Source organism: Rhipicephalus sanguineus, unplaced genomic scaffold (assembly GCF_013339695.2).
Source record: "Rhipicephalus sanguineus isolate Rsan-2018 unplaced genomic scaffold, BIME_Rsan_1.4 Seq10031, whole genome shotgun sequence".
NCBI lineage: Eukaryota > Metazoa > Arthropoda > Arachnida > Ixodida > Ixodidae > Rhipicephalus > Rhipicephalus sanguineus.
Genome location: NW_023614146.1, coordinates 224,200 through 296,288, shown reverse-complemented (window position 1 = coordinate 296,288; position 72,089 = coordinate 224,200). Strand labels below are relative to the sequence as shown.

Below are 72,089 nucleotides of genomic sequence, written 5' to 3'. Positions count from 1 at the left end.
AGTGCAGACACAACGTGCGATCGCAAGAAATGACCCTCGATAATTGTTTGCATCGCTCACTTTATGGGAGCTTGTACAGCAACGCGCATAACGGTGGTAACTCGTTAACTGACAGCTTTAGTTGGGCATACGCAACAGCCCCGCGGACGCAGGCTGCTGTTGGAAATTGCTGGCGGATAACTTCAGCAAGGCTGCTGCGGACGCCCAGCTAAAACTCTATAATTAGTACCTACGAAAGCAGTACACTCACCGTTAACTGGCACCCGTTGTTGGTGTCCGCAGCTCCATGAATACTCCGCCCTCCAAGCGTCACTTCGTGCACGGAGCCGGCGTCAACACCATCAACACCACCGAAGACGCGCAACCAACACAACCACGCAACGCAATCCAATATACCAGGAGACTGAGACTGACTGAGACGACTGAGAGAGGAGAGCGGCGCGCCACCCCGGCGCCAACCCCCCCTGCGTGGCCGAGCAAGGCGCCACAACGGCGCCAAAGGGCAAGCGCGCGATATGTATGGCGTATTCGGCGGCTCTTCCGTATACCGAAGCCAATCGAAACGCGCTTCAAGAGGGTCCAGTGACTCCTTCCCAAATGCGAACTCTTTTTCTCTGCCTGTACTTTCCAAAAGGGGTCAGGTGGACAACTGAAGAGAGTCACGGTTCCATGACCATCTTTTGACTTTCTTTTTTCTTAGAGTGTAGCTCCTTTGCTGTGCAATCTTTTTATGGCAAAGGGAGACCGACTTTTAATGCCGTTTTTTAATGAGATGCACGTGAAAGCTTGCTTTAGATACGTGGATGATTTCCTGCTTTGCCTACCATACAAAAGATCGGATTCAGTTAACGTGGAAAAAATCTTGCAGAAGTTCACAGAAGTTTTTCCGGGGCCAGAATTCACGTTGGGAATGCCAACTGAGTCTTCTTTAAAGTTTCTAGACCTTCAGATTTTTCTTAATTGTGATCATACATGTTGGATGTACTTAACAAAAGGAACTAAGGCCATCATGAGATACAGTTCTGCGCATTCGAAGTTAATCAAAAGGGGCGTAGCATTTTCTAGTCTAAAGCAAAGTGTGCAGAAATCATGTCCTCATAAAATAGCGCAGAGCGTCAACATACAGGTGGAAAGCCTGAAGTGCAGTGAATTTCCTGATTGTGTGATTGCGTCGGTGGCTGAAAAGCTGTTAAAGACAATTAACGGAAAAAAGAATGGTAAAAGTGAGGAATCCGCTACCGAAAAACAAGACCAATAGTTCTGCCATACATACACACAGTCTCACACAAGCTAAAAAAGATTGCAAATGCACAGAATGTCGAACTGGTTTTCTCGGCTCCGGAAAAACTAATAGGAATGTGTCGAAGGGTTAATGGCTGCAAGGGAAGAAGCCAGAGTAACAATTGCGGTATAAACCACGTTAGAAAGTTTGTGGAATGTAATATGGAAGTAGTTTACGACATTCTTTTGACGTGCGGTAGCAGATACGTCGGACAGACGGAAAGGTGTTTAAATACAAGATTAAGAGAACATCGCAATAACTGTCAACTAATCACGCATCCGGGAAATCTAGCAACACGTTTCGCAGTGTAAATGTGAGCCGCTTTTCGAGGAAACCACAATCTTGTCGCAGGTACACGATAAAATGGAACGAGTTATAACCGAATCTTACATGATGACACAGGCACGTGCCGACGAATGTATCAGCGCACCATCCATTAATCTTCAAAAGAAATCCACTTCATAGGAACAAACTAACTCATGTCATGCGCATGCCCATTTGAATAGTTTATCTTGCTTGGGGTTTTTGTGATGCTTTCACTTGGGTATATATGTGAGGAAAATGCCTTGAAACAAAACAGTTGTTAGTCTGCGCTCTGTGTTTGTGTGTGTACTCACTCCGTCCTCGCACGATAAAAAAAGCGTGAATTTCCAAGATGCAACACCAACTAGCCCCTGTAGCTGCTCTAATTGATAATAAACGTCACTGGCTGCTGAGACACTGACGCACGTGTGCACTCAATCACAGTGGGAATTCTGCTCAAAGCGCATCATTATGTTGACGCATTTGGGCGCCCCAGTCAAAATGCCGAGGCCCTGGCTACTGCTCTCGGCGATGTTCAAGCGCGCGTCAACAGCGGCCCTCCTATTTATTTACATGGAATGCAGCCCCGATGACCTGCAACCGCAAGCACGATCGCACTTCTTGCTTGAAGGACGCGCTATGTGCTTTCTCCAAGTAGCTACCTTTCTGATAGCAGAGCATCTACAAGAGAGATTTTCCCCGCCATACGCGCTGTCGTGAGCGTCTCACAGCGGAGCTACGGATCCGATGAAAGCGGTTCTACCTGCTCATATTTTGGTCCCAGCGCAATGGTCCTGCTCATGCACTCCCTAGGTTACGGGCTGGTGATTATGTGCGTGTGTATGAAGTTATGTTAGCTGAACAGCAGAACAGAGTTATGTTGGTGCAACCAAGAAAGAACGGTTGTGCGCGCGTCTGCCCACAGCGATCAGCTGCTGCTCGACAATCAGACGACCCTTTCAGAAGGTGTACATTCTGGAAGCAAATCAGCAAAATCAACTCTCGAGTGATCGCCTTGGCGTCTTATGAATATTTTGATGCTGACTGCGGACGGGCGTCGACTAGAAGGAACAGAGAAGAGAAGAAAGAACAGATTGGGCACGGGCACTAGTATAAGAGATAGGAGTCTTCGTCTAGGGCTCGGGTCTTTTTTACGCGACACCATTGATACTACTGTTGTGAGCAATTGTATTTGCGATAGCAATTATATGGACACCCTCGGCTGATTTTTGCCGTAACCGTCGCCGTCATGTCCCGGATATGTCCCGGTATGTAGTGGGGGGGGGGGTTCGTTGTCTGCTCCGAAAAGAAGGCGCTCGTAGACGGCGGGGAAACGTAATACCGTTTATTAGTCAAAACATTAACGACGTTACGGCGGCAAGAACCACTTCCTCACCGGTGCCGTTAACACTGGCCCCGGTGGACCGCACGCCGCGCATACTTCACGACAGTCCGCCGGCATTTCCCCTCGTGCCGCTCGGTGTGATGGTTTATAAACCATTCGCACATGGGGGCACATGCGCAGTGGCGCTCGTCCCTGTTTGTCATCACCGCCGCTGTGGGTGAAGGCGAGGGTTGTTATCTGCGGTTCCCACTGTAGATATATAAAAAAGGCACAAAGAAAAGTAAAGCAGAAGAAAAAATTCCGAAGCACCCGACCGGGGATTCGCGCCATCGACCCCTCGCTCCCCAGCCCGCTGCATTAGACAACTCAACCATGCCCCATGCATGTGCCTGCGATATAACGGTGAGCTATATATTGCCACGCGCGCTTCTTTTGCTATGGTTGTGTAACTGGTCTCTTGCACGTGTGATCGCTGTCTTGCGCGGGCCGCGCCAGAATGCCTGGGAACATTCCAGATTGTAGTAGCTCATTTTGTCAAGATTGCGCACATGACGGGGATAGTCAAGATTATTCTGGAACTAACGCGGCCACCAGCGATAAGGCTCGAATGTTCGATGCCGCATGTATAAAATGCCGGCGCGCCTTGCCGCGGCCCAGTTTATCGACGGCGGACGCTCTGTTCGCCGCTATCAGTGTACAGTGTGCAGCGCTGTAGTTTGCCATTCTGTTTCTCGGCCACAAGTTCGGTCAAATAAAGAGTTTCGTCTTCGACACGCCGACTGCTGCCTTCGTCGACGTGACGACCCCGTGACAATATATACACCATTTACCGCTGGTGTTAAGGAAATCTCGGAGGAGCTTGAGCGTGTTTTCTATTACGGAGCGCTCCAAATTTTCTTTAAATTTGAAAACTGCCATTGAGACTTGCACGAAAAAGTGGCCCTTTTCTGTATCCACTCGTGATCTGGAGGGGAAAAAAAAAACGAGGAATACCGGGCACACCCCCGCGTGGCAGCACACGCAGGGGGTCACTTCGCGCGCCGAAATTTAAAAGAAAAAGAAATGTCTAAGATCGTCTGATTCTCCATTGTCGACATATGACGCGCGTTTCTCAAGCACAAAGACGTAACAACTGCGAGAGTTGTTAGTTAACGCTTGGCCTGTTCATGTCTGTGCGTTCTTTTTGGGCGTCTTCTTTGTGCTTGAGCGGCGCGCTAAAGTTGCTGCTTGTCGTTCTTCGTGTGACATTCCAATTTCTTGCTATCGCATTCATTGCTTCGACCTTGCGGAGAAAGTGTGACTTGTTAAGTGGCAGCATGCTGATCGGCGCAGTAGTGGTAGATATCGTTGTGAAATCCATGGTTTGGCGAAGCATCGTCTGCTCGGGAAGGAGCAAGAAGAAACAAAATGAAATAACGCCAACCAAATGAAAAAATTTATAAACATTAAAGAGACTGTGATGGTGTAATGTGGGCCCAGGATCCGAAATAATTCCACCGCCAGTCAGGTGATTCTGTACACACAACACAGACTTTAGCACAACCGATAACTGACGATTTACACCCAACACACTACAGCATTCCTTATGTACATTTCAAACGTCCCACGCGCCTCGGCCACGCTACCTGTCCTACTCGCCGTTATGCCTGTTGCCGCTGCGGCGAGGTCGGTCGTCACCGGTGTTCCTTGTGCAGTCAACAGTCACGCTGCCTTGACCGTGGCGAGGTGGTGGTGGTGGTGACGGTGGCACTGCAGGCCAGTAGATCACCAGGCCACTGCAGTGCAGGTTACCTGCCCGTCGCCAACATGAGCCGCGGCCACCTCGTCACACCACTCGGGCCCCAGGACCTCAGGCCAGGAACAGACTAGGCTGCCGGTCTCCGTGTCAGCACCGGGCACAGAGCGGGAAACAGGCTCACCAGGTCCACATGGCTGCCGGACGCCTGGTTGAGTGACGCAGCCCGAAGCAGGCAGCCAGGCTCACCAGGTCCGCAAGGCTGCCGGACGCCTGGTTAAGCGATGTCGCGACCCGAACCGCTGACCAGCGGCTGCCGTTCCAACCGTGTCGCGCTCCAACTGCTCGTGCCGCACGCCCCGCTCGCGCTTCCTTTTACTCGTCTTCTCTTCCAAGGCGTAACGCAGAGCAGAACTGTCGTTCCCTCTTCGCCCCGTCACGGGCCACACAATCCACATCATCACACCACCCCCCACTTAAGATAGTTGCGAGCAACTATTCCACTCCACGTCAGGCGGCGAGTAGGCAAAAATGCAGGCGCGTTTTAAAGTGGGACCAAGTTCACACGAGTCCGAATGTTCGTGTTCCGCACAGCACGTAATGAAAAAACACACACATGAAAAATACACAACTGGACAAAAATTAGAGCAATTCAGATGCGACTTAAGTAGTCCGCTCCTACATTGTCTGAGCCTTTAATGTATTCTACGGTAAAGCTGTACTCTTGCATTAGTAAGCTCCATCGTAACACTCGCTTATTGACGTGTTTGGCTGACTGCAAGTACCGGAGTGGCTGCTGGTCACACTGAATAATGAAGGGTTTTCCGCATAAGTAAATGTGAAACTTCTGAACAGCCCACACGAGCGCTAAGCATTCACGCTCTATTGTGGAGTAGCGGGCCTCTATAGGCAGCAGATTGAGACTAGCATAAGCAACCGGATGTAAAATATCGTCCCTACTGTTTTGCAGAAGCACTGCGCCAATGCTTGTGCTTGAGGCATCGGTACGGAGTACGAAAGGCTTCGAAAGATCCGGGGCTTGAAGTATGGGACTTGCGGCGAGCTTGTCTTTCAGCACGGTGAATGCTTTTTCTTGCGTCGGTCCCCATGATACGATGTGATGTTGGCCTTTCTTGGTAAGGTCAGTCAAGGGCTTGGAAATTTCTGCGTAGTTCGGAATGAACTGCCTGTAATAGCCCGTAAGACCGAGAAAGGATTGTACAGCTTTCTTCGTCGTGGGTCGCTTGGCGGCTAGGATCTTGTCCAGCGTTTTCAGCATTGGTTCTACCTTCGCCTCGCCAATGCGATGTCCGAGGAATGTAATAGTACGCTCTCCGATCTCACACTTGCTCGGTTTGATTGTGAGGTTTGCATTGCGGATTCTTTCGAAGACAAGTCGTAAAGCTTCCATATGTTCATGCCATGTGCTAGTAGCGATGACCACATCATCAAAATAATGATGCACATTCGGCAAATCGCCTAGAACTTTCCTCATAAGGCGTGCAAATATCGCTGGGACAGTCTTAATACCAAAAGGCATGTATTTGAAGTGGTAGAGCTCTGACATGCTTGAAAATGCCGTCTTTTCACGACTGTCTGGAGCCATGGGCACTTGCCAATAGCCCTTCGTGAAATCGAATTTCGAGAAAAATTTCTGTTTTCCCACAAGAGCTAGAACAACATCAATTCTCGGAATTGGTTCACTGTCGAAAACCAAGGTCTTGTTCAGCTCCCTAAAGTCAATGCACAACCGTATGGTGTTGTCGGGCTTCTTGACGACAACGATCGGCGCATGATATGGCGACTTGGATTTCTCGATTATGCCCATTCGGAGCATCTCCTGTACCTCTTTTTCGACGTTCTCACGCAGAGCTAGAGGAATCGGGTACTGAGGCACGTGAACCGGCTTTTCGATGACGAGATCAAGAGAGCATTCGACAAGTTGTGTTTTGCCGGGAAGGTCCGAAAATATGTCTGCAAACTCTTCGCACAGTGCTCGAACTTGTTCAAGTTGGTCTGTCTCCAATTTGGCCGATATCTTGACGTCTGATGCCATTTGCGTCTGGCATAGACTGAGAGATGGGATGCTATCTTCAGAGTCGATGTTCTCACTGTTCGCCTCTTCCCCAAGTGTTGCACTTGTAGCATTCACAGCAGCCACGTGATGAGGAGACGTTATTTCTCTTTCCTCATACTTCTTCAGCATATTCACGTGGAAGACCTTGATGCTCTGCCCTACGTCAATTGCATAATCAACATCATTCTTGGCTTCAGCAACTTTAAACGGGCCCTTCCACTGCATGAGAAGCTTATTGGTGTCTGTAGAAAGGAGAATTAAAACCTTGTCACCGGGCCGTAGCCTTCTGTGTCGGGCCTTACGGTCGTAATAAAGCTTTTGCTTTTCACGTGCTCCTCATGAGCGAGATTACAGTTGTGTTCGAGTCGGTTTCGAAGGTCCACAAGGTAAGTGTACGTTGTTCGCACTTCATCTTCAATGTTCTCGTTCGTCCACAGCTCTCTCAAAACGCTCAAAGGTCCACGCACATGTCTGCCGTAGATTAACTCAAATGGTGAAAAGCCCAAGCTGGCTTGCGGTACTTCGCGATAAGCGAAGAGAAGAGGAGCAATGTAGCGATCCCATGACCGCGGCTTCTCCTGACACACCCTTTTGAGCATGGCCTTCAGCGTACCGTTGAATTTTTCGACCAATCCATTGGCCATGGCATGGTATGGAGTAGTACGAAAAAACTTTACAGTTAGTAGTCGGCCCACTTCTTTCATGAGTTCAGACGTGAAACTTCTACCTTGATCGGTAACCACTTCTCGAGGCAGGCCCACTCGGGAAAATATTTCAAGGAGGGCTTCTGCAATACTGACAGCGTCGATGCTGGGTAGGGCTACTGCGTCAGGATAGCGAGTAGCGAAGTCAATTAGGGTAAGCACATAGCGGTTTCCCTTATCTGATCGAGGAGATAACGGTCCGATCAGGTCAATGGCGACTCTCTGGAATGGTGTCCGTATGAGAGGCATGTTGCCCAATGGAGCGACTCCGACTTTCCCTTTCGGCGTTGTCCTCTGGCAGACGTCGCACGACTTAACAAACCGTCTGATTTCTTCATGCATACCTGGCCAGTAAAAATCCCCAAGGATACGGTCTGTAGTCCGTCGCACGCCTTGGTGACCAGCCATAATGCCCTCGTGTGCAACCTTCAAAATGTGTTGTCGAAGTGTCTTTGGCACGACTACTTGTTTAAAGGTCCTCCCTGTAGAAAGACGGTAATGCCGATACAGTAGACCAGCCTCTTCAGAAAAGCGATACGTAGTGTCTCTATTGGAGTGACACTCCTTCCCAATCTTGCTGATGCAAATCTTCAGACTTGGGTCGTCTTTTTGGTTCTCAGCTAGCTGCACTCGGGTCACTTCTAGCGAACCAACCAGCGGAACCTTCATCATACTCTCCGTCTTCCCCTGCGTCCGGACGACGGCAGAAAGCAAGGTTGACTTTTCCCAGCACGCCGGGGTTTTGCTCGAACCAGTAGATTCAGGGAACAGGGCGTCAGAGTACTCCCAGGTAGTATCTGGCTCCTGTGGTCCTTTTACTCCTGGAATATTGCCGAGCATGAGGTCGTACAAAGGGTTAGTCATGCATAAAGCGTGTACGTCACCAACGAAGTAGGGCGTGTGTATCTGGATGTTTGCTTCCGGTAGTTCCTTGGCATTTCCATCCAAAAGCATAACTCTTGCCGTCTTCCCGGTCAGGCATCGATCCGGCACGAACTCGCGTTGGACGATGGTCGTGTTGCTGCCTGTGTCTCTTAGGACACGTGCGCGTTGTCCAAGCACCCGTCCTTCGACCACTGGCATGTTGTCGACTAAGAACACAGGTGGCTTCTCGCACTTCTTGGGGCATTCAACAGCGCATGTCTCATCCTTGGACTTGGCCATAGGGAAGTAATCCTGCTTTTTCTGTAAATCTATCATGGCACAAGACACCGACTTGTTTTTGCTCTGATCCTTGCAATCGGTGGCTTTGTGGCCAAGCTGCCCACATACTTTGCATTTCACAGACTCTTTAGGAACCGCACGACAATCCGGAGCGCTATGTCCTTTGCGGTGACACAGAAAGCAACTAGGCTGTTTGTACTGTGACACAGCACCGGGTTTATTTGCCTCCTTTGTATCATCTGCAATTTTACCAATGTTATTGACTCCCTGTGCTTCGAGAAAGCGGTCGGTGCACTCTGAAAGGGATGTAAGGGTTTTGCATTCTCTCTCTTTCAGGAAGATGGCCAGCTTCGGATTACAGCAGCGCAAGAATTGCTCGGCTATAACATGGTCACGAAGACCCTCAAATGTTTTGGGCACATCAGCCATTTCAATCCAGTTATCAAAATAGCTCGAGATCCTTGCTGCTAGTTGTTTCCCTGTTTCGCCATCTTCAGGCCGGGCTTTCCGAAATTTGTCCTTATATCCTTGTGCCGTGAATCTGAAGCGCTGAAGTAGAGCTTTCTTCACATTATCGTAGTCGAGGGCCTCGTCAGCAGTCATTCGGCCAATGACAGTGAGTGCCTCACCAGTTAAGCACATGCTTACGGCTACTCCCCATTTATCTCTTGGCCATTCTTGCCCCATAGCCACGCGTTCAAACCTCTGCAAATACGCATGCAGGTCATCGCGTCGCTCGTCAAATAGCGGTAGCAACTTCTGCGGATTCAGGCATGATGGGTTTGCCGACGGTGCGAGTGCTGTCGCCGCAGGTGGCTCACTATGCGCACCTTCCTGAAGCCTGAGCTTAAGTTGGAGGATTTGCAGCTGCCTCTCGTCCGCTAGCCGTTGCCTCTCGTCCGCTAAGCGTTGCCTCTCTGCTGCTTCTTTGGCCTCTTCTCTCTCAGCTGCGCGCTCATCTCTCTGCCTAACTTGCTCTCGCTCAATCCATTCGCGAAGTTCCGCCCCAGACAAGCCTAACTGGGCTGCTACAGCCGCTAACTTATCGAGATCCATGTCTCTCGTCTTGTGCTGCGTGCACACACCTGACTGGCTATTTCCGCGTTCGAGATGTTACTGGCGGATCCTGGCAGGCTCGCCAAGTTTGTGATGGTGTAATGTGGGCCCAGGATCCGAAATAATTCCACCGGCAGTCAGGTGATTCTGTACACACAACACAGACTTTAACACAACCGATAACTGACGATTTACACACAACACACTACAGCATTCCTTATGTACATTTCAAACATCCCACGCGCCTCGGCCACGCTACCTGTCCTACTCCGCTGCGGCGAGGTCGGTCGTCACCGGTGTTCCTTGTGCAGTCAACAGTCACGCTGCCTTGACCGTGGCGAGGTGGTGGTGGTGGTGATGGTGGCACTGCAGGCCGGTAGATCACCAGGCCACTGCAGTGCAGGTTAACTGCCCGTCGCCAACATGAGCCGCGGCCACCTCGTCACACCACTCGGGCCCCAGGACCTCAGGCCAGGAACAGACTAGGCTGCCGGTCTCCGTGTCAGCACCGGGCACAGAGCGGGAAACAGGCTCACCAGGTCCACATGGCTGCCGGACGCCTGGTTGAGTGACGCAGCCCGAAGCAGGCAGCCAGGCTCACCAGGTCCGCAAGGCTGCCGGACGCCTGGTTAAGCGATGTCGCGACCCGAACCGCTGACCAGCGGCTGCCGTTCCAACCGTGTCGCGCTCCAACTGCTCGAGCCGCACGCCCCGCTCGCGCTTCCTTTTCCTCGTCTTCTCTTCCAAGGCGTAACGCAGAGCAGAACTGTCGTTCCCTCTTCGCCCCGTCACGGGCCACACAATCCACATCATCACAGAGACGTTTCGGCTACCGTACGATAGCCTTGTTCACAATAAAGAGGCCTGGCGAAGCGGGCAAGGTCGATCCAAATAGGCCGCGAAGCTTCGGGCGAAAAGCGGTTCAGAACCTATTGCCAACGGCACCAGCAAGGGGTATTATGGGTGCTGCGATTGAAGCGCGACTATGTTTGGAGGGAACAAACACTAATACCGAAAAACCAAGTTTTATTCAAGGGCGAAGTAATCTTGATGTTTTACAGATTACGTTTATTTCCTGAACAATATTATGTAGGTGCAATGTGCCAAGAATGTAGGATAGTGTTTAATTATTACGAAAAACCTTTTTCTTAGCGCCCCCTGAAGAGAGGCGCACGTCATCGTTATTCAGTGCAGCCCTTGCGGTGCATCGAAAGGCGCGCTCGTAAACTCGTCTGCAACGACACGCCCCCTCACGTGGTGTTTCGCACTTGCATGCGTTCTGTGAATTATTGTGGTGAGAATTTGATTTTGGTGTTCGCGAAGTTGCGAGGTGCGTTTCATCGTTGGTGAATTTGGCTGCGGTGTTCAACGGGCAACGGCACGACGCGGCTAACATTTCACGCCGAACGCTTCCCTCGGTACTCGCGGAAACGGTGTGGTGTTCCAAGGATGCAATAGCAACACGCGTATCCCTGGCGAGCTCTCTCTTCTAGATAAGACACCGGAACAACGGTTCGGAGCAGTGTGCTTGCTGGATTTTCATGGACCAGTATTCCTGCTGCCCGATTTCCTTCGTGAACACGCAGTGCCTACTTTATTTCCTGCTATCGGTGAGCAGATCGCTGTTATCTGTCGCGCTACAATTCCCATGTCTTGATACGTTACACGAAAGGTTAATTTATTGGAACATAAGGAAAAACATAGTGCATGTAGTGTACGCACTTTTTGTACTTATTACGACATTTGTTGCGCATTGTGTAGGGTGTGATAAAATGCGTTATTGTGACCATTGGAAAAAACTGAAATATCATTATTTTGGCGTGACCAGGCGTCATTTCTTCTCATTAGAACTGAAGCACACATTCAATGTGCTCTTTAAGTCTCCTGCGCATGTGCGAAAGCACATCAGCAACGTTGCAAACATGAGAGGTACGCTGCTGCCTACTTTATTCACCCTATGGAAGATGACACGAACGCAGAATAAATGCTCCAATAATAAGGTTTCCTAGTAAACCAAGGCGAATTGAACGGCGGTACACTTAAACACCGCTGTTTAGTCACGGGTCGATATTAGTTTAAGTAGCGTTTAGCGCACTCGCCAAGGGCTTCCCGGCTCGCCGTAGCGCGAGTCCTTAGCGATCAGGGGCCTAAGAAAAATATTTTGAGGTCGAATTTCGCGCTAGTGACAAAAAAATGACGTCACATTTTTATCGGATATTGCATCACATCCGCTTTATTTTTTGTTCCACCGGAAGTGTTCCCTCCTCACACAGATGGCGCTAAGCCCCATGACCAGCTGATGAGCCGCCATTTTCTCAACGTATGGGCTTCTATGGAAGCTTCGTTACAATTTACATTTACCTTGAAGCGGGCTTATGTCCGTTTTAGAATGCTGCCGAGACACCTAGCGTACGCTGGAGGCAGATTTTCATCGTTTCTGTTCAGCGTTTTTTTTCGTAGTCTGAATAAGAAGCGATTCCAGATACTGACGCGAACACCAGCTTATTTCTTTTGCGATTACGGTTGCCTTGGTCCAGTCAATGTCGTGATTACATGTAGCCATGTGTTCGGTAAGTGCGTTAGATACCGCATTGTTCTTTCTGACGTCATTCATGTGGTCCTTCAGACGTCTCTCAAAGTTTCCACTCTCCCCGATATAAACATAGTCGCAGACTGCACAGGGATTCTATAAACGACGGCTGGGAACTTTTCTTTCTTGAGTGGGTCCTTCACGCGCACCAGTTCGGGTTTCAGTTTTCGGGCAGAAACATGCGTAACCTGTACGTCGAACGTTCGTAGAACCCGTGCTAATGCTTCACTAACACCTGGCACATAGGGAATGGCTGCACGAGCTTAGGGCTGCACAGCTCGCGTAGCGACAACGTTGCGTGTGCGGCGTTCTACGGAACGAATGAAGCTGAGAGGGTACCCGTTGTCAGAAAGTTCACTGTGCACTTTGGAAAGGTCAGACGCACGGTCAGCGTCACTGGAGCAAATCCTATGTGCCCTCTGTATCAGGGAAGTGGCAACAGAACGTTTGTGGCAGGCCGGGTGGACTGACTCGTAATGCAGGTAACGTCCGGTGTGCGTTGCTTTTCTGAAGGAGAGTTGTTTATGATGTTTATAAAACTTTTCATTTGGTCGGCGTTATTTCATTTTGTTACTCCTTAGATATCGTTGTCAGTTGAAACGGCTGGACTTGTGACGGTGTGAAAGAGATATGAGATTTTGCGCAGACGTGTGGTGTTTGCGGATGTGTGATGCTTGGTGCTTGCACATTTTTTGCATACGTGTGGCCGTTTTTTTGGTCCTCGTGGCACCTGCACAACAGCCTTCACAGTTGGTAAGGAATTTGCGCACACGGGCGGCGCATATATTTTGTGCTTATATATTGACGTGTCTTTCTGAAGAAATATGCAGTTGGAAGCCTCCGCTCTTTGCTGCCTTTTTTTCTGCTTCCTTCCTTCGTGCTTGCGCAGTACGCTATCCGTTCGCGAAGGGAAGCTTCACGCTGGACGGATGGATGGATGGATCGATGGATGCTATGAGCGTACCCTTATAACGGGGCAGTGACATGTGTGCCACCAGGCTTGGCAAAAAAAGAAAACTTTTTCCCTTCTCCCTTTTTTTTGTAATGTTGGCCTAATTCCTCTACTTTGATTAAATTTATCTTACTAGAGAAGAAAAAACGTAAGTTCTCTGCTCTTGATGGCAGAATGCCCTTTTTTTCTATATTTATTTTAGTCCTTTCTCTCTAATTTTCTGCCACCAATACTCTAACCGTCTCTGACTTATTTCAATCGCGGGTGCGTTCAGCTTTCCATTCATGTCCCTAAAACCCAAGGCTTCATGTAGGCTCGTGCCCAAAGGTACACCTGGCTGGATATCTCCACATTCAATCAGAACATGCTCCGTGGTTTCCTTATCTTCCCCGCAGCACGTGCATTGTTCTTCTTCTTTACTGGATCTCGCTTTATAACTACGCGTTCTAAGGCAACCCCATCACGCTTCAAACAGTTAAGTGCCTCCCCTTGAATTATCGTAAAATGCCTCTCTCCTTATTTAATTTTTGCCTTTCGGTAATTACTCAGAGCCGGTTTTTTCTCTTTAGCTGTCGTCCAGTAAATCCTCTCCGCTTCTCTGACTCTTCGCTTAACGCTCTTTATTGCAATATCCCTTACAGTACGAGCCATATATTTGCTGGTGAGCCTCCTAGTTCTTTTTCTCCACTGTGTGTCCACGCTCTTCCTATACTGCTACATCGGGGTCGGAGCGCATAGCATCCAAGAAGTACGCCAGACGAAGGCTGCCAGAACAAGAACCCTTTATTAGAGGCGGCTATCGTTTTTATAGCCACCGTAAAATCATATCATGTATGTACGATCAGCTGCGACTCGGTGCACGCATAAACAAACGCTATCTTTTTACAGTAAGCAGCCATGCGCGCGCTCGTAAAGCGCAATCTACTTTGCAGCAGCCCTTCCTTCTTATGGTGGATACCGCTGCACTGGTTTCTTAGCTCGCGTCGAACGCCGTAGCGCAGGCGCAGCTGATTCTTCGGTGTATGAGGCTTCATTAGGCTTGGCTTGAGTTTGAGGTGATGACCCGGCAACTGTTTCGCTTGTTGCAGCCGCGGAGCTGTCCCTCAGACGAACCTGGTCCATGTGGCGCTCAAGTAGCCCGGCTGATGTCTCGATGGTCATCATACGGGCGCCGTTCAGTTGTTTGATTGTGCCAGGTAGCCACCTCTCCCCATCTCCGAAGTTCCGGGCCCAAACTGCGTCTCTTGGACCAAATCTGCATGGCGTGTCTTCCTGCGAAAATAAAGGAAAATACAACGGCGGAGGAAGACACATGTCTAAACGAGATCGAATCTGGTAGTTCAGAAGCCTCTGCGAAGGTGACTTGTCGTCTTGCGGTGTTCTTCGATAGTTGAAGAGAAGCCTGGTCAGTCTTGTAGACAGGCTACCATGCGGAAGCTTCTTGAGGCCGTCTTTGATTGTACGTACGGCCCTTTCTGCGAGCCCGTTCGACTGTGGGTGGTATGGTGCAGTTCGAAGGTGTTTCACGTTGTTTCCGGACAAGAACTTAGCGAACGTCTCCGATGTAAACTGCGTTCCGTTGTCCGTAACAATCGTCCTAGGAATGCCAAAGCGACTGAACATCTCACGCAAGGACGTGACGGTAGATTCAGCTGTGGCATGATGCATAGGCACTGCCTCAATCCATTTGCAATGCGAGTCCACTGCCACTAATATCATGGTACCGTTCACTGGACCCGCAAAATCGAGGTGAACGCGGGACCAGTTTTCTTGAGTTGGCGGCCAGTTCATCGGTGTCTTCGCTGGAGGCAACGGCCTTGCTTGCACGCATATATGGCAATTCTTACTCAAGTGTTCGATTTCTTGGTCTAGTCCCGGCCACCACACATTTGTTCGCGCGACCGCTTTCATAGCCGATGCTCCCTGATGCGTCTCGTGCAGCATTTGAAGCGTCCTCTCGCGCGCAGCCTCAGGAATGACTATTCTATGGCCCCAGAAGATGAGGTCATGCGCAACCGTCAACTCAAGTTTTCTTGCCACGTACGCTTTCAAGCATGGTTCCACGTGTTTTCCTTGCGGCCAACCCTTTAGTATAAACGACTTGACTGTTCGCAATACCTTATCGGCTTCTGTCAATCGGCGAAGCTCGTGTGACGTCACAAGTGTGTCGTCAAGTTGCCGCAATGAGTGCACGTAATCAGGTATTTCTTCGGCGACATCGTCAGGGGTCGTGAGAGGAAGTCTGCTGAGGGCGTCGGCGTTTTGGTTGTCTCCTCCGGGCTTGTATTCTATCCGGTATTGGTAGGCTCCCAAAAGCAAAGACCAGCGCTGGATGCGAGCAGCTGCCATGACAGGTGTAGGGCGGTCTTCGCGGAACAAGCCAACCAGCGGCTTATGATCGGTTACCAGAATGAAAGGCCGCCCCAGCAGGTAATCACGGAACTTGGTTACGCCGAAAACCAATGCCAAGGCCTCGCGCTCGAGCTGCGAATAATTCCGTTCCGCCTGGGTCAGTGTTCGCGAACGGAATCCTACCGGCTTGTCGACGCCGTCAACACGATGGGAAAGAACAGCTCCTATGCCATGCGGAGAGGCGTCACACTCGAGCCGCAACGGCTGGGTTGGGTCAAAGTGCATGAGCATTTTGGCATGTCGGAGGGCTTCCTTAGATTGTTCAAATGCCTGTTGCTGACTTGAAGTCCACTTCCACCGGCAATCCTTCTTCAGGAGGTCGTATAATGGAGCAAGCGTTGTTGCCATGCACGGGAGGAACTAGCTGTAATAAGTGAGCAGACCAATGTAAGAACGTAGTTCACTCACGTTCCTTGGACTTGGTGCTTTCATCACAGCTTCCATGTTCTTCTCCAGTGGATGAAGTCCGTCACTTGTGATTTTGTGTCCCAGATACGATACTCCCGTCTTTCTGAAGGAACATTTATCCTTCCGTATTTTTACACCACATTCACGGAAGCGCTGGAGCACAGCTTTGAGATTGCTTCCGCTGTCTGCTTTCCCTTCTGCCACCAGGACGTCGTCTAAATATGCTTGTACGCCACTTAGCCCACCAAGCAAATTTTCCATAGTGCGCTGAAAGATAGCCGGTGCGGACGACACCCCAAAAGGTAAGCGGTTGAAGCAAAACAAGCCTTTGTGGGTACTGATGGTGGTCAACTTCTTTGACTCGTCATCCAATGGAATCTGGTTGTAGGCGTCCCGTAAGTCTAAGGTGCTATAGACGTCTCCCTTGTGCAGTGCTGCAAAAATGTCATCACTGGAAGCGGATAGTGTTCAGTGACGCATGCTGCATTTACGGGGACCTTGTAGTCGCCGCAGATCCTGACAGATCCGTCTTTCTTCAGCACCGGCACAATTGGCGTAGCCCATTCAGAGTGAGCGACAGGAGAAAGCACGCCAGACTTCACTAGCCTTTCCAGCTCTTCCGTAACCTTGTCTCGCAATGCATACGACAGATGTCTCGCCTTGAAAAATTTTGGAACTGCTTCTCCTTTCACGTAGAGGTGAACAGGCGGAACCTTGAACAGGCCCAGTTCTTGCTCAAAGACGTCTTCATACTCAGACAAAATTGCTTCCAGCTCTTTGTCATCTCGTCTGCTGGCACTGCTCAGGCTTAGAACAGGAGCACCCAGGTTGTTCAGGGCTCGAATAAGGTCGCGACCACATAAACAAGGCCCTGAATGACGAACTACGGTCATGGAGGCAGTCAGTGTCTTGCCCTCGTCGGAAATTGGCAGCGTGAGCTTACCAGCGATAGGCAGCGGTCCCAGGTAGCAGGACAACTTCAAGTCTGTCTTCTTGATTTTGGGCCACTGTTCGCGGTGCCTGTTGTACACGTCCCAGGGTATTACGCATACCGGCGACCCGGTGTCAATTTCCATAATTAGGTCAACGCCTCCGCAGCGAAACTTACGTCGTACAGGACAGATGATTTCGTTGTCCGGCACCGACGCTTGACTTTCGCTGATTGTGAACAGCTGAGCAGTACCCGCCTCGTTTCCTTCGGGGCTTCCGGTTAACGCAAAAGTGCTCTGTCTCCTGGCACTTGCCCTGCACGCTACGGATATATGCCCCTTTTTACCGCACTTGAAGCACTTGGCATTTTTGTACGGGCAAGCTTGATCCGAGTGGGTTTTGTTTCCACACCTTCCGCACTCTTTGCTTTCTTGCTTGCTTGTGCATCGTATTGGCCGCCTGTCAGCCAACCTATGTAGTTCTGGTTCAGTCTTCACGTCGACGTTCTTCATAAGCCTGATGCCTTGACCCGCCGCCTCTGATGCGAGCACCATGCTCTCGGCTTCCTTCAAGGTCAATCTTGAACGACAAAGTAGTGCTTTCTGTAGCTCTGTGCTTCGGATTCCGCATACAATCTTGTCCCGCAGCATTCGGTCCAACATGTCGCCAAAGTTGCACTTGTCGGCAAGTCGACGGAGCTCGACGATAAACTGCTGGGCAGATTCGTCTTCATTTTGGACACGAGTGAATAATCTGAAGCTCTCTGCAATTTCGTTCGGCTGGGGATCATAGAAGCTTTGCAAAATTTCCACCGCTTCCTTGTAGGTGAGCTGGTTCACCTTACGAGGAGCGCACCGCCCACTGAGGACGTCAATGGACCGTGATCCGAGAGCCGAGACAAGAAGCGCTCTCTTCTGTGCGTCTTCCGTGATGTTGTTCCCTTCGAAGTAGGACTCGATGCGAATGACGTACGACGTCCACTTGTCCTTGCCATCGTCAAATGGTGGTACTTGGTACGCCATTGCAGAAGCAGCGAAGCCATTGGTCTTACGTGGGTGGGTTTCTCGTCGCCATTGCTACATCGGGGTCGGAGCGCATAGCATCCAAGAAGTACGCCAGACGAAGGCTGCCAGAACAAGAACCCTCTATTAGAGGCGGCTATCGCTTTTATAGCCACCGTAAAATCATATCATGTATGTACGATCAGCTGCGACTCGGTGCACGCATAAACAAACGCTATCTTTATACAGTAAGCAGCCATGCGCGCGCACGTAAAGCGCAATCTACTTTGCAGCATATACAAATAACGGAACACCTTCCCTGCCCATCTACTCTCCTTCATATTCCTTAGTCTTTCTTCGAACCTTATTATCGGAACATGTAAATAGTATTTTGCTCTGAGCCTCCCTATTGAAAATTTATCCACCATGTGGGATGGTGGATTCCACCATCCACCATTGTGGTGGATTCTGGTGCTGGAAGATGGTGGCACATGGTGTATGGTGGATGCTGGCGTATGATGGATGCTGGGAATAGCGGAGCGTAAAACGGCTCTACAGCGTCGGGACCATCGTGATTAGCTGCTACACATAAATAATTGTATAGAAGGCGATGTAGAAAGCATTAGTACAAAAAAAGAAAAAAAAGCGTATGCAAAAAAAAAACTGCCGCCACCGGGAGTAGAACGTGCGACCTTCGGATCTCGAGGCGAGTACTTTACCACTGCGCCACGCTTTTTTTTTTTCTTTATTACACTACGCCACGCTGACAGTTGCTTTCAGTTCTGCAAAATGACTAGTCAACATACGAATACACCGTTTGGCTTCAGCTTTGTATGTCTCATACTGGACACAGACGCGATCTTCACATCGTACTAAAATTTGCATAGTTATTAAACGCGAACAAACTGCTGCCGGTAACGAATGGCACGTCGATAATGGCAACAGCGCTAACTTTCTTGCAGAATTCCCAACGTAACTCCAAAAAAAGTGTCAAGTGGACCGAGGAGCGGGTATAGTGAACCGAATGTTACACCTAAGTTTAATTGCCGTTTCTCGCTTTTTCCAAAGGGCGACATGTGCAGAGGCTTTATGTCGACTCAAATCTCATTCGATAAATACGCGCGTACAGTTGATTGAGTATTTTGATGCTTTTTTCGCGCAACCTACAGCGCAGCCGTGCCAGCGCACTGACCTGACGCTGTATCATTAGCTACAACTGCAGAACAGCTCGGCCAAACGCAAGTGCAGTGCGCGGGAAAAATATGCCATCATATTGGTTCAGTAAGGCGTTTGAATTGGACATGTCTATGTTTTCGCATACGTGTCAGAGAAGCGCCGGCGAGTGCGACCGGCGGCGGTTGTTGAGCGGAGTCGTTTGCTGGAAGCGCGTCGCATCTATGCTGATCGCTTCTTGTGCGGACACCGTACACAAGAAAAAAATGCTTCATTTAGGTTAGCCGATGCCACACCTGTGCTGTAAAGTCATTCGTACTCATCGAAATCGTGTATCCTGAAACCCAGAAGTGCCGATATAACACGTAGACGGACTCGGTCGGTAAGCTATGCCTAACCTTTGGTGGCAATCATGGTGGTAGAATATGATGGTGGAAGTGATACTTGGTCGGGCTTATCTCGACGCAGGCCGAAGGTAAAAGTTTGTGCATTTTAGCTTCGCACGCATTTTCACTGTTACCTTAAAGTGCCGCTGAGGTAAGTGAGTGTGCAAAAATTGCCAGAGTTGCGTTTCTAGCGTGACGGTATCAAGCGGCGGCTGTTTTCTGGTCTACCCGCTGGAAGGGCTCATTTGCTTCTCGGCAACTGCGCGCCGATGTAACACAGATACTGTCGCTGTTCACACCGACACTTCTAGACTTGTAAACATCACAATGGAGCAGCACATCGCGGATGTAAACCTGATAAGTACGTGCGTAAAATGTAAACATTCACGGCTGCTGTGCTCCACAAATCTTGAGGCGGTTACGCCGCATGAATAAAAAAAAGCGTGCTGAAAAGCTTAATGATCGGCGTTGGCTTCTTTGAACTGTAAACATATTTTTCTACACATTGAACAGCAAAACATTAGAAGTGACAGTGATTTCACATAATGCCACGTGCACTTCCATCATGCCACCGTCATTCAGCTTGTTCACCAAGCCATCCATCGAAACACGTTTTGCTCGCCACCATCAGCCAGCATTTTCCACTTAACACCAAAAAAAGCTCGCCACCACCACCACCATCTGCCACCATTTTTCCACTCTCGCCACCATCAGCCAGCATTTTCCACTTAACACCAAAAAAAGCTCGCCACCACCACCACCATCTGCCACCATTTTTTCCACTCTCGCCATCATCAGCCATTATGACCACCACAGTTTCGACCACATCCGCTATTGTTTCCACCTTGTCCACCAAGAATTCCAGCATCCACCAACCCACGATTTTCAGTAGGGCTCCCTCGCCTCAAAACCTGCCCATCCCATATCGCCCTTTACAGCCTCATTTGTCGTCCTGCCGTGAGCGCCCAACGCGAGGCGTCGCACAGTCCTTTCATTTACATCTATTCCCGATTGCACCTCTGCCCTCATGCACGCCTCTGAGTGCCCAAAAGTAAGCCCCGGGACCATCACACCCTTCCACAGCCCTCGAAGCACCTCGTATCTATTGTATCCCCACAACGCTCTGTGCTTCATTATTGCTGCATTCCTCTTTCCTTTTGCTGCCGAGGCTTTTCCCTGTACCTCCATGTATCTGTCACTCTCATTTACCCATACTCCGAGGTATTTGTATTCGCTTACGCTCGGTGTTGCCTTGCCCTTATTCACTTATTCACACCGCCTGCTCGCAGGGATCATTGAATACCATCAATCCACATTTCGTTACACTAAATCCTAGTCCAAGAGCTTCACCTTTCCTTCCGCATGTATCCGCCAGCCGCTGTATGTCATCTCGACTGTCCGCAAAGAAGACTATAGCGTCTGCATAGAATAAACCTGGAAGGTTCTGCCCAAGCATGACGCCGCCCTTTCTGTGCGACAGATTAAAAAAAAAATGTTGCTACCTTCTAGCGCTTTTTCCATACTCACCATGTACATCATGAATAACTGCGGGGACAACGGATATCCCTGTATCAGCCCCTTGCTAGTATCGACGTTCTCTTTGCTACATATTCCTTCCCATTCTATGGAAGCTGTATTTTCTCAGTATAATTTCCCCAAACGCTGTATACAGTCGTCCCCTATGTCCATTCCTTTCAATATATCTCATAAAGTTTCCTGACGCTACTGTTAGCCGGCAGCGCCACGGGCGGCGAACACTAGCAAATGAGAAAGGGAAACAGTGTGATTCAACCGGAGGGGCTCTTTTAAAAGGCATCGTTTTTATGACGGGGGCGCTGTCCCAATCCACTGAAGCCCAGGCACCGATCGCGGCTATTCTGAAGTTAGGCGCAGCGCACGTCTCTGTGGCCGTAATTGCGGGAGCTACACGTAATTTATGGACGCATTCTGTCACAGCGTAATGACACGCCCAGGCATTATTCATCGCGACAGGCTGTGTGTGAACAGCTTATGCACAAGGCATCTAGCAAGTGCCCGAATATTCTCGTTCTGCGGCTGGGGAACGTTGATCCTGCTCTACCTCAATAAACGGGTTCCGCCGTTCACTCTAAACACAACTAGAAAGGCGTAGCTTAAATACCGTGGTAGGCCGACCACACGACCTCGAACCACCGTTCAGTGTTACACTTTAAGCACCAAGCAAGTGTGCGTGTCTAATTTTGATACAATGAATTAATTTGTCTAAGGGCAGGATATCGAAATAAAAAATGCTGCTATAGTTTCAAGACCGGCACCGCCGTCGTAGTGCATTGGTCGCGACTCCTATGTGCTGTGGTCGCTTTGCTGGGACCGCGTAATGCACTGGTCATCCGAACTCAGCTTTATTTTCCGAGGTCATATAATACTTCATAAGCAGTCGCTTAGCTGTGTTTACTTTATTTTTGCGCCAGCTTGTTGTATGCTTGCGCTCGCTGATTTTCTGTTACTTGTGTTAGATATCTGCAAGCATTTTTCTTTCGCTGTTTGCAGATTTTTATTTCTCATCTTTACATATACTCCATCGTCACTGTTTTGTGATATTTCAAAAAGTCTATGATCATGCATTTCAGTTGACCACTTGCTGATTTTTACTGTTATTTATTTTTATTTTGTTTGGATCAGCACATATAGTTTCGTTTTTTTGTTTACTGATAAACTGCGTCAAATGTTGTGGTCAGGAAACCCGTTTAGCTGCCATTTCAACACCGCTTTTTTTCTCTCCTTACGTATTTTCTACAGTTTCAATTAATTTCCGCTTTTTGTTTGTATAACTGTTATCGCTGCATACGAATATTAGATCATTGCACTTTATTATAACTCTGTGTCAAAAAGAGCGCTCAACAAGCTGAAACTAACGTCACCTGATTTGTTTCGCTAAGTGTTACATGGAACGACGAAGACAATCACGAGGGCAGCTCCTACCTTATGCTACGGAAAAAATAGAGCAACAGCGCAAATTTGTGCAGGGACAGAATGGACATCACGAAATGAATGCTAACTTTCATCAAATGCTAATTGTAGGTTTACAGAACTGTATCCATGCATGCAAGTCTGCAACTTTCAATGTATGCTTTCGTTGCCTGTAAGTGAGCACGTCAGAGTTATCGCCTCATGACTACAAAAAATTAGCCGGAAAAGCACGCATTATTTCAAAAATCCCGGCCACGGCGGCCCCATTTCACGAAGGCCTGTGTACTCAAATTTAGGTGCACGATAAAGAGCACCGCGTCGTCCAAACTTCTAGAGTCCTCCACTACGGACTCCCTCCAAATTATATTGTGATTCACGACACAGGAACATTGTGGAGCACGAAAAACTTTTATCACTGAAAAACACATATGAAAAACCCCAGTATCAAAAAAGGCATGCAAAACATCGATGAAACCCCCTTAATCAACTATGCACAAAAAAATAATAGTCATATTTAAAATTAGTCACAAGTGCGTTGCATTGACGTAGCTGCTGCTTCGGGGTCACATCGTACGGCTCGTCGCGTCAGCGATGTTCGCAGCGTCGCTGGTGTACGTCCGTCAGCTGTACCGCCGATGTAGCTCAGGAACGACGTCGAAGTCCGCTCTCCTTAGCCGCTGTGCCGCTCGTCCACTCTGGTGCGAGGCCTACGGGGCGTAGCCGTAGGAAGCCTGGCGTGTCCTCCCGGGGATGACGCCGTTGTGCCCGAGCTCTGCTCCTGGGGTGCTATGCAGGATGGCCCGAGTTTGGTAAAAGTCGGGATCTTTCTGAGCTCTGGCGACACCCCCTTTTGAACGAGCTAACGCAAGCAAACTGTGTATTGGTATGATATTTTTTTTTCGGATTGTTCATGTTTAGGTACCGTTCAGTATTAATCTTTTTTTTTCCGCTGCATAAATTCGTGATATGGAGTAGCCGAGGCAATATGGACCTCAACCTCTCCACAGCAAAACAGTTAGAACAGAACAGAACAGAACAGTACGAGAAGGTGAAATCCATCCCTCAGCGCGTGCTCCGTTCCATTGGTTACGATGGAACGCGGCGTCACGTCAAGGGCGGTCGAGAAGATTCGGTGGTGTCTTCAAACTTCTTTCATTTGTTTGTTGTTCCACTGAGTGCAGAAGTGCACCCATGCAAGAAAAGTGACACAAAATTCTACTAACTATATTTTTATGTGTTCGCGGGCTGTTCGAATACATATTCAAGCGTTTAATGTCTGCGCTAAGTATCCTTTAGAATAATCAGCACCGTGGCCTCTGAGATTAGTTCCGACCGAGCGCCTTACATGCACCGCGGCTCATAGAGTTTCTTACACTAATACCTAGAGGGGAATCTGGCGCTAGTGTCTACGCGGGATCCTTGAGCGGCGCTTCAACTTCATGAGAATGATGGGAAGTACAGGCTTCGGATTTGCTTCAGATGGATTAGGTTCGTCAGATTCGCGACGCTTGTTTGCCGAATGTAAAACAAAGCGATATGAACTTATTTCCATTTAAAACTTGCTTCATTCTTTTGTACGTAAAACTTATTGCAAAAAGTTTTCGCCTGAAACCTGAACAAATTCCACCACCAGGGTATGCATTACTCTGCAATTGTGTTCCAGATTTGGCATCACAATATAATGAATTCTTTTCTTTACAACATTTAAAACAAACACGCTTGTTTCTCCCTCGAAAGTACGCATTATCTATTTATGGAAATAACAGTACTGTATTGAGTGAGAAAACGTATCGTCTGCTGCGATTCAAGATGCGTCTGTCGAAGTGGCCTGCCTCCAACGCATCTCTCGTTTTCTTGTGAAGTCGAGTCAGAGGAGCGTGGCGGTGCGTCTACTTAGCTTCGCCGCCGTTTTGCAGTCGATTTGAAAGAGTTTTGACAAGTAGCGAGTATCGCAGCTTATCACAAAACGTGAACTCAATGCAATTTCCTGCACTGGCATGGGACGCTACATCTATGCGCAGTGGTGAGTGCACGATGCTTTGATAAAACTGTCAAATATAACCTGTAAAGCTGCAACGGGGCAGCAGACCAAGAAACCTAGCTGTCTTCAGCCTCTTTCAGCAGCAAAGACACTGCTCGAGTGCTTTGCAACGTACCCCACTGCCCACGCCTCGCAAAGAACGAAACTGAAACTGTAGAAAAAGATCCGTAGACAGTTCGCTAGCTAACGCTATCCAATCCGAAGCCAGTACTTCCCATCATTCCCATGGTGGTTGAACGATCGCAGCGCCAGTTTCCTCTCTAGGTTACTGTATGAAAATCTATGCCGCGGCTAGAGCTAATTGCCGAGGCCACGTGTATAATTCCCATGGTCGGCCAGTACATTCTAGCGCGTTGCTCGGCCGGCGCGCGCCCTCTTCGTCCTCTTATTAATCGTCTGCTCGCTCCCCGAGCAGGTGCGCCCGGCTGATTAGCTAATTGGCTAAATACCTAGCTAAGTCAGCACGTGCTATGGCCAAGCTGATTAAGCCATATCATGCTAAGGCCGAACTAATTAAGCCACGTCTTACTAAAAACCATGCTAGTGAAGCCGTGTGAAGCTCACAACAAGCTAAATATAATCATAATAAATAATACGACACTAATCAGGAGGGTGCAATTAAAATAAGGTAATCAAAACCTTACTCACCGAGATCGTGTTAATTAGGATACGGATAATTATGATTACGCTAATTGCCTCTGTACTGCTCAGGACCTTACTAATTAAACCTGAGTAAATTATGTCGCGGTAATTAAAACATTAACAATCAAGACATAACTATTCAATGCCATGTTAGTTAAGACCGACCTAATTTGGTCCATGCTAATTATCACGACGCTCATAAGAGCATGCTAATTCAAACCAAGGTAATTAAGAACTTCCTCACCAAGAACGCGGTAATTAGGATCATGTTAATTAGCATTACGTTAAGTACATTAGTGCTAATTAGGACTTTGGCAATGAAATCTGAATAATTAACGTCGTGTAAATAAAACATTGTGATGAGGTTTATTGGTGTAATGAGGTCGCGACGAAAAGGGACCGTACGCTAACGCAGTGCAAGGCTGGCAAAGGCGGCACAGGCTCTCGCGCAATCAGAGCGCGGGTCGTTTTTCGTCCTCTTTCACCAGCGCATACTCGTTCGTGCATCTGCTCCACTACAATACCCCCGGGGTGAAGCGTAGCCATCCTGGCGACTCAGGGAGTACGTAGAATGAGGGCACATAGTAGGGCTTGAGACGGTCGACGTGTACGGTCTCGCGTCCTCGACAGCGCAAATCTGGCAATTGTGTGAGGGGCTCGACGATGCAGTTCACCAGTGAGGTGGCATGAATGATACGGTAGGCACCATGGCACCGCGCCAGAAGTTTAGAGGAAAGGCCAGGGACGTGGGGGGTACCCAATGAAAAACAAGGGAGTCAGGAGGAAACGTAGGAGCTGGGTGATGAACGTCGTCATGTCGCGTCTTTTGTCGCCCTTGAGCTTCACCTGCGAGGGAACGAGCCAACTGACGGCAGTCTTCGGCGTATGCGACTTCAGAAAATGGAGTGCACTCAGAAGCATCAGGTCGGTGCGGGAGTATGGTGTCCAGTGGGTAGGAAGGTTCGCGGCCGTACAAGAGAAAGAACGGGGAAAAGCCTGTAGTCGCTTGCGTCGCGGTGTTGTAAGCGAACGTAACAAAAAATCACAGCATATCCACGGAGTGAATGATGATGAGTGGGCGAAGCTGCGGAGGTTCATCGTTAAACCGTGAATCTTCCGTGAATTCTGCCCAGTACATCATCACCGACGTGAGATCGGGCGCGTTTATACTAAAGGTTCGATGAGAGTTATGACGACTTGCAGCTCACTTTAATTTTACATGTACGCTGTGAATTTTCATTGTTTAATCACGCACAGGAGAAATCGCACACACGCACTACCTTGGAGGTCAAAATCCAGTGCCTATATATAGGTGGTGGTCAGTGAATGGTTGTGCAGCGCGAGCGGTCGGTTTTTTCAATCAAGACGCTGCCGCGACGCTGCCTCGCGACGCTGCCTGCGTCGGCGCCGCTGCGCCGCGAGGCAAGATAAGGGGGGGGGGACCGTAGGAGAGGAGAAAGAGGGGGAAGCGTAGGAGAGGAGAGGGCGATACATATCACGTACTGTCGTAGCGCATTGTCTTTAGGGAGCCTTCATGTGTGCACACCCCGTCCGTTTCAGATGCGAAGTATCTTAAGGCCGAGCTCAATCCGGTGGTGGTGGTGTGCGGCGTGACCACTCTTACTGCGCATGCGCATAGCCTCTCCACACACCAGCATGCCCAACGAACGCCAACGGAACGCGATCGCGCAAGTGCTCCGGCTCCGCATCGCCTCATGGTCCCCTTTAGCGGGAGATGGTGTATTTTTTTAAGACTGGTTACACACTACTACGGGACCAACGGGTGCCGCTATAAGGAGCTTCGCCCCTAAAAGGTAGTACAGTGTCCCTGTTGTTGTGGTCGGAGGAGGTATACATCCTCAACATGTCGCCGAGTGTGCGGTTGAACCGTTCGGTGAGAGCATTTGTCTGTGGATGGTAGGCGGTGGATTTCCGGTGAATGATGTTGCATTCAGCGAAGAGGGCTTGGATGACCTCCGACAGGAACACGTGACCCCTATCACTGAGAAGTTCCCGCGGAGCACCATGGCGTGGAATGAAGCTGCGAAGAATGAAAAGTGCAATTTAGCAGGCGGTCGCTGCCGAGAGAGCTGCAGTCTCAGCGTAGCGCGTCAGATGATCGACGTCGACAATAATACGTCGGTTTCCAGAGCCACTGTACGGGAGGGGGCCGTAGAGGTCGATACCCACGCGGTCAAATGGGCAAGCCGGGCACGGGAGCGGCTGCAACGTGCCAGTAAGGGGTCGCTGGCGTTCCGCCGTGAGCACTGCTCCTCAGCAAGCGCAAACGCGGTGGGCGGACCCGATCTTCGCCGTGGGCGTCTGTTAATCAAATTGATTCACGTGCGAACTCGGGCAAAAACTCGTTGATTCTGAAAACGCCCCAGTTCAACTCGTGACTTTCATGGTGCCGGTGTGCCTGTGAAATGTTTCATGCAGTGGACGCTACTCAGCAGCTTCCTTGCATATAAAATAATGTGGTCGGCTTGCACTATTTGTGCAAGGCTGGGGCCATCGCAGGAGCTTGTGGTCCCCTAGCTTCTTCCAGCTTATTACGTGGCTCGTCTACTCAGTATGCTTGGTCTGCTTCGGAGTAATGACGGTGTCTGTTCGGTCTCAATATCGGTGCTATTTATTAGCTAGGCCTTAATTAACAATTAGTGAATAGTTATGTCACTTGATAATGTTGCAGTGGAGCAGATGCACGAACGAGTATGCCTGTGAAAGAGGACGAAAAACGACCCGCGTTCTGATTGCGCGAGAGCCTGTGCCGCCTTTGCCAGCCTTGCACTGTGTTAGCGTACGGTCTCTTTTCGTCGCGACCACATTACACCAATAAACCTCATCACATTTGGTGTAGGTGCGGGGTAGGTGCAGTGGTTTGTTACCAGCATTATTGTTGACCCAGACGCAGTTGTGATAAAGGCAAATGAGAGAACGACGCCCTTGCGTTCAGTAAACACTGGAGATGGCGTAAACGCTACCGTGGCGTCAGGTTCAGCAGTACACGAAAGGGTAATAGGGACTGAAGCTTCCGGAGGCAAGGTGGTGTCGGTATCAACGATGAGTTTGCAGGGAAGAGGACGGTCGGGCGATGAAAAAAACGCCAGGTCGGCGCTAAAACCGCAGCACAGTCACAGCGAAAGCTGGAAGAGCGGCATTTCTAGAGCCCGTTCTAAACTCTCTTGGGGCTATAATACAAGTACACTAGAAAGGTACCCACTACGCCATAAATCACAATTTTTGTGAAGTTGGGAAGCACCTACTAAGCGATTATTCGTCATTCTGCGGAGAAGCGAGGCACCAGCTACACGTCTGTAAGGCATTATGTGCACTTTGATGACGCGACGACTGATGACGATGAAGAATTATGGCTCAGCCCTTTGTAATGGGTTGAAAGCTTTAAACGGCCCACCAGTTATGTAATTTGCATTGGCTGATGCCCGGTCGCTATTTCCCTCTCCCGTCATGCTGTATAACATACGTTGATGTGGGCGAGAGACGGGGGGGGGGGGGGGGGCGAAGAACTTTACTGAGACCCCGAGGAAACGAATCATGCGCTTATGGGCTTCCTTGGCAACCAATACAATTGCACTTGCGAGGAACCCACTACGCTATAAATCATTGTAATTTTACTGATACTCCGAGGAAATGAATCATACGCTTATGGGCTTCCTTGGCAACAAATACAAGTGCACTTTCGAGGAACCCACTACGTTCTAAATCACTGTAATTTTACTGAGACCCCGAGGAAATGGATCATGCGCTTATGGGCTTCCTTCGCAACCAATACAAGTGCACTTGCGAGGAACCCACTACGCTATAAATCATTGTAATTTTACTGATACTCCGAGGAAATGAATCATACGCTTATGGGCTTCCTTGGCAACAAATACAAGTGCACTTGCGAGGAACCCACTACGTTCTAAATCACTGTAATTTTACTGAGACCCCGAGGAAATGGATCACGCGCTGATGGGCTTCCTTGGCAACCAATACAAGTGCACTTGCGAGGAACCCACTACGTTCTAAATCACTGTAATTTTACTGAGACCCCGAGGAAATGAATCATGCGCTTATGGGCTTCCTTGGCAACAAATACAAGTGCACTTGCGAGGAACCCACTACGTTCTAAATCACTGTAATTTTACTGAGACCCCGAGGAAATGAATCATGCGCTTATGGGCTTCCTTCGCAACCAATACAAGTGCACTTGGGAGGAACCCACTACGTTCTAAATCACTGTAATTTTACTGAGACCCCGAGGAAATGAATCATGCGCTTATGGGCTTCCTTCGCAACCAATACAAGTGCACTTGCGAGGAACCCACTACGCTATAAATCATTGTAATTTTACTGATACTCCGAGGAAATGAATCATGCGCTTATGGGCTTCCTTGGCAACAAATACAAGTGCACTTGCGAGGAACCCACTGCGTTCTAAATCACTGTAATTTTATTGAGACCCCGAGGAAATGGATCACGCGCTGATGGGCTTCCTTGGCAACCAATACAAGTGCACTTGCGAGGAACCCACTATGCTATAAATCATTGTAATTTTTGAGAAGTAGGGCAGCAGGCACTGTGCCATTTTTCATCATTCTACGGAGAGCCGTGGTACCTGCTAAACGCATGTAAGGCATTATGCGCACTTTGTTGATGCTGTGCCTGATGACGATGAAGAATTATGGCAGAGCCCTTTGTAATGAGTTGGAAGCAGTCAACAACCTACTCGCCGCGCAATTCGCATTGTGTGACGTCTGGTTACAGAATTCGCGTTGTGCGACGCTTGGCGCTTATTTTACTCTTCTACCGCGCTATATTGTATATGCTAATGTGGTTCCTTCTCGACATGAAGCCTCTATAGGACCTTTTTGCAAAGCAGTTTCAAGCACCGGCATGGCTCAGAGGTTGAATACTGGGCTCGCGCGAAGAGGGCCCAGGTTCTAACCTCGTTTCATCCTGGTATTTTTTCTTATTTCGTTTTTTTTTATTTCGAGCGATACTGGTTACGGACACCGGCGGCGGCGGCGGCGGCGGCGGAAAACTACGGCGCCAAAAACAGCCGGCGAAATGATCTCAATACAGCTTTCGCTGTAAAATCACATGTTGGCACAAGGGACACTTCCGCACGTGAACAGTCGATGATAGCTTCATGACGTGAAAGGAAATCCCAACCCAGCATGAGGTCACGAGAGCAAGATGGCAGGACAAAAAATTCGACTATGTACATAATGTCTCGGATGACGACGCGCGCCGTACACACAGTTGAGGGATGGATGCGTTGCGCGCTAGCCGTGGACAGCACCATGCCAGAGAGAGATGTTGTCACTTCCTTGAGTTTCCGACAAAAGTTCGCGTTCATCACAGAAACGGCGGCCCCGGTATCTACAAGCGCTAGTGCGGCGACTCCCCCAACAACGACATCAATAAGATTTTGCGGCGAAAATGGAGGCCTTGAGAACTGCGCAAAAGTGGCAGTTCTTGCCTCCGGAACTGCACTGATTAGTTTCCCTCATTAGAAGGTGGGCGACGACGCATAGGCGATGGCGACCGGCGACGAGGAGAAGGGAAACGAGCACTTTCTGAGCGGCGGTCCGAGTTGGAGTGCCTCTGTTCAGATGCAGATGTGGTGGCATGTTGCGGCGCGTAGGTAGGAGTTCCGAAGGAGGTGTACGCAGGTGTGGGACGGCGGCGGCAGACGCGCGCAATATGGCCAGCGACGCCACACGCGAAACAGATGGTGAGGTTGTCATGAGTGCGCCACGCGTTTGATTGACGGAAGAAGTGTGGTGGGGGCCTATAAACTGGAGACGAGGCGAGATGGGGTAATGCCGATAGGGAGCTCGGAAGCGGTGGGGGCCGCGCGACCACAGCTGCGTAGCTGAGAGGTGGAGATGGAGCAGGCGGTGTGTAGCCGGCACTCGAGAGGGGGGACGGCATGGAAGTGCATGGGTAAGACCCCAGAACTGCAGGGAGGGCCCCACAAATTTCGGTGCGTATGGCCTGCTGCAGTGTCGGAGGCAGGCTTGAGGTGGGCGCGTCGCTATGAGGCAGCAGGGAGAGCTGTCGGGCCACTTCCTCTCTGATAAAGTCCTTGATCTGGTTAGTAAGGGTGCCCTGGCAAACGTTGCCGTTTGCGACTGTGAAGGCCGAGATCGAATCTGGTGGTGGGAGACTTTGCCGGGCAATGGAACGGTGACGGCGCAATTCGTCAAAGCTCTGGCACACGCTTACGAGCACTGCGACAGTGGTCGGGCTTTTCGCCAGCAACATCTGGAATGCGCCATCTTGGATAGCCTTGAGGATGTGTCTGATCTTCTCATCTTCCGGCATAGATGGGTTAACCCGCCTGCACAGGTCTAGCACATCCTCAATGTAACTAGGAAATGTCTCGCCAGGCTGCTGTGCTCGGTGGCGGAGACGCTGCTCAGCGCGAAGCTTGCGGACCTCTGGTCGGTCGAATGCTTCAGTTACGAGGGTCTTGAAGGCTGAACACTTGGCGATGGCGGATTCGCGGTTGGTAAACCAAAGTTTAGCGACGTTAGCCAAGTAAAAGATAACGTAGCCGAGCTTAGAGTCGTCGTCCCACTTGTTGCTAGCGCTTACGCGTTCGTATAAGCAGAGCCAGACTTCGACTTCGTGCTCACCACTTCCGCTGAAGGTGGGCGGGTCTCGGTGACGGGTAGAGCCGGGGCAGGGGGTCGGAACAGCCGGTGGTGCTGGCTGGGCAGTGACAGTGTCAGTCATGTTGTCCGGTGGTCGCTCGGCCAACTTGCGAGAGCGGAGCTCCAGGTCCGGTTGGGGATCTCAGCAACCTCCACCAAATGTGATGAGGTTTATTGGTGTAATGAGGTCGCGAGGAAAGGGGACCGTACGCTAACACAGTGCAAGGCTCGCAAAGGCGGCACAGGCTCTCGCGCAATCAGAATGCGGGTCGTTTTTCGTTCTCTTTCACAGGCGCATACTCGTTCGTGCATCTGCTCCACTACAACATTATCAACTGACATAACTATTAACTGCCTTGTTAATTAAGGCCTAGCTAATAAATAGCACCAATCTTGAGACCGAACTGACACGGTCATTACTCCGAAGCAGACCGAGCATACTCAGTAGACGTGCCACGTAATAAACTGGAAGAAGCTAGGTGACCACAAGCTCCTGCAATGGCCCCAGCCTTGCACAAGTAGTGCAAGCTGACCACATTATTTTATATACAAAGAAGCTTCTGAGTAGCGTACACCGCATGAAACACTTAAAAGGCACACCGGCACCATGAAAGTCACCAGTTGAACTGGGGCGTTTTCAGAATCAACGAGTTTGTGCCCAAGTTCGCAGGTGAATCGATTTGATTGACAGACGCCCACGGCGAAGATTGGATCCGCCCACCGCGTTTGCTCTTGCTGAGGAGCAGTGCTCACGGCGCAACGCCAGCGAGCGGCACGATTTATGTATGAGCTTAATCGCACAGATAGTGCGCACACGCAGGAAGAATTAAAGGTTGTATCATCACGTTGCTACGGTATCTCGCATTCAATTTCACCGCGCTCACGGCGTACCACTCACAGCCACGAAGCAAGCGCCCCTAGTGGGATTTGCGGCGAGAAATATAATTTTTTACTTGTTTGTGGAGACATTGTTTCTACCGATTCGTTATTACACAAAATCTTCAGACGTGTAATGTAAGTGTAGCAGTAACCTGTCCATTTAATTATCTCTAATATTCCAGAGAAGCGAAACGAGCTGCACCAGTGTGCTGCGAGCGCTCCCTTGTTGCCTTCGAGAGTGGAAATTTCCATGCTGCAGGTGGAACGAAAGAACTTTCTGAAAGAGGACAAAGCCCACCAAGACGCCCGTGGGAGGCGCGACGATCAGTTGGCAAAAAGATAGCGCGACAATCACGCTGACGTCACTGTACTGTCAAAATGTTGACTGAGTGGCGGCGCTGCCGCGTTTGTCTGCGGCGTTCCTTTTAAAATCGCCGCGAAAGACGCACATGCGTTCGTGACGCCATGCTCGTTCTTGTAGCCGTTTTTATCAGCGCTGCTATCGCGTGTTCCGCACTGTCTTCCTGTCATGACCGCCGTAATGCGAGCTCGGAGCAAACTCGTGTGCCCGAGAAGCTCAGGCCATCCTGCATAGCACCCGTGGCCGTGCTCCCGCAGCTCACAGGACGTTGCTGCGAAGGCTGGGGTACGTCCTTGCCATTTGCACTGCTATCCGTCTCGGGTCGCACGTCATGCCGCCGCTACCGCTCGCCCACGCTTCCTCTCGTTCCAAGCGTGCTCTGCCCTCTCCCGGCCACGTCGTCTCTCGTGGTTGATTGTCGCTAGGGGTCTTGGAGTGCAGCAGGTCTTCGCTTCGGCTCCGTACCGCGACAGCGAAAATTACCAATCGCTGGTATCTCAAGTGCTGTCAACAACACGAACGCCTTCATAGAGGTGAGCGCTCTCTACTAACCCTTCTTGAGGTTTCGGCGAGCCCCAGGAGGGCCACCAGGCCCAAAAACCAGGCCCCGTCGCGCCACCGCTGTGCTAGGCCTTGCGACGCGTCGCGCCGTAGCCTCCCCACCTCAGGCCAACATGGAGGTTGTTCACGTGCAAGGCACGAATATGGACCCAAGCCATTATGACCCTCGGCACTGGACCCAAGTCCTCAGAGCCCAGGCAAATTTCCGGGAAACACGAAACGCGACCCATGGTACGAACGCCGATCCTTCTGTGCGAAAGACGCCGAGTCAGTCGCGGGAGACTCCGCAGACTGCCACAACTCCCGGGCTACACAGCTCTTCGACGCAGCTGCGCGTTCTCCATGCAACTGCCCAAAATATCAAGCAACCACCGCCCCTTCCACCTGACGGATGTAAAGTGGTATTCCGCTCCCAGGGAGGCGTTGACCTTACGACGCTCCAGCCACGCTACCTCCTCACCGCTCTCATGCAGGCCGCTGCGCTGACCGACCCATCTACGCTGACTCTTCGGATTCATCCCGTCAATAACACTTGCACAGTCTCTGCGGTGAATCAAGAGGACGCGCTAAAGCTTGTGCAGTTACAGCACATCACCTACAACACAGCATGAGTATGCCATCACGGCATACATCGCACCCCCCGATGGCTCAGTGAGGGGTGTCATTACGAACGCCTACTGGAAAGAATCACCACAAGAACTACTCGCGGACTTGATTTCGCGCAACCTCCACGAAACTATGCTAGACGCTCGCCGAATGGGACTCACGCGATCGATTCTCATTACATTTGGACAAGCCACCGTCCCCCGAAAAATTGTTTATGGTGGAGGACTGCATCTGTGCACGCCCTATACACCACAGGTCGAGACGTGCAGTAAATGCCGGACCATAGGCCACCACACGGATGTATGTATACAACCTAGGACGCACAAGTGCCCCAGATGTGGCCAATTACACCCGAAGCAGGCAAATCCAACATGTATTCCAGTCTGCATCATGTGCGAAGGCCCGCGTATGTCGGGGACACGGGAATGCAAGCACCGGCACCTACCTAAAGTAACCATGCCCACGTCACCACGTGAACCGCGATCCCAGGAACGGGTAGACAACTCAATAGACAACGGGTAGACAACGGGAGCACTAAATGCTCTGAGCCACCTGCCGGCCAACGAAAAGGGCAGTCCAAAAGTTCCGACCAACCTACATGGACCGACAAGCTGAAGACGCCCAATGGGACCAGACCACCAGCGACCAACTCCTGCCCCGGACCCCCGTGACCAGGAGCTCCGGGCTCTGCGTGTGGACGTAAGTCGTGTCACGAGCCTTGTAGGACAAAATCCTACTCCCCCCTCACCTCCTTCGCAGCAGTTGTCCCCAGAACAAATCACCCCACCCACTGCGCAGTCACCCAACAGCCCCGCCACACACAGCTCATCCCCCCATAAAAAGAAACGCAGTTCGGTCGCAGTCGACGATTATCAGGCTGATCTAAGAAACTTGGAAGACAAATTTGACGAAAAATTGTAGCTTTGGAGGCGCGCCTCGAAGCTAAATTTTCAACAATAGTCGAGTAGCTGTCTGCTCGTTTTAAGCAACAGATGGATGCACTATTACCACGCCTAACGCAAACTTTAGAAAGTAGGTTTACGCAATTTGAGACCCGCTTTCAGAGGCTCGAAACAACTACCAGCTCATCACATGAGGGGTCGTCTACCTCCATCTCACACACATCTTCTCCTTCTATCTCACTTCCACTACAGCCACAACAACCAATCCTCGCTCCACCCACGCTCCAATATGGCGGGTCGCGCTAGTTCTACCCATCTATCACTAATCCAGTGGAACTGCCGCGGCTTTCGGAGCAAGCAAGTGCCGCTGCAGCTCCTAATACCTACCCTCCCTGCCGTACCTAAACTTCTTTTGTTACAGGACACGCTACGCCAAGCCAAACTTACCAGTTACCATGCAGTACACTCAGACTCCACCGACACTCCCCGAGTATCCACACTCATTCATCGCACCCTTACCTACCAACAACACCAAATCACCTCCTCCGCTCCGTGCGTACTCATAGAAATCATACCCACGAAACTTAACACACCTCCGATTTTTATAGCCAATATCTTCCACACCCCATGCCAGGCCATGGCCATTCTCGATGCGCTACTGCAAAGAATTCACCGCATTGCGGGCCGAAACCCTCTACTCATAGGCGGCGATTTTAATTCTCAGCATACAGACTGGGGTTATCGGTACACCACAGCACGGGGTCGCAGGCTTTGGACTACCGTCCAAGACATGCGCCCCACTACACATACCAACTTTCACACACCAACCCGAATTGGCAATAGCGTAACCATGGACATTAGCCCAGACCTCACACTCAGCCGTTCTCTCAAAGATATCTCATGGTCTCGTACCCAACACACACTTGTAAGCGACCATTATATTATCGCCATACAAATACCTCTCACACCACACAGACCCCGACTCCTCACCCACAATCTTATTCACTGGGACGCTATACGATCCGCTCGTCGGGAACTCCCCGATACCCCGATACAAGACATTGATGATTGGGTCTCATCTATCCTCAATGACATAACCGCTGATACACAACACATTACCACATCACCCGACACCCCCACATTGGACACTCGCTGAGCCCACCTCTGGGAGGCGCACCATAGCATACTGGAGAGATGGAAACGACAGCAACATAACAGAACGTTAAAACGCCGACTGGCCACGCTACAGACACAAATAACTGCGCCCGCCGAGGAGTTGTGCCGTTCCAAATGGGGTCAGGTGTGCAGCAGTATAGCTGGCAACCTCTCTACCAAGTACGCATGGCACCTCCTACGGCACCTTATCAACCCCACAATACCACGCACAACATCACAACATCACATTGCACGCCTACTCCACAACACCACGCTTTGCCTCGACTTCCTTTTGGACCAGGACCAACTCCGCACAACACACACAGCACCCGGCACCTCCTCTCCTCTCCCGCCCTACACGGGAGCCCCGAATGAACACCTGGACAACGATATATTGGAGCAAGAGGTCCGTATGGCCCTCCAGAACATCCGCAAAAGCTCTGCACCGGGACAAGACAGGATAACTAACTCTATGCTCCGTAATCTGGATGACAAATTGATTGCGCTGAGTACAGATTACTTCAATAAATGCTGGAAGGAAGGCACGTCGCCACAATCCTGGCGCCATGCCAAGATTGCATTCATTCCTAAGCCTAACAAACCCCTTACCATATCAAACCTCCGCCCCATTTCACTCACATCGTGTCTCGGGAAGCTTCTCGAGCATGTTGCTTTGAACAGACTGACTCAACACATGCACGACCACAACCTATACCCGCACAGCATGGTGGGCTTCCGCCCAAGATGCCATGCTTCAACTGATGCACAACATTCTTGATCCTCTCATGCCCGCTCATACTAAAGCCGTCTTGGGCTTGGACTTAACCAAGGCCTTTGATCGAGTAGAACACCGAGCAACCATGGCGGTTTTCTCCCCTCAATGTGGGCGTTCGTATGTACGCCTGCATACAAACCTTCCTATCGGGACGTACGGCTGAGGTTCATATGGGCCCCCATGCGTCCCCTCCATGCACCCTCAGTATAGTACGTACTCCACAAGGTTCGGTCCTTTTCCATTTTCTCTTCAACGCAACACTCATTCCCTTAGCCCGCGCTCTTCACAACATCCCTCACCTTCGCCACACCTTCTATGCAGACGACATCACACTGTGGACCACCCATGGTAGTGATGGCGACATAGAGGAAACCATACAAACCGCCGCAAACATCACACAACAACACGCACAAAGCATTGGTATCTCCTGTTCCCCAGAAAAATCTGAGCTGTTTCTTATACGCCCTTCACCACGCACTCTTCCCACTGCCCCGATCACTGTAGCTCTGGCCGGTCGCCCTATCCCAGAGGTCAACACAATCCGGAACTTCGGCCTTCACATCCAAAACAACAGCCGTAACAATTTCACTATCCGGATACTCAAGCGGGTGACGGAAGCGCTATCGCACCTCGTCCGCAGAGTTTCTGGCAAACACTATGGCACGAAGGAACACCATTTGTGTCGTCTCATTCATGCCTTCATACTGAGCCGCTTCCTTTATACAATCCCGTATCTCCGACTTCGACAAGAAGAAATAGCCACTCTAGATGCCATGCTTCGTAAAGCCTACAAGGTGGCCCTACACCACCCCCTAACACACAGACCACTAAACTTCTTCAGCTTGGGCTCCATAACACCACACACGAACTCATTGAGGCCCACAAACGAGCGCAATACACTCGTCTAGCTCAGTCTTTCAACGGACGCTGCATACTTGACACCCTCAATATTCACATACCAGCAGCCGACCCCACACTTCTACCAATCCCCCGACCCACACACACACAGTTCATAGTAAAACCTCTCCCAAGAAACACCCACGTTACCAACCATTCGGCCCGCCGCAAGGCACGTGCAAAAGCTCTCTACAAATACTACGGTTCTGAAGATGACGCCGTATGTGTGGATGCAGCTTGCACGGGCGACGACGCGGAAGTTGCTGTCGTTGATCACACACTCCGACCCATCGCAACTCTCCACCTTCCTTCTGCGTCCACACCGGAATCCTGGGAAGAAGCGGCGATCGCGCTTGCCCTCACACAGACTGACGCCCGGTACGTTATTTCCGACTAGAAAACCGCGATCCTAAATTTCGCGCGAGGACGAGTCCACGAGACCGCTTTCCGAATTTTCAGCTCGCCCACCAAAATCCCGGCCCGACATGTGGAGCTGATCTGGGTGCTTGTGCGCTCTGGGAATCCCGGCAACGAAGCCGCCAATGACCCCGCCCGAGCTCTCATCAACCGGGCGGCGGTGGAATCGGAGTCGGGCTCTTCCAGGGAGCGCATGCATTCGTTCAGCGAGGTTACCCAGTCATATCGCGCCGCACGCCATATATACCCCCACCCCACCGATCCCTGAAAAATTTTCACCAAATATTATGGCGCCGCCTTCAGACCCGCACCCTTCCCTCCCCCTATTTCTTTTCCCGTATTTACCCGGGAGCGTACGCCCCGTCGTGTGCTCAATGCACTCACCCCCACGCTACCCTTACCCACATTCTCATAGAATTCCCAGCGGACCCTCCCCCGCGGTGCCCGGAGCCACTGACCACATGGAGGAATGGGAGACTCTGCTGCGCTCGACGGACCCGGCGGAGCAGAAGATCGCCACTGACCGGGCCGCTCACGTCATGGATCTGCATGAACTCATGAACGCATAGCGCAATGGGGTCTTGCGGGGACCCTGGGACGTACGTGCCCAAATCGCTTGGTCAAATAAAGTTTTACCTCCTCCTCCTCGTCTCTCGTGCCACCTTTTCCTTCTTCTTCCTCAGGTTATTTTCTTAATTCAGTCTTCAATATCTCTTCTTTTTTTTTCTTTCTCCTATATTTCTTCATTTGGAACGCGTTCTTTTATCTTATTTCTTCGTCCTCTTCTTCTGTATGTTTTCTTCGCATGCCAATATACTCATGACAATGCACCCTCCTTTCAAAAGTTTTTCATCCTGAAAAACTGCTCATGACGTCCCTTGGTGATTTCTTGGCCTTTTTATCGTCAATGTGCATCATAAGCACGTTATACGCGTCCTACCGATGCACTTCACTTCACTCCACGCACACACTCACAACACATCCTTGTCACTATTCCCATCACGTACGTCGTTGAACACTTCAAAGTTCACATAAATCATATAATGCAATCATAAATAATATAGCGCTCGTACTGTCTCCCTTCTTTACTCTATCTTCGTTTTTTGCGCTGTTTACCTCGACCAACTATGAATCGTTACCAACTTGCCCAGCTTTCAATTCTACATATAATGCCATTGCACCTCTTAGTCACCACTAAAATCATAATCACCTATTACGGTGTATTCAAGTCCATCAAAGAAATCATCTCACGCTTCAGTATACATATATATACATATATATATATATATATATATATATATATATATATATATATATATATATATATATATATATATATATGTTCGAATCGTTGTATTGCTTTCTAGAAATACTTGTCTCTTCTTTGCTCGCTTTTCCCATATTTTTTATTTTTATTTTTTATTTTTTGGTGAATCGTACACACGTTCTTCTACGGGTTTTTTCTGCATATATTTGTTCTTCTTCTTCGCTTTTCCCACGTTTGTGGCTGAATCGCATATACTTTTCCTGCCAGTATTTTCTGTAATATTTATTTGCACATCCTCACCTTCGTGACTGATTACACATATGATTCTTCATGCAAGAGTGATTATACTAGTCTTATTAGCATCGCTATGTTCTTTTTCTGTGTATCCAATTTTTGTGTTCATTGTACCAAGTTATCCCCCCCCCTATGTAATGCCCAACGGGCCTTTAGGGTAAATAAAATGAAAAAAAAAGGAAATAAGCACGTTATACGCGTCCTACCGATGCACTTCACTTCACTCTACGCACACACTCACAACACATCATTGTCACTATTCACATCACGTGCTTCGTTGGACACTTCTAAGTTCACATAAATCATATAATGCCATTGCACCTCTTAGTCACTACTACAATCACAACAATACAACAACAACAACAGCGATAGGCCTTTCACCCATTGTCGTTATGAGGTCCTGCTCAAAAAATCAGTACCCACGTTCTCTATTCCTTTCACGTTCTGGATATGAAAGCTATATTCTTGTAACGCAAGACTCCATCGCATTCCTCGCGCGTTAGTTAGCTTGGCTTTGCTTAAATACTCGAGTGGCTGATGATCGGCCTACACTCTGAAATGCCTCCCATTAAGGTAAATGTGAAATCGTTTCACAGCCCAAACCAGAGCTGGGCATTCCTTTTCAACTGTCTAGTAATGCTTTTCTCGCTCAATCAAGCGCTTGCTTGCGTAGAACACTGGATGCAGCGTATTGTCCTTTTCCTGCAGCAGCACGGGCCCCAGTGCTTTCTCTGACGCATCAGTGCGCAAAAGAAACTCTTGTTCCAGGTTGGGTGCTAGCAGAATAGGAGGTTCAGCCATGCGCTGCTTGAGTGCAGACGCTTGCGCTTTCGTCCATTTAACCGTATTGCTTGCGCCTTTCGTCAGATCCACTGGAGGGTCAGCTAACTCAGCGTAATGTGGAATGAAGTCTGTGTAAAATCCTGTCAACCCAAAGAAGGACTCTACCTCTTTCTTGGTATTCGGTGGCTTTGCTGCTTGGATTTCATCGAGGATGCCTTCTTTTGTGGCTATGTGACCCAGGCACAACTTGTGCCCAAGGAAAGTCACTGCTTGAAACCCAAATTCACATTTGTTTGGCTTAATTGTCAGTCTGGCCTCCTGTAATCTTCGAAAGAGCTATTCCAGTGTTTCCAGGTGCCCCCTCCACGTGTTTGTAGCTGCAAGGATGTCGTCAAGATAATGTTCCACGTTATTAAGACCATGCAGAAACCTCCTCATCAGTTTTGTGAACACGGCCGCCGCGGTCCTGAGTCCAAACGGCATATACTTGAATTGAAATAGTCTTCGTGTGCATGAAAACCCCGTCTTTTTGTATAGATGCATTCTCCAAAGGTATCTATGGCCAATACCCCTTTACCCAATCGAACTTCGAAAAAAATTCGGCAGATCCCACGTACCGTGGGAGTCGATGTTATGCGAAGCATGCGGCGGGTAGGAGACTGTGGCGTAACTTTTTTTACTGAGCGACACGTTACAAAATGACGCTAAAGATTTGTATAAATTTTGCACGCACACATATATATGTTGAAGAGCCGCATATGTGTAATATAACCAATTGTTTGCGGTTGGGTAACGCTGCCAATGGCAACGTGGGTATTACCAACACCAGAAGCGGTAAGCTGATATGTAGTGCTGATACGTGTCCCGAGAACGCACGCACGTTTCATGAACCCGCGTGCATGTGTGCAAGAAGTTCTTGACAGTTCTTGAACAAGGGCATCATCAACGTGATCAGTGAGCACCAGCAGCTTGTCATGACTTGTTATAGGATCCGGTCGTGATTGTGGTGATGAGGGGTCCATGTGTAGTGAAGTATGTGGTATAGTAGAGCTTTTAGAAGTGGATGCCTCGGTCATTTCATCGACAGAGCCGGCGACATGTCGGAACCTGAAGCCACCCTTCGCGTTGGTGAGGTATAGGCCGTCGAGGCTGGTAGGCCAATGCTACGTAGACCAACATCAGTGGATGGTGTTTGTCGTATTCGTAGACTACCTGGGCGTATGTGGCATACGTAGCCTAGTCTACAAAGCGGCTGTCAATCAATGTGGCATCATCCTCGGTCAGCATGAGGCCATCGCCCAGCCTCGTAAGAAATGAAGAGGACGCTGCATCGTTCTGGTGGACGAAGTGCACTTTACGATGCGGTGATGTGGATATCATATGTAACTTTCGTTAATGTATTCCTCCGGGGTCGAGCAATGCTCCAATATAGCTTGCTGAATCATAGGAATACAAACGTAATGTTTATTAGACTCATATAAAAGCGGAGCCAACACTGGAACCACAGACGTTAATCTGATATGACGCCTGTATCGTAGAGTACACATCGTAGGAGTATCATGTAGTGTTCATTGCTTTCTTGCAAGATCACATAGCCAGCACCACAACCACAACCACAATTGACGTTGCACCGATATTACGCCTGCGTAGGCTGTTTTTCCTAACCAATGTATAGACCTAGCGTGGCTCAGTGGTAGAATACCTGATTGCCACGCAGAATGCTTGGGTTCAATTCCTGCTGGGATCGTAATTTTCATTTTTTCCATTCGTTGAGTCAACGCTGCCGATGTTGGTTTTCCTTAACGCTCTAGCATTTAAGTTGCCAATGCCTGTTCTCGCCGTTCCTGGGTGGATATATACTGTCAATCACCTGTGGCGCATACCCGTACACCGCGGCCCGTGGTAAACGGGTATGTGCCACACGTGTCTAGTGGAAAGGGTTTGATGACGTACGCCACAGGATTTTAACGTTATTCATGTCATGACCCGGCAATCATGTTCGTCAAATCCTCTTACCCTCCCATGTAAATTTTTGCCTACACCAAGTTAAGGAGGCGATCATGAGAGCATCCAGACGTAGGCGGCTAGATAGATAGATAGATAGATAGATAGATAGATAGATAGATAGATAGATAGATAGATACGTAGATAGAAACGCTCAAAGTGCCAGAGGTTCGCTAAGAAATGCTTCGCATTTAAAAACCTCTTTCCGCCGTTCTTTGCAAAGACCACATCCACTCTCGGTATTGCTTCCCAGTCCGCCAAGAGTATGTTGTTTAACCGTCTAAAGTCCACACAAATACTGTTGGAACCGTCGGGGTTCTTTACCACAACCAAAGGTGCCTTGTAAGGTGATGTCCACCTCTCTATGATACCTAGGCGGAGCATCTCATCTACCTCCTTTCCAATGGACTCTTGTACCACCAACGGCAAAGGGTACTGCTTGACGTAAACTGGCGTCATAGTGGTACAGTCTAGCTTGCATTCAATGACATTAGTTCTCCCTGGAAGGTCAGAGAATAATTCACCACATTTTTTCAATAGTGTTTCACTGCTTCTCTCGTCTCCAGCGCTGGATTGATCACAAACTTCTCCATCCCCATGCTCTTCTTGTAGTTGCAAGTTTGCACTTCAATGTCGTCTTTCTCTGCTGTCACAATCATACACGCCTTCTAAACCTTTTGGCTCATTTCTCTTCTAATATTTTTTAACATGTTTGTATGAAACACTTTCTTGGCATTATTCACCAGCAGTTCGTAGTCTACTTCTTTCTTTTACAGCGAAAGCTGTTATGAGGCGCTGCCGCCGCCGCCACCGCCGCCGGTGTCCGTAACCACTATCGCTCGAAATAAGAAAAAAAAACGAAATAAGAAAAAAAATTCCAGGATGGAACGAGGTTCGAACCTAGGTCTTCTGCGTGGGAGCCCAGTATTCAACCTCTGAGCCATGCCGGTACTTGAAACTGCTTTGCAAGAAGGTCCTATACAGGCTTCATGTCGGGAAGGAACCACAATAACATATGCAATATAGCGTGGTCGAAGAGTACAATAAGCACCAAGCGTCGCACAACGCGAATTCGGTAACCGAGCGTCACACAATGCGAATTGCGCAACGAGAAGGTTGTTGAATGCTTTCAACCCATTACACAGGGCTCCACCATAATTGTTCATCGTGATCAGGCACAGCAACAACAAAGTGCGCATAATGCCTTACATACGTTCAGCAGCTACCACGGTTCTCCGTAGAATGACGAAAAATGGCGTAATGCCTGCTTTCCTACTTCTCGACCATTACAATGATTTATAGCGTAGTGGGTTCCTCACAAGTGCACTTGTATTGGTTTCCCAGGAAGCCCATAAGCGCATGATCCATTCTCTCGGGGTCTCAGTAAAGTTCTTCGCCCCCCCCTCTCTCTCTCCCACGTCAACGTATGTTATCCTGCAAGGCGGGAGAGGGAAATAGCGACCGGGCGTCACCCAATGCACATTACGTATCTGGTGGGCCATTTTAAGCTTCCAACTCATTACAAAAGGCTGCGGCATAATTCTTCATCGTCATCAGTCGTCGCTTCAATGAAGTGCACATAATGCCTTACAGACGTGTAGCTGGTGCCTCGCTTCCCCGCACAATGACGAATAATGGCTCAGTAGGTGCTTCCCATTTTCACAGGTATTGCTATTTATGACATAGTGGGTACCTTGCTAGTGTACTTTTATTAGTAGCCCCAAGAGAGCTTACAACGGGCTCTAGCAACGCAGCTCTTCCAGCTTTCGCCGTGACTGTGCTGCGGTTTCAGCGCAGGCCTGGCGTTTTTTCTGTGTAACCTGGAATGGACCCTCCCACTGCATCAGCAGTTTATTTGCATCACTGGGTAATAATACCAGAGCCTTGTCTCCAGGTTTCAGATTCCTTGACACAGCCTTCTTGTTGTAATATCCCTTATATCATTCCTTTGCTTCACACAGTCTTTGATGCGCTAACTTGCATGTTTCTTCAAGCTTCTTTCGCAGTTCTAACACGTACGTATAAGTCGTCTAAACGTCGTTGTCAAGGTCTTCGTCTGCCCATACCTCTTTCAGCACCGTTAAGGGTCTTCTGACCGTGTGGCCATACAACATCTCAAAAGGTAAGAAGTTAAGGCTTGCTTGCGGCACTTCCGGGTATGCAAACAATAGTGCTGGCAAGTAACGATCCCAATTAGTAGGTCTTTCTTGGCACATTTTCTTAACCATGTTCTTTAAAGTGCCATTAAATCTTTCCACCAGTCCATTGGACATGGGGTGATACGGCGTAGTGAGCATCTGCTGAATTGATAGCAGCCTAATAAACTCTCTCATAAGTTGAGATGCGAAATTCGAACCTCTGTCGCTTAGTATTTCTTTTGGGCGACCGTACCTAGAGAATATCTCTAGTAAACCTCAGTGACATGGATTGCAACTATACTTCTCATTGCGATGGATTCTGGATATCTTGTCGCCATGTCAACCATCGTGAGAACATATCGGTTCCCTTCAATAAAACTTGCTGCTGGGCGAGTTGGTTCATACTTGCAAGGAAAGAATACTGATGCGCACACACATTCCCTTTAGTAGAAGCCGGCGTAATTGGACCTATGATATCCATTGCTACTCTTTGGAATGGTACGTCAATGACTGGCATGTTTCCTGCCTTGTCGTCCTTTAAGAAACGTCCTCTGGCAGACGTCACAAGACTTCACGTATCTCTTCACTTCGTTCTGTAGACCCAGCCAAAAAAAATCCCCACTGATCTTCGCAACCGTCCTTCTTATGCCCTGATGACCTGCCATAATTCTGTCGTGTGCCAAAGTACCGCTTGTCGTAGATCTTTTGGTACGAACAACTGCAAAGCTTCCCTTTCCGACGCAAACCGGCATCTCCTATACAAAAGTCCATTTAGTCGCTGATATTCGTGAACAGTCCTACTTTTTCTTTTCGGGTTTGTGTTTCCTTGTTTGTCAAAGCATGCTTGAATGGACGCATCTTTCCTTTGCATTTCAGCAAACTATTGCTGCATGACCTTTAGTACCTCGACTGCAGGCACTTTCAGCGCAGCTAACGGCCGGTGTGTATTTCTTTGACAAGATCTTGTCGTCACAGCCAACGATACTGCTTCGACAGGTTCTCCGCCTCCAATTTCATTGCTTCATTGTCGCCCTTATATTCGCCACGTACTTCCGACTCCATCTGAGGCAGTGTTGTTGCTCTTGCGCCTGTACTCTTCTACGTTGGATTAGGCTCATCCACTTTCCTGACGCCTGGTATATTACCCAATATAAGGTCGTAGAGTGGTTCCTCGACACACTTGACTCTAATCGAACCGCTGTAAAAAGGCGTTTACACCTGTATCTTGGCTTCCGGTAAGCATCAAACAGTGCGGTCAACCAGTATAACAGACGCCGTCTCACCTCTCATGTCCTCTTCGCGCACCAAACTCCGTCTCGCCAAGGCTATATTTGTGCCGCTATCTCGAAGCACCCTCACTTGCGTTCCGTACACCTCTCCATAAACAACCGGTGGATGCGGTGCTTCATCTCTTTGTTGAGTGCTATCTCTGTTCTTGTTGTCTTTGACAGTTCCGTTATGAGGAGCTTTCTTGTCCGAATCTATCATGCGTGGTACTACTTTCTTCATCGGGACTACACAAGCAGCTTGGCCCTTGTTCCGTAGTCGGCAATCTTCAGTGCGATGCCCTATCCGTTTACAGTGTTCGCAAAACACCTGGATCTTACTGTTGTCTCCTCCGAAACGACAGTCCCGGGCACGATGACCAACCCGGTTGCACAAGAAACACCTCAGCATTTTTGGTATAGCACCAGCCATTGCTTGCTTTTGACCACCTTTCATTTTATGGGGATTTTCCTTTGTTTTACTTAAATTGTTGGAGCCTTGCGCTTCAAGAAATTGATCGGCACACTCAGCATAATCATCAAGCTGCTTCAATGCTCGTTCTTTAAGAAAAACACTCAGGTTTAGGCTACAACAAGTCAAGAATTGTTCAATCACGATTCTACCTCGGACACCTTCGTATGTCTTCTCTGTGGCGGACATTTTTATCCATCTCTCGAAATAGTTTGTGAATCTACAAACAAATTGTTTACCTGTCTATGCATTTTCGGGTTTAAATTTTCGAAATCTTTCTCGAAATCCTTCAGCTGTTAACCTGAATCGCGGAAGCAAAGCCTTTTTGACCTTGCCGTAGTCCATCGACTCGGACGCGGGCATTCTTCCAAACACACTCAAGGCTTCGCCCACTAAACATAGACTCAGTGCTGTTGCCCACTCGCGTCTCTCCCATCCTTGACCCACAGCGATTCTTTCAAAACGGTGCAGATAAGCATCTAGATCATCCCTTTTATCATCAACGGGAGCCATTAGCTTCCGCGGACAAATGCTCTTTGCTCTAGGAAGCTCCTGTACCTCAGATACAGATGACCTACTCTCATCATCTCTGACGCTCGACGCGTCTGCTAATCGCAACTTTAAGAGGAGTATCTCCTTCTCGGCTACGCGCGCATCGCGACCTTCCTTTTCCGCACGCTCAAACAACGTAATTGACTCCTCTCGGCTGAGTCCCAGCGCAGTCGCTACTCCCAACAATTTCTCGTAATCCATACTTCTGTGGCGTGAGAGACTGACTAGGTAGGATGATGAATCCTGGCAGGCTCGCCAATATTTTGTCACGGTCTCTATAGATGGAAATGCACGACACAGGAACATTGTGGAGCACGAAAAATTTTTATCACTGAAAAACACATATGAAAAACCCCAGTATCAAAAAAGGCATGCAAAAAAACTATGAAACTCTCTTTTTCAACTATGTACAAAAAACTAAGTCATAGTTACAGTTAGTCACAAGTGCGTTGCATTGACGTAGCTGCTGCTTCGGGGTCACATCGTACGGCTCGTCGCATCAGCGATGTTCGCAGCGTCGCTGGTGTACGTCCGTCAGCTGTACCGCCGATGTAGCTCAGGAACGACGTCGAAGTCAGCTCTCCGCAGCGGCTGTACTGCTCGTCCACTCTGGTGCGAGGCCTACGGGGCGTAGCCGTAGGAAGCCTGGCGTGTCCTCCCGGGGATGACGCCGTTGTGCCCGAGCTCTACTCCTGGCCGTGCTCCCGCAGCTCACAGGTCGTTGCTGCGAAGGCGGGGGTACGTCCTTGCCATTTGCACTGCTAGCTGTCTCGGGTCGCACGTCATGCCGCCGCTACCGCTCGCCCACGCTTCTTCACGTTCCAAGCGCGCTCTGTCCTCTCCCGGCCACGTCGCCTCTCGTGCCGCTTTTTGCTTCTTCTTCCTCAGGTTCTTGTCTTAATTCCGTCTTCAATATCTCTTCTTTTTCTTTCTTTCTCCTATATTTCTTCATTTGGAACTCGTTCGTTTATCTTATTTCTTCTCCCTCTTCTCTGTTTTCTTTGCATGCCAATATACTCATGACAGTAGTAGAACGCCGACATATATTATTATCAACAAAGAATGAACGTTATTGGGCATTAGGCTATTGCTCAATTGGGTTGGGTGCCGCATGTGATGCCGGCGGTAGCATCCTTCGATACCTACGTGCACAGCCTAACTTATCGGCTCCAGTTGCCTTTTTCGTGTGGCGAAACATCGGACTACTATTGGTAGCGCCGCCAGAAAGACGGATCCATGAGACTCCGACGAAATGCCTTCAATGGCGACAATTGAACACACAAAAAAGGTACATGATGATAGTGTTGCACGGACTTCTCGGCGCTAGCTGCGGACACAGCAGCCCACCATCAATCCTTCTTCGTCGTCTGCCGATCTCCGACACTTCGCAAGCTTTTGCAGCAAGGCAGTGTGTGGATAATAATAATGACTGTTGGGCTCCAATGCCCCGAAACTACGATATGATTATAAGGAACGCCGTAGCGGAGGCCACCAAAAATTTGGACCATCTGCGGTTCTTTAACGTGCACCTAAATCTCATACACGGGCCTCAAGCATTTTTGCCTCCACCGAAAATACGGCCGCCGCGGCCGCGATTCGATTCCGCGACCTTCGAGTTGTCTATGGATGGGATCTGGAAAACAGTGTATCCGAGATGTTGACAAAAACACTGCATATGCGCGGCGTGGTGACGCTATATCTCTGAGCGATGGACTAATGTTTCAATAACAAGAGCTTGATTTGCCCGAGTTGGTTCATGCTGAATATCGTGGGTACAGCACAGCATCAGTAGGAAACATCTACTGATGGTTCATCACTAGGCCCACTTATTTGCGACATCTTTTTATCTGTAATAGAAAAACGGATTTCTGCGAGCCTTGCATGTGGGCGTGTACGCCGAGTGTATCGTTATGTTGACGACTACCTTTTGCTTGTTGAAGAGAGCGGACAAATGTGTTTTAATGATAAAGTTACGGCCGTGCTCAATGTCTTCAAACAGCACTCATGGGGGCTCAACTTCACATTTGAATTGCCAAAAGACGAGGGCATACAATATTTAGACGTTCGCATTTCATTCTCTGACAATTGGCATACTTGCTGGTGCCATCAACCTAGGAGCGCTAAGAATGTTCTTCCTTTTGACAGTGGCCATTCAAAAGTAATCAAAAGATGAATTGCCGCCACACGTATTCAGGCTGCGCTTCATAAGTCATGTGAGCACAAGGCTGAGGCCAGTCTCACTACGCAGATTGATAAACTAAAAGCTGCTGGCTATCCAAACAGCGTCGTCGTACCCGTTTGCGAAAGCCTCCTAGAGAAAGTAAAGCGCCAAAACACGGGACAAAGGGAAAACAAAATGATCAAAGACCATTGCATGTCATACCCTATGTACATAAGGTGTCTCACAGCTTAACGAAAATGGCAACCTGATATGACAATAATTTGTTGTTTTCCGCCCCGTACAAGCTCTCAAAAGTGTCTGTCCTAAATTGCAAGAAGACTGGTCGACAATGCAACATTCGTCATGAGCACAGCTTCACAGAATGCCAATCAAATGTTGTCTATGAGATACCGTTAACCTGTGGAAAATTATATATAGGTCAAACAGGGCAATGTTTTAATGATCGAGCTAGGCAGCATGCATACAACGTTAAGAATGGGTATGGTAGCCATACGGCTATACATTGCAAGGAATGCAAGTGCAGTCCTATATTCCATTAGACAAGGTTTTGAAAAAAGCAAAAACGAAGCATGAAAGAGAAATTATAGAAGCGTTTTTTATCAAGAAGGCCTCGGATCAGTGCATTAGTACACCTTATCTTCACTTATCCGATAGAGAATATTCTTTTCTTAGCATAGTCAAACAGTCTCACACGTGTTATCGCGCATGCGCACGGATTCTGCACCATGTATAAAAGCGGCCGGAGCACCTTCACTAAACTCTAGTTGAAAGTCGGCGCTCTTTCCTGTGTGTCGTTTTTTTGTACAGATGTTGCGCTGTACACACGATATTCATAATGTTTCAGTCGGACTCACGGTTGGACTCACGTCTCTGTTGTCACTGGCTCTCTGGGCCAGCGGCAATTGAGACGCGAGTCCAACCGACGCTCTCGGGCTAAGATGACTGACGACGTTCGATCGGGCCAACGACGCTAAGCACAAACACAGTGCCCGCTAGGACTCTCGGTATCGCGAAGCCTAAAACGCCCATCGTCGAGACGCCGGGCGTTTTAGACTGCGGCCGATAAAACTCCCATCGGCTACACGGGAGCCTCGGCAAGGCTGGAACGGTAGTTGGTCGGGAATATGTTTAGTACCCCTGCGGCGTCTGTAATCATCTGTTGCGCCATCTCCGGCGTGCGGGACCAACTGGACTGGGCGGCGAGAGCAGTGTGTGCCATCGGACTGACCCGAACAAGTGCTGGCGTGTGTCGCGACTCGGCGCTTCAGTAAGTTATGCCCCGGTTCGCCACCACTGCGTACACCTCCCAAAGACAAATGTGGCCGTCGAGGAAAGGCGGGAGTTCCATGCCTGCGCATGCGTGGCTCGACCAGTATGTCGTCGAGGAGCATCTGCTGACTGTCGTTGAGGGGCATCTGCTGACGTTGTTACGTCAGCAGATGCCCCTCAACGACATACTGCTACGACAGATGATACGGCATTGCCAGGCAGGAAAATAATTATTAGGATTATTTAAATAAAACAAATTAAACAGCTTCGTTGGCGTTCCATCTTAACATAGTGGAAGTGCTCCTAGTATTTCTTTTGTGTTGATCTGCCGAAGCGAACCCATCATAATCCTAGGAACTTCTAGGAATAATTATTCCTCAATGTACCCGCACGAGAAATCTCTCTAACGGATTGAACAATTCTTTGTCAGATGAATGATAATAATAATAACAAAATATCTGGGGTTTTAGGTTCCGAAAACAGATATGACTATAGTGGAGGGCTCCGGAAATTTCTACCATGTGGTGATCAATAACATGCACTGGCATCGCACACTACACGGGCCTCTAGTATTTAGCCTCCATCAAAATTCGACTGCCACGGTCTGGACCGAAACCACGATCTTCGGGTCAGCAGCCGAGCACCGTAATCAGTCTTCCAACGATGCAGACGGTACGATGAGAAATGTAATCATGAACTTGATTGTACATTTTTACAGTTTGTACAGCAGAAAAAATTGTGTATTGTCCTGTTTAATAACTTCCACTCTACAATTCAACCGAAAATGCCGTCTGTTGTATTTTCTGTCTCCGATTTATGTGCACAGATTGAAAATACTCCCCACGTCATCTCGCATACATGGTATCACCGCAAGGTTCCTTGAGGTGACTTTGCAGGTGGCTTTAACTTACCTTCTGTTGACTGGCACTATTCATTTTCGAATACTGGTCGATGCACGGATGTTGAATCTTTCCTTGATAATATGGTAAACCTCTGTGTGCAACAAGTGGTAACAGAGCCTACGCGAGTTTGTGATGCATCCTCTTCAATCCTGGATCTTGTTTTTGTTGCTAGGTCTATTGAACAATTTACAGTGTCGGTTAATCTCGGTATTTCCGATCATTCTATGGTGTTATTAGCGTTTATAATTGATAAACCCTGTAATGCGCCCCCCCCCCCCCCCGAAATCGCTTTTCTTAAAGACTTTTCTCGTACCAGGCGCAGAGCGTTTTGGATCATCTTGAGCTAGTGTTTAACATTATTTTCAACATAGCTTACAAATTTTCTAAAGGAATCCCCTCAGAATTTCTGGGATTTCTTAAATAAAAAAAGTCTGTTAACCAGATTGAAATCGATGGTGTTCGAATTGATGACAATGATGCCATTGCAGAATATTTTAATATGTATTTTCACAGTGTGTATTTCGTTTCTTCAGAAACAGTTATTCTTAACCCTGTATGTTGCTCAGACTAAGAAGGTATTGTATCGCTACTAGATATTGTCGCTATGCTTCTTAACCTGAAGACGAAAACATCGTCTGGTCCTGATGGCCTTCCAAATGCATTCCTTCGTCGATATTCAGCAGCACTCACCCCATTCCTCGCATACATTTTTCGTGCATCTTTGTCCTCTTCACACCTACCGAATGACTGTCGAACGGCACGTGTGGTGCCCGTACGCAAGAAAGGGGACACTGCACTGATTACAAACTATCGTCCTATATCGCTCACTTCTTCCTGCTGTGAGATTTTTTATCATATTGTTGCAAATTACATTATTAAATTTTTAACAGACAACAACGTTCTTTCTTCATTTCAGCATGGATTCAGGAAGGGTTTTTCTACGGTCACACAACTAACCACTGTATTTCACAGTTTTGCAAGCGTTCTTGACGAACCTGGTCAAACTGACGTATGTTTTTTTAGATTTTCAGAAAGCCTTCGACCTTGTTTTACAAGAAAATTTACTTTGCAACTAAGATACATTGGCCTCCCCTTTTTCGTCATTAATTGGATTTCTGCCTAGTTAAACAAACGCACCCAATCGGTTTCTATTAATGGTCACCACTCGCGTAGTTTGCCAGTTACTTCGGCGGTACTACGAGGTAGTGTACTGGCACCGCTCCTATTCTTGATTTTTATTAACGACATCGTTAACTTTATAACAGAGCCAGTTCAAATTCGCTTATTTGCAGATGACTGCATATTGTATCATGAGGTTGTTTGTCGAGAAGATCAGGAACTTTTGAATACTAACTTCCATAACCTTCATTCATGGTGTAAACAATAGGGCATGAAGCTAAATGAAACAAAAAAAAACAAAAACAGGACATACATATAACAAATAAAATACATAAACGGCTCTTTTCTTACAGTCTTCCAGATAATCACCTAGTTGATGTAAACGGTAAACGAATACACATATTTGGGGGTGACCATAACTAACAACCTCAGTTGGAATTCTCATATCGCTAACATTTGTGCTTCTTCTTTTCGCAAACTTTGCATTCTGCGCCACAAACTTAAACAGGCGCCCCCAGAAACCAAGCTTCAGGCATATAAAGCACTAATTAGGCCTAAGTTAGAATACGTTTGCACCGTGCGGGATCTTCACACCAACCACAATACTAACGCACTTGAAATGGTTGAGCCCAAAGCTGTCAAATTTATTTTTTCTAAATTCCGTACGACCGATTTGCCAGCAGCTCTCATGCGCACTCATGGAATACAAACTTTGAAACTACGACGTAAAATACTCCGGCTTAAATGTCTTTTTCTACTGAAAAATAAGAAGCTCTCTTTTAATCCTGGTCCATATCTTCGCCCGTTATCAACAAGACTAACCAGAATCATCATCCTGAATCTTTCACTCCATATCACACAAGAACTAACACCCTTCAAGTTTTCTTTTTTCCTCGCACTAATAACGAATGGATCACACTGCCATTATCATTGACTGATTCAGTTGAGTCGATTGACCTGACTGATTACTAATATTCTAACACTGAAATTGAAATGAGAGCGTTTATTTGTATTTTTTTCGCCTTTTCGAATTTTCTGTATTGTATTGCAATTTACCCCTTCTCTCTGGGCACATGTGGGCCTGTAGTATGTTGCAAATATATAAATAAAACACCAAATGTATTTCTACTGCTTATGCACTCTTAATACAGTCACAGTCTTGTGCTACTGCCAGCATGCGTGAACAACGCTGATTTTTCGCTCTACACAGCGGCTGCCTTCGCCGAGTGAAATTCCAGGAACACACCCCGTGTTCCTCTATGGGTACCGTGCCCAAGTTTATTTGTTTTGATATTCGGCAATTCATACCCGCAAACGATAATGACTCAATCTGTAATAAAATAATAATACATACGGAAGAGCTGAATTATGCGGTTCTCACAATGAGCGACACATAACAATATATCCGATGTCTAAAAGGAAAATACGCTCTTCGTGCGCAAAACGTTTCAGAAAAGAAGAGAGATAGGACAGAGCGCACACTTACAACCAGTTTATTGCTCAGATGGCGCGAAAATATATATGCTCATGAGGGCGAGGAGATGACACACAGAGAAAGGGAAAGTGATGGCGGACGTGCAAAAACATCTTATTCACATCTTGAAATCATATTTCAACTAAGAATATACTCGTATTCATTGTCCAACAAGTTGATAGACGGGGCGCTTACACACTAAGTTCCTGCCTTGCGAATCAAAAAAGCTTCGTCAATTTCACGTGCCCTCTTGTCCCTATATCTTGCCATTACCTGGCAATCATCAAACAAGGGGGTGCACCCACACTTGGCACAGTGACTTGCCAAGTGAGCGCCCACTGATCCGCGCATGAGTGGGCTCGCTGATCGGCGCATGAGTGGCCCACTGATCCGCGCATGGGTGGGCTCGGTCGCTGCGCCACAATGATGACCACTAATCCTTTCGTCTTCGCCACACAGGTGATCGTTCCCGTAATCACCCAGATCGTCTTGCCATCTCTTGGTGATGTCTCCTTGACCCGCATTACAACGACCCCGCTACTGCGCACTGGACGCGACATGGAATTCTGCTCCTCTGCATTTGGCCTCCCAGCGGCGCTTTCCTTGGGGCATCCGCCCCTTGGTCCTGCTTGGGAAGTGTCATCGTCATCAACAGTCATCGTTCGGTCAGCTATAAAAGAACGCCACCCGCGCTCAGCAATTCGTGGGCTCGGTGGCTGCGCCACAATGATGACCACTAATCCTTTCGTCTTCGCCACACAGGTGATCGTTCCCGTAATCACCCAGATCGTCTTGCCATCTCTTGGTAATGTCTGCTTGACCCGCATTACAACGACCCCGCTACTGCGCACTGGACGCGACATGGAATTCTGCTCCTCTGCATTTGGCCTCCCAGCGGCGCTTTCCGTGGGGCATCCGCCCCTTGGTCCTGCTTGGGTAGTGTCATCGTCATCAACAGTCATCGTTCGGTCAGCTATAAAAGAACGCCACCCGCGCTCAGCAATTCGTGGGCTCGGTGGCTGCGCCAAAATGATGACCACTAATCCTTTCGTCTTCGCCACACAGGTCTGTAAGCAATACTCCCTGTTTTCTAAACGGACGAGCAATTACTTTTTAGTTCAGCTACCGGGCCCACGGTGTTGTGTTGCTGTCGCTGTTGAAATTGTTGACACAATTCGATGTTTACTGTTACTGGCTGGCGATATCGAATCTAACCCTGGTCCTGATACATCTGCCGTATTGTCTGAATTACGAAAACTAACTACCGGGCAGTCTCAGCTGATTTCAGAGGTTAAGAACCTTAAAGACAAGCTATTAACTACTGAACAAACATTAACTGTCGTAAGCCAACGCCTAACCGACCTGGAAAATCATTACCAGAACCTTCTCTCAATCAGGGCCGACATTGACAGCTTGAGGGCCGACTGTACGCAAACAGCTGGCTTAGTTTGCAACATTGAAGCCCGACTGGATGAAGCAGAAAATCACTCGCGCCGAAACAACCTAATTTTTTATGGTGTTCCTGAAACAAACACAAAAGAAAGCTTCGCTCAGTCAGAGCAACTAATTATTGACATCTGTCGCAACAACTTAGACGTCAATGTGGATCCTAAGGAAATTGACCGTGCACACCGTCTAGGTAAATTCAGCCAAAACCGACGCCGCCCTATAATAGTTAAGTTTACTTTTCACAAAACTAAATCTGCAATCCTCTCCTGTGGCCGTAAATTCAAGGGAACAGACTGCAGCGTGTGAGAGGATTTTTCCACTGCAGTCAGTACTGCACGAAAACACCTCCTTGCTTTTGCTAAATCTAAAGCAGTCCCATATTCCCTGAGGTACAAAACGCTCTTCATCGGACCGCAGCGTTACATTTTTGATGCATTATCTCAAACGGTAAAGGAATGTTCTGTCTAGCAATCAGCTCGTAAAACGAAAACGCCCAGTCGTACAAAAAACCACCCCTTTAAAAGATCTGTCCTTTTCCATCATTTTCACAAACATACGTAGCTTCTTGCCGAAACGTGAGGCTATATCAAATCTTCTATCGTCCTCCGCCAGTAATCTGCTGGTACTAACAGAGACCTGGCTGACTAATGATGTCAATGACGTTGAACTTCTTGCTGACTTGCCAAACTTCAATATATTCCGGAAAGACCGCGAGGGCTCCCGAGGGGGAGGCGTTCTCATCGCTGCTAGTCAGAAGCTGTCTTACTCCGTTATTAATATCGTCACTGACCTAGAAATAGTATGGCTAATATGTCGCGCTAGACCAAAAACAGTTTTACTTGGTGTATGTTACAGGCCACCACGAAACAGCCCCGACTTTCCAGAGAAACTTAATAATATACTAACCCAGCTTCATACCGCACATAGTAATGCCAGTGTTGTTCTTCTCGGTGATTTTAACTATCCAAGCATTGACTGGAGTAACCAAGTTTCCATAGTAAGCAATTCTGAAGCAACCAACTTTATTGACGTTTGCCTCAATTTCAACCTTGCGCAATTGGTCTCCGAACCAACGCGCATCACGCAGGAATCGGCAAATATTTTGGATTTAATCCTTACAAACAGTCCCGAAAGCCTATCCTCTATTACTTACCTCAAAGAAATTAGCGATCATAAGGTTATCCAAGCCACATTTAATTTCGCGACAGTCCCACGCCACACTTCTATAAAGACCATTCGCCTTTATGATAAAGCTAACTATGAAGCAATTAATGACGACCTAATCACGTTCCTTCCTTTCTTTGAAGCGGACTTCGAAAGCCGAAGCGTTGAGGCCAACTGGTCCCTCTACAAAACTAAAGTGGACGAGCTTGTAAATAAATATATACCCAAAATCACTTTCCGCGCTAACTGTCAAAAACCATGGTTCACAAGATCGCTCAAAAGATTAGAAAATAAAAAGAAGCGGCTTTATCGTGCAGCTAAACTCATAGACAATGCGCATGCGTGGGGAAAATACTACGCCGCTGAGAATTCTTATTTGAAATAAATACGAAGTGCTAAATATCTTTTTTTTTCATGTTGATTTGCCTAAAATATTACAAAACAATCCTAAGAAGTTTTGGGAAGTAATTAATCCTCACAATACTTGTACAATAACTCTTACTAACGAGCTCGATGAAGTTTTGTCGGATGCTGAATGTGCTGATAAATTCAATAGTAGTTTTTCATCTGTTTATACTGTAGAAAGTGCGGCACCTTGTTCTTTTTTACTTCCCCCTTCCCTCATTGAATCAAAAATGCCACCTATTGTATTCTCTGCCTGCGGTATATCTTCTCAGATTGAAAATATTAAACTTTCCTCATCATCTGGCGTCGACGATATCACGTCAAAGTTCCTTAAAAACACTACGTGCATTTCTGCTACCTATCTATGTTTATTATATTCACAGTCGCTTGCCACTGCCACCTTACCCGAGGACTGGAAAGTGGGAAAGGTCCTTCCAATCTACAAAGCCGGTAACAAAAACTCGCCATTGAACTACCGGCCCATTTCATTAACCAGCGTACCATGCAAGGTCATGGAACACGTCATCTATTCCCACATCATGAATTATCTAGACTCGATCCAGTTCTTTAATCCCTCACAGCATGGTTTTCGTAGAGGTCTATCCTGCGAAACACAACTAGCCATCTTCGTTCACGACTTGCACGCTAACCTCGACCTCAATGTACAGACCGACGCTGTGTTTTTAGATTTTGCCAAGGCATTTGATAAAATAGCACATGGGAGATTAATACTAAAGCTTAGCCATTTAAACATAGATCCCAATATCCTCGAATGGATTAAAGCGTTCCTAACAAACCGCTCTCAAACCGTCCTTATTAACAACAAAACCTCTAGTCCGCTCCCAGTATCATCAGGTGTGCCACAAGGATCCGTCCTTGGGCCCCTTTTGTTCTTAATTTATATTAATGATTTGCCTTCAACAGTATCGGCTAACATCAGAATGTTCGCCGAAAACTGCGTGATTTATAGAACTATACATAACCCTCTCGACCAACAGGCTTTACAGAATGACCTTAACCTCGTAATAGACTGGTGCCACCAATGGCTAATGACTCTCAATCCTAGCAAATGCAAATCAGTAACCTTCTCTCGACGTTCTAATCCCCTTTCCTTCCCGTACTCAATTTCTGGTGTTGGCGTCGAGGCAGTTAACTCGTTTAAATATTTGGGGGTGACCTTATGCAATGACCTCTCATGGCGCACTCATATTACTAACATCATTGCATCTGCCAATAAAACACTGGGTTTCCTGAAACGCAACCTTCATCATGCACCCATGCACGTAAAACTAATAGCCTATAAATCGCTCATCAGACCAAAACTAGAGTACGCATCCGCTATCTGGAGCCCTCACCAGTCCTACCTCGCCTCTGCCTTAGAAGCCGTCCAAAACCGTGCTGCTAGATTCATCCATTCCACCTATCATTACCGAGCTAGCGTATCATCATTGAAAGCAGAATCCGGCTTAACTAATCTCTGTCTTCGCCGTCGCATTGCCACTCTGTCTTTATTCCACAAGTTCTTTTACAGTGATCTTGGCCATCCACCTTACATCGTTCACCTTACCCGCATACCTCATCGTGGCGGACACGAACTGCAAGTGTCGCGCCCACGTGCTCGCACCGTCACGTTTTCCTCTTCGTTTTTCCCACGAGCAGCATCAGATTGGAATGGCCTTTTCCACAACATTGCAGCCATTACTATTCCATCAACCTTCTTGGACAATCTAACCAATTTTCTTTCCGAATGAATTTCACCTGGCTGTACTGTAAACCCACCCCTTATGTAATACCCCCTTGAGGGGTCTTTAAGGAAATAAAGTGATGTGATGAGATCTGCATGCTCCCTGAGGCGATCGTTCAGACTACGCCCCGTCTGACCGATGGAGCATGATAAAGAAATGCAATACACAACTGCTATAATACATTCAACAAACATTTTTGCATGCTTGTTATTACACCCAACACTTGAAGAGCCTTCGGAGTTCACTCTTTTGCATAGGGATCCAAGCTTCTTTCTTGCCATGAAAACAACATTCACCCCTGCTTTTTTCCACAATTCTTTTTAGCCAGTGCGAAACTTTGTGCACATAAGGAATGGCAGAAACTTTCAGCTTAGGCTCGTCCTGAGTTGCGTGTTTTGCATTCTTTCCGTGCTTCAAATCTTTAAGAAGTGACTCCGCTATGCCTGAGAGCAGATGTTCAGGAAAGCCTGCTGTCTTAAGTCGGTTAACTTGGTTACCGAAACTGCTCTCAACCTGGTGGCGGCAGGACCTTGACAGTGATACCATCATGCATGCTTTTGCAATTCCTCGCTTTAAAAGCTTCGAGTGTGCGGAACTAAAAGGAAGCAGGGCTTTCTGGGAGCGGGGAGCGTATTGCCAACACACATGTTCTGGCAGGAACATAATCTCTAGGTCTAAAATCTAAGCTTGTTATTCTCAGGAAACTCCGTCGTCTGTTGCAGGTTAGTCATGTTGTCCGAAAAAATTCTAAAAATCGCATCGACGTTCTGCCGTGTGTCACACTGTTCTGTACTACATATGACTAAAAAATCATCAACATAACGGAATAGCTTAACGGCATTTCTCTCGGCAAGTCTCGCTTGTATGCGTTTGTCATAACGAGCTAATAAAACATCACTGAGTACTGGGGCTAAACATGACCCAATGCACACGCCCAGTCTTTGAATATACCACTTGTCGTACCTCGTGATGAACGTCGACTGCAATAAAACTTTAAAAGTTTAAGAAAGCTTTCTACGTCTGTTCCACAAAGTTTACAAAATTCCTTCTCACCATAGCGTTCGATGCAGTCTTTCACCTCCTCGCACAGAATGTCCTGGGGTAGGGAATAAAATAAGTCTTTGATGTCTACGGAAAATGCACAAACACTTTAGGGGCACCCATCACCGAAAAAGTCTGAAACATCCTGTGGTTTCCTTACGAGGAAGGGATTCTCAATGCTCAGGGCTGCAATATGCGCTTGAAGATACCGTCCAAGAAGTTTCTGCCAGGAGTCGCGCTCCGAAACGATGACCCTAAAACGGCACATATTCTTGTGAGTCTTGGCTGTGAAGAAGACAGAGAGACTAGTACATTTGCACGTCCTCACGGACAGGGCCAACCTTGTGAGCCCTGCTACTTCACACAGCCTCTCAGCTTCCCTCTTTACTTTCGTTGGAGCCACTTTCTGCAGTTCTCTGAAGTTCCCTGATAACGCCGCTGCAGCCTTTTCTTCATACAGTGTTTTCGCAACCATGACAAATCCTCCTTCCTTGTCAGACTGGAGCAACTTGATATCCGCTTTTTAAGAGCAGACACGACATGCCGAAATTCGAACGTTCTTTCTCTCATGGGTTCCTTGGGCAGGCACTTGACTCCCTGTTGGATGCAGCCCTCAATTGCATCAGCTTTTGTTCTTCCGGAAGCTTGCCTGACGAGACTGACCAATTCAGTCTTGTCTAGCCTCGGGTGGACGCAGTACTTAGGACCGAGTTCCAGAAGGCCCTCGACGTCCTTGGGTATCCTTTCATTGCCAAGAACGACAATTTTCTGCCCTAAAACGGGTGTTTTTGGTTTCTTCTTTGGTAGCCTTATCACCATGGAACGCCAAAGCAAATCTGCGGTTTGCGAAGCCTTCCGTAGATCCTGCAGGAACACGTTCTTGGCTTTTTTGAGTGGTTCCTGCTTCCGGTTTACGGCAAGAAGACAATCGGTGAAGAATCTCACCTGCCGCCAAGCCTCTCCCTTTAGCATCTTGCAAATCCTTTTCTTGTGGTCCCAGGAAGGTTCCAGTCCACCAAAAAGTCGTGACACGTCCGGTGGTAAGTAACCATTCTTCACTGAGAAGGCATAAAGCCTGGCTTTGCACGTCGCATCAGCGATCAAACTTACGTAGGCCTGTCTAGAACAGGGAGGGAAGGGAAAAGAGCCCGATGTACTTGAAATATAGTGCAACAGGGTGGCTACTTGGGCTGGTGGGTACTGCATTCTAAAAGGAAAATACGCTCTTTGTACGCAAAACGTTTCAGAAAAGAAGAGACATAGGACAGAGCGCACACTTAAAACCAGTTTATTGCTCAGATGGCGCGAAAATATATATGCTCGTGAGGGCGAGGAGATGACACACAGAGAAAGGAAAAGTGATGGCGCACGTGCAGAAACACCTTATTCACATCTTGAGATCATATTTCAACTAAGAATATACTCGTATTCATTGTCCAACAAGTTGATAGACGGGGCGCTTACACACTCAGTTCCTGCCTGGCGAATCAAAAAAGCTTCGTGAATTTCACGTGCTCTCTTGTCCCTATATCTTGCCATTACCTGGCAATCATCAAACATGGGGGTGCACCCACACTTGGCACAGTGACTTGCCAAGTGAGTGCCCACTGATCCGCGCATGAGATTTGCGTGCTCCCTGAGGCGATCGTTCAGACAACGCCCCGTCTGACCGATGTAGCATCGACCACATCATGTAGCATCGACCACAAGCTTGTAAAGCGAGGAATTTCAAAAGCATGCATGATGGCATCGCTGTCAAGGTCCTGCCGCCACCAGGTTGAGAGCAGTTTTGGTAACCAAGTTAACCGACTTAAGACAGCAGGCTTTCCTGAACATCTGCCCCCAGGCATAGCGGAGTCACTTCTTAAAGATTTGAAGCACGGAAAGAATGCAAAACACGCAACTCAGGACGAGCCTAAGCTGAAATTTTCTGCCATTCCTTATGTGCACAAAGTTTCGCACTGCCTAAAAAGAATTGTGGAAAAAGCAGGGGTGAAGGTTGTTTTCACGGCAAGAAACAAGCTTGGATCCCTATGCAAAAGAGTGAACTCCGAAGGCTCTTCAAGTGTTGGGTGTAATAACAAGCATGCAAAAATGTTTGTTGAATGTATTATAGCAGTTGTGTATTGCATTTCTTTATCATGCTCCATCGGTCAGACGGGGCGTTGTCTGAACGATCGCCTCAGGGAGCACGCAAAACTCATGCGCGGAACAGTGGGCACTCACTTGGCAAGTCACTGTGCCAAGTGTGGGTGCACCCCCTTGTTTGATGATTGCCAGGTAATGGCAAGATATAGGGACAAGAGGGCACGTGAAATTCACGAAGCTTTTTTGATTCGCAAGGCAGGAACTGAGTGTGTAAGCGCCCCGTCTATCAACTTGTTGGACAATGAATACGAGTATATTCTTAGTTAAAATATGATTTCAAGATGTGAATAAGATGTTTTTGCACGTGCGCCATCACTTTCCCTTTCTCTGTGTGTCATCTCCTCGCCCTCATGAGCATATATATTTTCGCGCCATCTGACCAATAGACTGATTGTAAGTGTGCGCTCTGTCCTATCTCTCTTCTTTTCTGAAACATTTTGCGCACAACGAGCGTATTTTCCTTTTAGAATGCAGTACCAACCAGCCCAAATAGCCATCCTGTTGTATCCGATGTGGTCAATAATTTTTTACCATGAATACTTCCGAAGCTGAAGGCTATTGGAAACCGACATAAACACATAAGGAACAGTTTTCATGGCTATATTTAAAGCTTGCGATAAGCACGAGCAGCGTTAGTGTTGCGTTCGCAACGACACTACGGTAACCGATTTCTATGCCCCCATAATTTATTCGTAAATAAATTTACGGAGCGTAATTTGTACGCTTTTCTGGACCAACATTTCTTACCGAGTCACTTTATACTTTGTGTAACGTAAGTGATTTTCTGCTCTTATGAGCATTCTTTAAGGATGATGGTCTTGACGAAATATGGGAGCTTGCCTTCACCTTAGCACCTTATGGTATCGCATGCAGTGAATTTCTTCGGTTGTAGATGTCGTTGTTAGCAAAGCATAGTTCGATTAGGGCACATTGGGTTTATTTGCAATGCCTTCACGGGCCCATAAAAAGGACTTCGAACTACATCGCAAGGAATTCGTCAGAGCGGCCGTCGTCGTGTCTAGTTGACTGCCCTTTGTCGCCCACTCCACCGTATCCCGCGCACCCCTCTTCATTATTAGGACCCCCTTTTTTTCCTATAGTTACCGCTCTTTCCCAGCGAAGGCTGACAGGAGCGCCGTCGTTAAAACCGGCAACTGGCTCGGTCGCCGAGCCGCCGTCAGCAAACGAAAAAACATGCACGCCGTTCCCAACACTGCCCCGCCGAATGAGCTTGCCCATGTTCTGAAATTTCGAGGGGAACAATCACAGAACTAGGCGCCGCCTCAAAGGTTTCCCCACTGGTATCCTGACTATACGCGAGCGGACCTTCTCGTCTCGCCCGAAAAAAAAAACTGAAATGATGACACCATGTTTCCCCAGCAGGCGCGGGATACTTCGTGCACTAACACAACGTACCCAACTGTAGGCCCTGTCGTCTTTGTTTGCTTCGTTGCATAGGCCGAGCGCAGCCTCAATCTTGCCGCCAGGCCTTCCTCGCTCGTGCCGCCGGGCCTGCCAAAACGCGCGGAGCAGCTACTTCTGGTGCTTCCAAAGCGTTCGAACAAAAGACGCGTCAGACACCCACGTTGCGATTCCTGTTTCCGGATTGCTTGTAAGGGGTCTGCCAGTAAGGAAACAGCTGGGGTTTAAGGGCGCACCGCCGTTCGGGTCATCCTGCACCTGCGTTTGGGGCCGAGAATTGATAACAGCCGCTATTTCAGCCAACACTGTCGACTGCTCAACGATGCCAAAGCACTTGCGGCCTACAACCTTCTTCAGAGCAGTTTCTACGCTGCAAACAAGGCGTTCATGGTAATCCTCCCCCCCCCCCCCTCCACACACACAATGCTGCTTGTTCAACAATAAATTTCTATTCTATGTTGGCATTCTCGAACAAGCTATGGGTTTCAGGATGCTGGAGGGCTTTCCAAAGGAGCGCCAGCTCCTTTGAAGCGCGCATAAACGTATGGGCGTTGTCCGAATACATGACTTTGCACAACCCTTTCCGCGATATAAACCGGCGTAATGCCTTAACAAACCTGTCAACACCCATGTCAGTCAACAGATTCACAGCCCTAGTTGCTGCGCAGGTAAAGAGTGAAATGTAAGATTTCACTTCCTTGTCGTCTTTTTTGACGAATAGAGGTCCGGCAAAGTCATTGCCGACCACCTCAGATAAGTCGGCCTGGGTGGTCCGATCGGGTAGAAGTCCCGTCGATGGATGGATGTTAGTAGCACTGCATCGCCTACACACCGCACACGCACGCACAACGCTTTTCACAATCGGACGTCCACGAAAAATCCAATAGCTCTCGTGCAAATGGACAAGGTTATTTCGGACGCTTCCACGCCGAACTTCCCGATGAGCGCGCTGCACAAGAAGTACAGCGCACCGATGTTTCCAGGCAGTGAAACAGGGTTGAGTTCGTTGTGAGTCCCATTCTGTGAACAAAGGCGTCCTCGCATCCGTCACTGTCTGTCCACAGCGTGAAGTCTAAGTGGAGAGTTGCTTGGCAGTGTGGATAAACTTGCTGTGCTCCGAGAGAGAGAAAAACTTTTATTGATGCAAACCTAAAGGATCGTCTTGGTTGGGTGGAGTTCGTTGGAAAACGCAGAATTTTGCGCTTTGTTTATCCAAAGGATATCGGCGCGCTCGCTCTCCTCGGCAGTCAATCGACCGGATGTCTTCATTTTCGCACGCGGGTTCTTCGCAAACCGCAGAATCCACGTGGTCATGCGATCCACTTTTGTAGCAGAGCTAAATCTAGCAAGATCGAGCAATTCGCCCACGTCGTTGACTGCAGCATTCAGTACCTGTATCCCTTTTTACAGCGAACGCTGTTATCAGATCGCAACGGCAGTGAGGTAGTTGTCCGCCGCCGCCCCCGCCGGTGTCCGTAACCACTATCGCGCGAAAAAAAAAATTGAAATAAATAAAAAATCGGCAGATCCCGCGTACCATGGGAATTCATGTAATGCGGAGCATGCGGCGGGAAGGTGACTGTGGCGTAATTTTTTACATTGAGCGCGACGTAACGAAATAACAATAAAGATAGGTGCAAATTGTATACGCACACACATATGTTGAAGAGTGGCACATGTGTTATGAAACCAAATCAAATCAAATGAAATCAAATTTATTTCAACATACAAGCGATGTCGTGGACAATGAACTAAAAGACAGCAAGGCTTGACAGGGTCCATTGCCCATTTTTCAGGTAGTGACAAAACGGGAAAGCAAGAAATACACCGGAATTAAACTATAAATACACCGCATGATATTACAAGAATACAACAATTACATGAAACACAAGAAATACACAAAAAATACACAAGAATTACACTATCAATACACCGAAACATATAACAGGAATGCAAGAATAACACAAGAAGTAATAACACAAGAACATAAGCACTAATACATAAACATTTGCATTGCAGTAAATAAACATAGTACATAAACATAGGCATTACAGTTGCATACATGTTTTTTTTTGGCATTATGAAGAGTTATATTACATTTTTTGTATTTAAGTGATAGGGTAGTCAATAACGTAGCATCTGATAGGTATAGTTCGTTCTAGACCTCGGTAGTTCCCATATATCAGAGCTCCTTGTATTGGCCATTTTATGTTTTCGCGGTAAATTAGAAATACGTTTTAGAGTGTCATTGTTCTTTTTAATAGCATTCTTATAACCTCTTATTAATATGTTTTCGTAACTGTTAGGCATTGGTACCAAATTTAGTTTTTCGAACAGAGGACTAGTTGGCGTTAAGTAAGGCACATCTAAAATGTAACGCACGGCTCTTTTCTGCATTCTATGCAGGGTAATGATGTTAGTAAGTGTCGCAGTGCCCCAGACGAGATGCCAATAATGTACGTACGACAGGAACAGGGATCTGTACAGTAGAAGTTTAACACTTTCAGGAAGAAAAAAGCGCAACTTGCATAGTATTCCAGTTAGCCAAGAGAGCTTACCTACTACAATTTCCACATGAGTATTCCATGATAAATGTTGCTCAAATACAACACCAAGACATTTAAAAGTAGGCACAATAGGCAAAATAGAGTTATTAAGATGTAAATTTGTTGTAGTAGCAACGTTTCGATTTTTCGGCCTAAAAAGTACCGCCTTTGTTTTATTGACATTTATTTTCAACGAGTTAGCGGTGCTCCAGGATGATAATTTTGACAGTACTTCGTTGGCTTTAATCATGACATCTTCAGCATCTTTCGCGGTTACTAGAATTGTAGTGTCGTCTGCATATATAATAAATTTTACGTCATTATCAATACTGACTGCGTCATTAATATGAATACAAAAAAGCAAGGGCCCCAAAATACTTCCTTGGGGTACTCCTGCAATAACTGGTTTCAAATCGGACACGTGACTATTTATAACTACTTTTTGCATACGGTGCTGAAGATATGATTTTATTAATTTAAAAAAAAACACCGCGAAAGCCATAATAATTAAATTTTTCTATATGTCTGGTATGATTGATGCAATGAAACGCCTTTGAGTAGTCCACAAAAATACCCAAAGTATATAGCTGAAGTTTGAAAGAATCTAATATAATTTCCTTCTGTGTTAGAAGCGCGGTTTCAGTAGACTGCCCTTTCGTAAATCCAAACTGCATATTTGTCATTTATTTATGCTTAGTTATAAATGATGTAACACGGCTGCGAATTATTTTTCCAGCGCCTTTGAAAAAATCGGTAAGACTGATATTGGTCTATAGTTCGTTGGCGCGTTTTTATCCCCGCCCTTATGCAACACTATAACCTTAGCAACCTGGAGTGCTTTTGGAAAGGTACCATCAGATAGAACTAGATTGTAAATATGGGTCAGTGCCGGAGTGATGGCATCTAAAACGTACTTTGCGGGTCCGATTTCGAAACCATCTATATCGCAACATTTACTATTTTTAATCGACAAAAATGTGTCAGTTATTTCCTTAGGTGTCGTAGGAGCCAAAAATGCAGACTGGCTGGTCCGCGAACTTAAAAAATTTAAACAGTTGGGATCGTGAGAACTCTTTACCAAACTAGTAAAATATTCATTGAAAGCTTCCACCAAGTCCTTTCCTGGCATTATATTGTCATCAATCGTAATCTCCTTAATAGTCTCCTTACAGACATCTCGGCCAAGAACAGAGTTAATGCGTTTCCAAAGAATATCTGATTTTTTCGTAACGTCAACGTTAAATAAATGTTGTAAGTATAATCTTTTCTCACGACTAGAAGGCTGTTTACTTTATCCCTTTGAAGCCTAAACTGGCGCAGGGTTTCTTCAGACCGTGTTGAAATAAAATTATGAAATAAGCGATTTGAATGCTTATTTCCTGTAAGCATTGTTTTGTGACCCATGGCTTTCTACTTCTGCGCGGAGGTTTAACTACCTTGTACCTAAAACATTTTTCGTAAGCAAGTTTAAACTTCTCATGAAAATAATCGTAAGCAGTTTCGGGGTCGGTAATGAACAGTAAAGGCGACCAATCAATGAGCAATATTTCATTACGAAAGTTGTTTAAGCTGTGTGCATTCACATCCCGTACAGTCAAAGGTAAAAGATTTGCGGTTTCAAGAGGCATGGTTTGTTTAAGGAGTAGAAAAACTGGGAGATGATCGCTAATGTGCGTGCTCACAACACCTGATGATAAATGTGTAATTTCAACATTGGTTATGAAGAGGTCTATCAATGTAGTTGAGTTAAGTGAAACATGAGTAGGAGCATTTATCACATTTGCAAAACCGTTAGATTCAAGAGTCCTATATAAGTCACCTCGCGGTTTCGAAGTCTTCAAAAAGTCAATGTTTATATCACCTCCCATAATGACCAGATGTCATTAATAACCAGAGATAAACCAGATGTTGACAGTTGCATAAGAATGCCAACAGCAACATGGGTATAACACCAGACACGGTAAGCCGATATGTAGTGCTTGTACTTGTCCGTTATGATGGAGAATGCACGCACGTTTCACGAACCCGTGTGCAGGCGTGGAAAGGGTTCTTGACAGTTCTCACGTGTACGGCGACCAGTGCAATCTTTTTGTTATTCTGACTGGTGTGCGCAATGCCGACCTCGCCGATTCCGCAGCTTATCTCTGTGTGTTCGTTGTGGGACGAAGACGGACGTGTCCTACGTTGAAGTTGCGCATCGCCGTGTTCATATATGTGGCCACGCCGCTGCACGTGCAATGAAGCCGCTTGTTGTGAACGACAAATCCCGTGATTCCAGTGGGATGATCGCTCCAGCTTTAGAAAGTGCTAACACGGCAATTTCTGTCAGCAGAGCGTCTTTTTCGAGGTTATGCACGTGTGGGTGCACAGACAGTACGTTGATAGCGGCGAGCATGAGGGGATTGTTGTGATTGTGGCACCGAATGAACGTGGTAGCCCGGTCCAAGACAATGTCTACAGGCCTGTTTGCTAGTTGGGTCATGTCGTCGACTGACTGTGTGAATAGAGCCCGTTAAATGTTGGAACCTGAACTCACGTTTTTCTTTGGCGAGGTATAGACCGTCGAGGCTGGTAGCCCTGGAAAGTGCTACGTAGACCAACTTCAGTGGATGGCGCTTATTGTATCCGAAGACTACCTGGGTGTTTGGGTCGTTTGTGACTTCATATATAGTTATGGCGTTTGATTGCACAAGGGGAAACTGTGCCCTGTTACACGAGATATTTTTCTGGCTTATGTCGTGGTTGTGGTTGTACGTAGTCTCACGGGCACTCCCTTGTACTCTATTGAGGGTGTGAGGTAGTGATGTGCTTCGTGCTGGCTGGGGCGACAATGCCTACCGTGGACGTTGGAAATTCAAACCACAGTCGCAAGAAGTTGCCGTACCACAACGTGGCCGCTCGGTGTACCACAAGGTGCGCATGCTTTCATTAACGAGGCCGTCCCTCACGTCGATTTTGGCCGTGATCATGTACGGCTTCCCGACGCTCAGGTGAACTGAAGCTGGCAGACTAACATTGTCGCTTGCTTTCACGTCAGCCATCTTGGTCAGGGCATCTCTGTGTACCCGCTCGTTCTTATAGCCAGTTATGTTATCGCATAAGGGATGACATAACACGTGTTCCGTTGAGTCAGGCAACCTCCGTTACAGCGGTCGACATCCGCATCGCTGTAGTATAGCCGTACGGCTTCAGGGCACTTAGCGGCGGCTTCTTGTCGTGTCACAAAACGACTTTCAGTCAATCTGACATCCTCCTCGGTCAGCATGAGGTCATCCCTCAGCCTCATATGAAATGATGAGAACACTGTGTGGTTCTGGCGGACGACGTGGGCGCGTGGATGGCACTCGAGCGTCTTTCACGCGTGTTCTGTCTTCAGCCCTCCCCCCGCCCTTTGCCTTCTGTTTCAACCTGCATGTTCGCGGTTAATGTGTTGAGACTGTGAATCACCTGTAGCAAATACCCGCATAACATGAACTGTGGTATGCGCCGATATGCCATACGTGACTGAGGGAAGGGATTTCATGACGTACGCGACAGGCGTTTATTCATGTCATAACCAGTGAATCGTGTTTGTCATATAATAATCTCATGCAACGCCAACGTTGGTATATTACAATTTATGGAGACGACCAGGAGAGCGCCCAGGCGTAGACCAGGAGAGAACCGAGACGTAGGGGCTAGATAGATAGATAGATAGATAGATAGATAGATAGATAGATAGATAGATAGATAGATAGATAGATAGATAGATAGATAGATAGATAGATAGATAGATAGATAGATAGATAGATAGATAGATAGATAGATAGATAGATAGATAGATAGAAACGGCGAAGAATACCTCAGGCTCGCTAAGAAATTTTCCGCATTTAAAAATATCCAGGATCGAATGGAACCAGCGCCCCCTGCGTGGAAGTAGAGAATTCCACCACAGAGCCACGCTGGTGCTTTGCAAAAAGACCCTATGCAGGCGTCATGACGGGCGGGGAATTGCGCTACCACGTGTAATACATCGTGACAGAAGAGTAGCATTACAGCCAGGCGTAACACAATGCTGATTGCGCAAAGAGTGTGTAGTTTAAAGCTTCGCATCTACTATAATGTGGTCAACCATAATTCTTCATCGTCATCAGCCACATGAAGCATCAACAAAGTGCACATAATGGCTTACAAATGTGTAGCGGTTACCTCGGTTAACCGCAGAAGGACGAATAATGGCATATTCGGCGTGTCCACACTTCGCAAAAATTATGATTTGTGGCGTAGTGGACACGTTGCATGTGTACTTGTATTAGTTTCCGCAAGAGAGTTTAGAACGGTCTTTGACTGTGCTGCGCAGCTCCTGAGGCGTTAAGCTTCTAGATCGCTGCTGTACAGGCCACGTCTTCTCTGCTTGCGCCATCCACAGTTGTCCGTTCCACCACAAATGACTTGATTTAAGGTAGCCAGCTGTCAGTTCGCGGGTCATGAGATCCGACGAATCCATTTTTTTTGCCGGTGTTCTGTTAAATCTCAGTAACATGGTTTCGGACGAATTCTTTCCATCTCGATGCGTCTCCTCGAATTCAGCTCACTGTAATAACGGAGTCCGCATAAAAATGAGTTTCGTGAAATTTGATCTTGAGATTGGTGGTCACAAACTGAAAAAGCCTTGAGGCGAGCAAGGCGGCCATTAATTCAAGGCGCACCAATGTGACAGTTTTCACTGCAGCTACCCTGCACTTTGATGACCAGGCTAGATAGGAAGACATAAAAGAGGCACTCGCCTCGTTCAAGGAAAAACAAACATATATTGACGTTTCGGGGCCGCTCCCTTGTTCACAATGAAGAGCATGCAAGAGGGCGTAACTATTTATGGAATGGGTGGCGCAGAGTGCGCATGTATATCTCGGGGAGATTACCCCGTGTCCGGTTAATCGCGTTTTTGGTTGTTTGAATGTGCAGTGATTCGAGAAGTAGGCGTGTCGATAGGCGCTTCTCTGTCGCAATTATGCTCGCAGATACCCAGTCAATGATATGGTTACTGTTTGAATGATGATCCGCCAAGGCGTTCGAGCTTGCATTGCCTTTCTTGACATCGTTCTGGTGCTGTTGGATTCTTCTATTAAAATTTCGAGTTTCACCTATGTAGGATGCGTCAAAATCTTTGCGTGGTATCTTGTAGATAACCCCTGGAAATATTGAGCTTTCCAGACGGTCTTTCACGCGTACGAGTTCTTTCTTTAGCTTGTTGGTCGGCACATGCGCGATTTTTACGTTGTATGTGTCAAACACTCTTGCAAGTGCCTCACTGACGCCTAGCGCATAGGGCACAGCAGCATGTTTTGGCCTGCCAGCTTCACGAGCCTCTTCAGGGCAGGCAACTGAAGACCGCAATTGTTGAGTCCTCAGGATCTGCGAGGAGTAGCCGTTGCTGCAGAGGTCCTTCCTTACCACCGCTAGCTCTTGCTTGCGCAGACCAGGCTCAGAGCAGCGCGCATTGCGCGAGAGAAAAGAGCAGCGGCAACGGAGCGTTTTTGCCCTATAGGGCAAAAACGCTCCGTTTTCTTCTAATAAATTTCATTTCTTCCAATGAATCCCCCTCGCCTGACGAGTTTTCGTCGAACCTTGGACTATACCAGGCTAGATGTACGTCGTCTTGACCTGACCGTTCAACAAAAAGCTTCTGTGGAAAATGTGACAGAGTTGCCAGGAAAAGCATTATCAATTCGCGTGGCAAAGACAACTTCTTTGTGCGCAGGGCTCAGGGCGAGCGAGCTATTCGTAGTGCGAGCGAAACTGATCTGCATCTGGTTGCTCCACCTTGGTGTTCTAGCTTACTTTATTCTCGCCATGACGGGCTAACGTGCATCGAAATACTATGACTGTTCTTCTTTTATCTCTGACGTACGCACTTTTGCTTTAACACAAAGCAAGTTGTCTATCTTTTATTTTGAAAGCCAGAAGCTTGAAAAGTAAATACACGGAAACTGAAATTTATTTGGAATCTTTAGAGCATAAATTTGACGTCCTTGCTTTTTCTGAAACATGGTTCTCAAGCGCTGATGATATTGTTCATTTTGATGGGTATAAGTGCG

The 72,089-nt window shown here is 47.9% G+C and overlaps 1 protein-coding gene and 1 pseudogene across 1 annotated transcript; one reads left to right on the top strand and one right to left on the bottom strand.

The window, feature by feature from the left end:
* Window positions 1-16,429: 16,429 nt before the first annotated feature.
* On the bottom strand, window positions 16,430-17,980 carry LOC119375888 (uncharacterized protein K02A2.6-like). Its single transcript, XM_037645920.1, has one exon. The coding sequence runs from the start codon at window positions 17,978-17,980 to the stop codon at window positions 16,430-16,432; it is 1,551 nt and encodes a 516-aa protein (XP_037501848.1).
* Window positions 17,981-34,823: 16,843 nt separating this feature from the next.
* LOC119375887 (uncharacterized) lies at window positions 34,824-56,009 on the top strand (annotated as a pseudogene).
* Window positions 56,010-72,089: the final 16,080 nt, after the last annotated feature.

Excerpts from the sequence above, each read along its gene's own strand:
- LOC119375888 (XM_037645920.1), bottom strand. The coding sequence starts at position 17,980 with ATGGCGTACCAAGTACCACCATTTGACGATGGCAAGGACAAGTGGACG.